General features: G+C 33.9%; 4 protein-coding genes across 4 annotated transcripts; 2 read left to right on the top strand and 2 right to left on the bottom strand.

The window, feature by feature from the left end:
- Window positions 1-13,246: 13,246 nt before the first annotated feature.
- On the top strand, window positions 13,247-13,624 carry LOC141398177 (enhancer of split m4 protein-like). The gene has a single exon (XM_073975410.1). The coding sequence runs from the start codon at window positions 13,247-13,249 to the stop codon at window positions 13,622-13,624; it is 378 nt and encodes a 125-aa protein (XP_073831511.1).
- A 10,401-nt stretch (window positions 13,625-24,025) lies between these two features.
- On the bottom strand, window positions 24,026-24,403 carry LOC141398178 (enhancer of split m4 protein-like). The gene has a single exon (XM_073975411.1). It carries the CDS (start codon window positions 24,401-24,403, stop codon window positions 24,026-24,028), a length of 378 nt encoding a protein of 125 aa, XP_073831512.1.
- A 2,317-nt stretch (window positions 24,404-26,720) lies between these two features.
- Window positions 26,721-27,062, bottom strand: LOC141398180 (enhancer of split m4 protein-like). Its single transcript, XM_073975412.1, has one exon. It carries the CDS (start codon window positions 27,060-27,062, stop codon window positions 26,721-26,723), a length of 342 nt encoding a protein of 113 aa, XP_073831513.1.
- Window positions 27,063-30,905: 3,843 nt separating this feature from the next.
- Window positions 30,906-31,283, top strand: LOC141398181 (enhancer of split m4 protein-like). Its single transcript, XM_073975413.1, has one exon. It carries the CDS (start codon window positions 30,906-30,908, stop codon window positions 31,281-31,283), a length of 378 nt encoding a protein of 125 aa, XP_073831514.1.
- The last annotated feature ends 40,806 nt before the right edge of the window (window positions 31,284-72,089 follow it).

Here is a 72,089-nt window from a genome sequence, read left to right on the forward strand (position 1 = left end):
TATTGTAGGATTATTTTTTTAGCCACACAAAATAATTGGTAACATTTTCTCATCGATTGGACAATAATTGTGGCCTGTAGAGCGATTTTCTGAAAATTCGCCTTTGGCCCCATACGAAGTACTACGATAATAAAAATCGGTCAGAGGGCACGGGTAATCGTTAATCGATCGTCATAAATTTTTGTAGAAATCGTTTTTTTAGCCACAATAATGAACTGATAAAGTTTTTCATCGATTAGACCATAAATGCTGCATTTAGAGAATTTTTGTGATAATGCACCTTTGGTTACATACAAATAACTATGGAAACGTAGAGGCACCAGTGGTATGTGTTAACATATTCCAATCGCGCTCAAAATTTGGCAATCTTAAAATCTAAGAAAACTAAAAATTTTTGTGGAGTGCTGCCTAAAAAAATCCGACATCGATTTTTTCCCTTTGAGTTAAAATCAGTCTAATGTGTATGTATTGAGAAATGATTCTACACCTTTTTCAGATGTAATTCGAATCATTTTAGTTGTAATTCGAGAATTCCATTTGTAATTCGTAACATTTTATTTGTAATTCGAGAATTCCGTTTGTAATTCGAATTATTCCATTTGTAATTCGAATTATTCCATTTGAAATTCGAATTATTCTATTTGTAATTCGAAGTATTCCATTTGAAATTCGAATTATTCCATTTGTAATTCGAAATATTCCATTTGAAATTCGAATCATTCGAATTATTCTGTTTGTAATATCAATTGGAATCATTCGAATTACAAATGGAATAATTCGAATTATAAATAAAACAATTCGAATTACAAATAAAATAATTCAAATTACAAATAGAATAATTCGAATTACAAATAGAATAATTCAAAATTCAAATGGAATAATTCCAATTACAAATGGAATAATTCGAATTTCAAATGGAATAATTCGAATTACAAATGGAATAATACGAATTACAAATATAATAGTTCGAATTACAAACGGAATAATTCGAATTACAAACGCAATAATTCGAATTACAAATGAAATTCTCGAATTACAAATAAAATGTTACGAATGTTAAGAATGTTTCGAATAACATGTGAAAAGGTGTAGACAAAGACACTAGGTTGACTTGATAAGAAAAAGGCTGCACAAATAGTTCATATCTGTAAATTTGCTATAATGTTTGTATAAATAGAAGTTATCAAACTTAGCCTTTGTCTTCTAGCCATTCATATCCGATATCCCTGATGAGCTGAAATAAAGCACCAGCGAAACGATCGAAGCATAATGGTTGGGTGTGTGGGACTTCGCTAGAATTCACTTTTTCAATACAAAACTCATTGGGTCATGTTAGCTCGATTAATTCAATCAATTAAAAACTATTAGCAGTTGAACACACACAGAAGGAACCATAAATATGTATTATAGCCCTGTCCTTAACGTTCTTTCACGAAAAAATTAATCAAGAAATGTCGTTTGTTTATAGTCTGTATGAAAGCTACGCGATCCACTCAAGTACACACACTGACGAACTACATAGGAGTAGTTGCGTTTTGTGGTTTAGTTAAATTCAAATGTATTTTTAAGTGGAGAAATTAAAATGTTTATCTATGGATGATATAGAATCGAATAAAGGCTTTCCTTTCCCCAATAATTATGTATTAGCTTGTTTTTAGATATTGTGGCTTCTTTTGGGCATTTTGATTAAAACCGCAAGTGATGCGGATTAGGTACCTGAAGGATTGAATCGACATAGTCCATTCTGGAAGTGGATATTATTTTGGGAGTCATTTCAGTTGGTTGCCGTATATCATAGAGGTTTTGGATGACATAGTGGTCCAAAAGCATGGACTTGCCCACGAAAAACATAATATCGCTTCAAACAGGACTACAAGGAGTAGCATCGGTATACATTTCCAAAGGATCTTCGACCATTTTCGAAGTTAAACTACATTTGGACTAAATATTAGGAAATCCAAGGTTTGGACAAAATCGGTTGCCCCATTCAACAGATAGGGTGCATACCATTTAAGCGAAAAGTTTGGAACTTTTGTGGGAGGTACCCGAGAGAGTGGACGGATATGGCTCGTCTTCGAACCTATACTAAGTATGATAAAAATCTTACGAAGTCCAAGTTTTGGACTGTAACGATCCTCACGAGACCCTATTCCTTATTGACCTATGCTACCAATTAATCCGGCCGTGCTCAGGGCTTGGGGGGTGTTCTAGTCTGAAGGAATAGGCCTCAACCAGTTACAATAAAATTAAAATTTTTGGTAGCTAAATATTATAACATAAAATAGCGATTGGAATCTAGGTATTACAGAATCATTGTCGGACTTCCCACCCAGCCATGCCGACTGTGTTTCTGTCAGCCCACAAACCCTCTAAATGCCTATGCCTTCAATTTCGTAGCACTACTTTATGATTTTAACTGAATAACATTTTGTTTTAACTTCTGATCATTTTATATTTAGAAAAAAAATATGTACATAAAAAACATGAAAATTGGTACAAAATGTACAGGTAAATGTAAAAGCTGCAAGAGCGTGGAACATTCATTTAAGTCAATTTAATTCAATGTAAAAAAATAACATAGGGTTATGTAGCGTAATTAATGTTATAGTTATATATGTTACTTATATACGGTAAAGTGTATGAATTATTGAATTACTTACAATCATAATCCGTAGCTTCGTCGACAAGCGCTTGTTGGTCTTGCAGCAACATTAAATTCTTTGATAAATTAATAGTGTTTTTACAGAAATCGATATAATGAAAAAAAAATGTAATCAGGATCTTCCTCCTCGATGGATTGTCATCTCAAGCGCGATGGGGAGGTCTAGTAAGCGTGAAGATCCTAAGAGCGATACCGGCGGTAGCGTAGCTACTGGTAGGGCCACCCATGTCGGTAAGGTCGATGGTGAACGCTGAAGCTAAGAACAATCCACAACGTGGGAAGTCAACGGTGCGTGTTATCTACAACTGCGGCGAATGAACTGATCACATCAAAGCGGCGTCTGTCTCATATTGAGCGGCAACTAACAGCGTCTGAACTCCAGGGGGAGCGGCTGAATACAGAAAAGGAAAATTCTAAACCCTTCAGAAGGCAACGGGAAACCACTGAAGTACTATCCCTAGAAAACCATACAATCATGAATACAAACAAAAACAAACGGCCCTTAGTCTCCGGCATCACAAGGGTACTAAGAATCCCCGGAGGTAAAACAAAATCAAAACTTAACATCGGTACATGGAATGTACGCAGTCTTTACGAAGCTGGAAAACTAGCTAATACTCTAAACGAAATGAATAGACTTCACATTGATATACTTGGTATAAGCGAAACGTGATGGCCAGTTTGCGGAGAATTTATATCGCAACACTCGAAAATGTTTTACTCAGGCAATCTCAACAAAACGCATAGGAATGGGGTTGGAATAATTGTAACAGACCGCATAGCTAAAAATGTTTTAGGACTTGTACCAAAATCCGATAGAACAATGATAATAAAAATTGAAGCGAAACCTCTCAACATCAATGTTATTCAAGATTATGCTCCAACGTCGGACGAAAGCAATGAAGAAATAGAGGCGTTCTACAGTGAAATCGAAGAATTACTACACCTGACAAAACAACATGAAATAACCATCATCCAAGGCGACTTTAACTAAAAAGTCTTATTAATTCGGAACTAAGTGACATCCATAGGGAAAATGTGGAAAATATATGGGATAAAATCAAAAATACTATACATAACATCGGAAAAAATACGCTGGGAAATTTCGTAAGACCAAAAACAAAAGACTGGATGACAACTGAAATTCAGGAACTATTAAACGAAAGACGGCAATATAAAAACTCGAACTATGAAAAGTATTGGGAATTGAACCGAGAAATTCAAATACAGATTCGAGCTGCAAAAAATAAACATTTAAATAACCAATGCCAGGAAATAGAAAAATTGCAAAGCTTGCACGACGATTTTAATTTGCACAAAAAACTGAAAGAGACAGCAGGAATATATCGCAGAACAATTTCGCCAATTCTTTACAACAACAAAAATGAAGCAGTGTTTGAAGAATCAGAGAAGAAAGTAATTTGGAAGGAGTATATCCAACATCTATTTACTGATAATAACAGAACATGTTTTAATGACCAAACACCAGAACCGTTGACTGGATCAAGTATTACGAAGATGGAGGTTGAAAGTGCTATAAGATCACTGAAAAATAGGAAAGCAACGGGACCAGACGAAATTCCCGCTGAATTGCTAAAAATGATTGACGAAAATAACATTGATCTCTTGACAAGTTTGATGAACCACATATACAATAAAGGCTTTTACCCACAAGACTGGCTAAAATCAACGTTTATAGCGATTCCTAAAAAAAGTCACGCCAAACAGTGTAGCGACTACCACCTAATCAGTTTAATGAGCCACTCCCTAAAAATATTTCTACGAATTATTCACAAAAGAATATATCAAAAATGCGAACAAGCTATGGGATCAAATCAATTTGGCTTTAAGGAAGGGATGGGGACGATAGAAGCTCTACTTTGTGTCCAGGTCCTAATACAAAAATGCCGAGATGTTCACAAGGACATTTTCTTGTGCTTCATAGATTATGAGAAAGCGTTTGACACAGTGCAACACGATAAGTTAATGGAAATACTTGTGTCTATCGGAATTGATGATAAAGAAATCCGGTGCATTAGAAACTTATACTGGCAGCAAACTGCACAGATAAATGTCAATGGAAGTCTGACAGATGAGATATCAATATCGAGAGGAGTCAGACAAGGATGTATTTTATCTCCACTCCTATTTAATATATACTCAGAGAGAATTTTCCAAGAATCCACTACAAATATCCGGGAAGGAATACAAATAAACGGCACCTTTATAAACAACATTAGATATGCAGATGATACTACTATAATCGCTGATAGTATATCAGGACTACAAAAATTAGTAACCCAACTCACCTCATGTAGCGAATCATATGGACTAAAAATTAATACTAACAAAACAAAGCTAATGATTGTTAGTAAGAAAAATCAACATAATGAAGCTAAATTAAAAATAAATAATGCATATGTCGAGAGAGTACATACCTTCAAATACCTGGGTGTACTTATTAATGACCAATGGGATTGCTCGAAGGAAATACGATGTCGGATAGAGATGGCAAGAGATGTATTTTTTAAATATAAGAAAATCCTTGTCAATCATGATATAAACATCGAAACAAAAGCAAGTTTTATAAAATGCTACATCTGGTCAGCTCTACTGTATGCCGTGGAGACGTGGACTATTAAAGCTGCTGATATGCGACGATTGGAAGCCTTCGAAATGTGGGTCTACCGCAGAGTTTTACAAATACCATGGACTGCGCACGTGACAAATGCCGAAGTATTGACAAGAATGAATCAAAGAAGAGAACTCATAGCTACAATCAAAAAACGAAAAACCTCATATCTGGGACACATCATGAGAAATGTAAAATATAGATTATTGCAAAAAATCCCGAAAGCAACAGTTGAAGGTCGGCGTACCAGAGGCCGAAAAGAGATGACCTGGCTAAAGAACGTAGAAGAATGGACAAAATATAATAATTTGGCAAACCTTCTAAATGCGGCAAGAAATAGAAACACTTTTGAGATAATTGTTAATAATTTATAAATATATAGTACTAAATAATATCAAATTTAATCTAATATATAAAAGGCAATGTGTGTATGTTAGAATGTTTGTTTGTTTGTATGTTCCGAATAGACTCAAAAACTGCTGAATAGATTTTCTTGAAAATTTCAGATAATGTACTGGGAACACCGGTGGTGAAAATAGGCTATATATTTTTTTGAATGGTCGTCGCGGAAGTGTGACCGGGTCAGCTAGTCTAATATATAAAAGGCAATGTGTGTATGTTAGTATGTTTGTTTGTTTGTATGTTCCGGATAGACTCAAAAACGGCTGAATATATTTTCTTGAAAATTTCAGATAATGTACTGGGAACACCGGTGGTGAAAATAGGCTATATATTTTTTTGAATGGTCGTCGCGGAAGTGAAATATCGCGGTCATCCCAAATTATTCAAAAATGTATTATTTCAGATAATATACCTAATTTTAGTAAGCGTGATTACAAAACCGCTAAAACACTGGCTTCAATATGTGGGATAACGCGGTCAACGCCATATATTGGAATACAGTAAAATCCCGATAACTTGAGATGTAACGATAAAGCAATTCCGAAAAATCGATTGGGAAATCTTATAAAATGTTGTATGTGAAGTTTTTAGGTCTGAGAATAGGTCGTAATCTATTTTTTTATCCCGCTAAGTGTAGTGACCGGTGGTCCTCCCTACAATTTTTTTAAGAAAACCGTGAAATTCAAGATACGTTTTAATATATTGTTTACAAATTGATTGCAATGCTATGGTAATTACAGAAGTGAATTATCGCGGTTATCCCAAAATTTTCACAAATGTATTATTTTAATTAATTAAATCTGTCGTAAGATGTTTTTATACGGTTAAGAGTAGTGACCGGTGGTCCTCCGCCACAATGTTTTTAAGGAAATCTGAAATCTTTGATATTTTTGAACGTGTTGTTTACAGATTGTTTTCCCTGAATGATCGCGGTCATCACAAAGTTTTCAAAAATGTATTATTTCAATTAATATACATAATTTTAGTAAGCGTGACACAAAAATGATATAAACACTAGCTTGAACAAGTGGGATAACGCGGTCGTGAGCTATTTTAATACGGCTAAGTGTAGTGACCGGAGGTTATCCTTCAAAAACATTTTTTTTTTAAAATCTGAAGTCCATGATAGTTTTGAACGTGTTGTTTACAGATTGTTTGCAATACAACTGTAATTACTGTCTTGACTCTGAATGGTCTTCGCGGAAGTGAAATATCGCGAAAAGTGAAATATCGCGGTCATCACAAAATTTGCAAACATTTATTATTTCAGATAATATACATAATTTTTTAAGTGTGCCTAAAAAACGCTATAAACGCTAAACACTAAACAATAAGTGGGATAGCGCGATCAACTCCACATTTTGGAATACAGTAAAATCCCGATAACTTGAGATGTCACACGATCGAAATTCCTGAAAGATCGATTGGAAATCAGACAAAGTTATTGATATACAATACAATATCATCATTGGAATCAGAATACCGCGATCGTGTTCGATTTTTGAAATATTATAATTACGGATAAAGTCTCAAAATGTGGGAAGTGAAACTTCATGCGCATTGATTTCAGTCCTTGGAATAGCTAGGTAAAGATACATTTTTTAAATACAGCAAAATCTCGATAATAACAACTACAATTTATAGAAGTAATTTTTTTATGAATTATATAAATGTTGCCATACATATCCCGAAGGAACATACATTTCGCTCAGGGGTATTTTACCACTATTGCATATAGAGCGCGAAGAAAAAAGGCGTTACGTTCGATCGGGCTGAATGAGGTTAAATCCACCAAAAATAGCGAAAATCAGGCGCCACCGTTCTATGGGAGCTATATCAAAACGAGGACGTATACTGAAAATTCTGGCCCCGGCACATACGGTACATTGTGCGTCGCGTTACAACAACCACATGAAAACTTCAAGAACAAACTTGGCATCACTTTCATTTTTTTTCATGTGGTTGTTGTTTCTAACGCGTGACGCAACGCACATTGGAATACAGTATGTGCCGGGGCCATAATAATTGCGACCCCAAGCGAGACCAACAATCCAATATATAGCAATGCTAATTGACGTGCACCGACCATTACATGCGGGTCACAAAGTGCTTTAAACTGTCGATTTATGGTGAAGGGTATATAAAAAAAGAGATATTATATCTTAAATTTGGGGGATACCATTCATGAAATTTATGTCAAAACATTGATTTATATTATGAAGTTTGTAGAGGGATGCCTAATTATGGGTGTATCAATACTGGATAGATAACTAAAGTTTACACGGAGAACCCAAACAACGGGCCAGCAACGCGGACCGGGTCAGCTAGTATGTATATAAATAAGTAAATGAAATGTACCTCGATATGTATTGTATTGTATGGTCGCTTACATTCGAAAATCAAATTAGCAAATAAAGAAGAAGAAGAATCAGGATCTTAATGTAGGAACTGCAGAATGTATATGAAGACTTCGAATTCAAATTCTAACAAAATATATATATCATCTCCTTCAAGTGATTCGTTTCAAAATTAATCCCTCGTAGATGTCATACTTCTTTGGAAATTTTATCTTCTAGTATATTATTGATTCTTGAAATGTCACACAAATTTATAGTTGTCTTTAGATTTTATTTAAGAATTGAACTTGGATGGACCCTTCAAATATTTGCTTCTTCAGATTAAATTTTTACAATTTAAAATTATCAGGAAATCAGCACAGAGGCATTTGATCACACTTTCGTAGATTTCCAGCTTTATTGAAATTGAGGGTTAACCGCAAGACAGCATAGAATAAAAGGATAATTTACACAAATCCGAAATGGGAATTTTGGCGGTTAAAGAATTAATTTCTCAAATATGATATGTTTTTATTTTGAAATATTTTTCTTAATTTTGTTATGTTTTGTTTCAGAACGAAAACTTTTACTGCTAAACCTAAATAACGAGGGGACGTACACAAATATTTCAAAAACCTACCAAAACAACGCTCTCTGAGCGTCCGTATTACCCAAATACGTTGAGTCCCAAATCACATTTAAAACACAAAATCCGCGACCGAAACTTACTTAAATGTTTTCATTCATAAAACAAATAATTTTCCTTTGCATTGAATTGTAGTTCATGTTTTGTTGGCCTTTTGTTTTTAAAATAAAAAACACACACACACATAAAAACAATAACGTTCTGTCAAAGTTAAACTTTTTCTTAATTTTCTCGTTTAGAGTTAAGCTTAATGATCTGAAATTATTTGCAAGTGAAAAAGGAAAGCCATGGACTCGAACCCACATAGTCACCAAATTACGTTACCTGGTTTCATTGGTAGTTCTCATAAGAATACATGTGTTCTATTTTTTTCACCACACACACCCTGGGTATACGTCCGTATATAGGTATGGGCCTTATGACGTAGGAAACTTCCAAAGCCTTCTTAGTTAAAAATATATTTACTATGAAATCAAGCAGAGTTTATATACTTATATGAAAGTATAAACCCGTTCATAAAACACGGTCACAGGACCGAATCGGCTGATCCGTGCGGGAGTTATCGTGCGCTCCAGCCACTACACGGAGGAAATAAACGATTCGCTAACATGTGTCCCAAACATATTTTGTAGCAAACATATATTTGTTTGCAATCAGTCCCGAACATAACATATGTTTGGGTCCTGCAAACAAATATATGTTTGTGTGGAAACAAATTATATGTTTGGGTGCAAACAAATTATATGTTAATGTGCAAACCAGTGGGCGCTTTCTGAGAGCAAGGGAGCGTAAATTTCAATGCGAAACACATTAGTAACGCTCACTGGCTATCTCAAACATATACACACATTGATTAATGGTGGTGGTTTATTAAAAGCAACAGGTCGCAATTTTACTCCAATCGTCACCAAATTTTAGGTGTTGATGAAGGTCCCCTATTGATTTTGGTGATGTTCGGATAGTATTCAGGGGTCGGAAGGGACAAACAACTTATTTGGAGAAAAACTCAATGTTTTATTTCAAAGCGAATATCTCCGCTTCTATAAGGGCTATATCAAAAAACCCGCTAATGAAAGTATTGAAAATATTACCTTTGCAACGATGTAACGTAGATTGTCGTAGGTGGTCAAACAACGAAGATATTGCAATAGCCGGTAATAGAACACAACTTTTCATTTTTGCGATTTTAATAATAATGACGAATATCACCGCTTTGGTTGGGGACCTTCCAAAATCAACGTCTGACTATGAATGTAGAAAATCCCAACTTTACAATGATGTAAAGCAGGTTGGCGTATGTGGCCAAATAACGGAGATATCCCAATAGTCGGTAATACATCCCATGTTTTATTTTTTTTGTAATCAAGCTACATGTCGCATTTTTGATTGGATCGTCACGAAATTTTGGGTGTTAATGGGGGTCCCACAGAGGAAAAAACCTATTGATTTTGGTAATGGTCGGATATTATTCAGGGCTAGGAATGTGAAAAAAACCTTATTTGGAGAAAATGTCAACGTTTTATTTCAAAGCGAATATCTCTCTTCTGTAAGAGGTATATCGAAAGTAAAACCTGGCAAGGATAGTAGAAAATATCACCTTTACAACGATGTGAAGTAGGTTGTCATAGGTGGTCAGACAACTGAGATATCGCAATAGTCGGTAGTGCATCCCTTTTTCCATTTATTGTGCAATGACACTACAGCCCAGCAAAAAAAGTCCTCCCAAAATCATAGGTTTCGTAAGGGATTTTTGGCAGCCGTAACTAATCTCAAATCCCCTTTCTTCCCCATTATTTTTACAAGGGCATGTCGCACTCAGTTTCTAGTTATTTTATGACTATTAGAATAACTAGTTATTCAGTGGCCAATAGAAGTTGAAAAGTAAGTTGAAAAAATTCTATTTTTAGAACAGTTGTTTTTATTTCAACATACTTCTTACTTTTATTTTAATCTATTTTATTTCGCTCCCTGCCCGAGTTGACCACACGAACCCTCTAATTTCTAGCCAAACACACTACACACTGTGCCACGCACACGAACATTAAGTGTTGCTTAAGAACTTAAATGTGCAGTGCACATGCGTACCACGAACTGTTATTTTTATACCCTCAGCCTTTAGGCTAAAGAGGGTATATACACTTTGATACGACGAAAATGTGCCTCATAGTCCGGTCAAAATAGACATGCGTATAAGGGGGAAATAGCAAAAATTCCCACAAAGCTGAATTTTGGTGGAGAGCTAGGGTTAGCCATTAGAAGCAACGTCCTAAAAGTCCCCATCGATCCCATGTGTACAAAAGAATTTATTCGGGGTCAAAGGTCATTTTTGGAGGCATTATTCAGTTTTTTTAATTTTTCTCAAAAACGGTAAGACTTAGACAAAAGCCGGCTAAAGTAAAAGTTGTAGATTCAATAATTGTCTACAAGAGTGGTCTTTACGATTCTTAAAAAAGACTTACCATTTTCGAGATATCGCGATCTAAAGGTCAAATAAAGAATTAGCCGCGTAAGTACATTATGAGGCGAACCGGTTAAAGTAACGACACTATGTGTTAGATACTTCCGTAAGCTTTCACACGATATCCACTTTGCAGTAATCGGTTCAGTAGAACCGGGTCTAACCCGGTTTTTAAATTTGGCCTTTCGAGTCGAATAACCGGCGAACCGGATCCGCAACCGTTGAAAATTATACATTTCCGTAATCAGCGCAACAAACCCTACCTTCGGACAAAATTTGAAAAAAAAGTCCGAGAGTTTTCGTTAGGGTCGTTCCCCTTGGGCTTCCGATCGCATAAAATGACTCTAACATTGAATAACTCTACTAAACACGCTCCGATTTTGTTGGATTTTTTTTAGAAGATAGCTATAATTTCGCTCTTCAAGAAAATATATATTTTTTGGGGGACAGACCCGATTACTTCGCTTATTTTAGCCGGTTCGTCTGAATATGTGCATATTTCCCTTATAAGTGCATAAAAATCATGTGTTTTTTAGAACAGCTTTATCTCAAGAATGGTTCCTCCTAGGAAAAAATTATAAACGTCAAACTTGTAGATAATTTTCCTGTCAACAATATTTACTTTAGTAACTTTTTGATTAGATCAACCGTTTTCAAAAAATAAATCCGAAAACTTAAAAAGACCCTTAAAATTTGACCTTTGACCCCGAATAATTTTTTTTTGCACACATGGGATCGATGGGGACTTTTAGGACGTTGCTTCTAATGGCAAACCCTAGCTCTCCACCAAAATTCAGCTCTGTGGGAATTTTTGCTATTTCAATGTCTATTTTGACCGGACTATCATCGAAATAATGGTTTTAGACCCCAAGTATGTTTGGACGAAATGTGTTTCAGACAATTTGGATTCGATCTAGCCATGCCCGTCCGTCTGTCTGTTTGTCCTGCTGGCTGGAGCGCACGATAACTCTCGAACGGATGAACCGATTCGGTTCAAATTTTGGCTTTCGTAATATTTTGCATAAACTTAGTTTAATTTCGAAGTTGAGCTACATCGGTCCACTTCTTCCGGTACTTCCCCCACAAAAGTTCGAAAATGTTCGGAAAGTTTGTGCGCACGATAACTCTTGAAGGGAGCAGAAAATTTCGCTTCCATTCCATTGTCTATGGTTCTCTTAATTGAAGAGACTATGATGCTTAATTTTATTCAAATGTTGATGCCAACATCATGGTAAAATTTTCTACAGATTAACCTACTGAAATAAAATAATAAAAATAGTCCTACACGGAGTAATATCTTAATATTTTATTCTGTTGCGTCCAATTAAGCCCCTTCTCTCACGAGATCCTCCACTTAATAATTAATTACATCACAACAGGAAAATGACGTTGGCACTACTTCTTTGTGTGGCTCCTATGTAATATTTACGCATAATTTCTATAAAAGATGCTCAGATATGAATAGTGGTTCCCCAACAAAGTATGAAAATGTAAACACTTTCTACAAAGTTCATGTTTCATTTTGCAATTACCTTCTATTTACACAAGGTACTCGTATCACGCTTTCAGCACGAGTAAATTAGATCCCATAAGAAGATACACAAAGAATGCAAGGTTCCTAACTTAATGATTATTACAAATGAGATTTAGCTCCTTGGCCTACCTCGAAAAACAAAACACGTGCATTCACAATTGTTGGCTCTAGAACGGTTTGGCGTGGGAAACTGTTTCGAAGAATGAAATTGTTTTTTTAAGTTAAAAAGTATTTTTAGTTAAAAAGTATTTACTTTACCTGAAATAAAATACTTTTACACGTGCACAACCTACCACAATAAGTGCACCAAAAGCAACAACAAACGAATAAATCATTATCTCCAAAATTGATCCTCAAACACTTCACTAGACGTTCCCACGGTCAGAAAGGTTGATAAACACAATAGCAATACATCGACACTAGCTGTTGTATAGAAACTGGTAGATTTTCATTTACCTGCATGTCCTTTTCAATTTCCTGATGGTATAAAAGGCCAACGAATCGAACGAAACAGCATCATTCCCATTTGATTTGTCTTCTTGTAAAGAACACCGACGAACAAAATCAACATTCAAAATGTGCGTAGAAATTACACAAAACCAATACCAAACCATGGATATCACCATCTCCCAGAAGAAAAGCTCCAGCATGAAGATGCTGTTTAAACGAATCTTCAAAACACAAAGCAAATCGAAGAAAGCTGTAACTGCTGACTCTATGGAATCCTTTGAATCTTTGGAAAATAGCCGCAATGCAAGTCTGGAATCATCAGATTGTGCTTCAATGGAATCCTGTGAAAATGACATCAATGAATCTTATGAAAGTGAAAAGGAATTTGATTACACCACCACTGTACCTGTTCACTTTGTTCGCACCGAACAAGGTACTTTCTTTTGGACCTCGGCTGCTGACTGTGTTCCTGCCTACATGCAAGATCGTTGGGCCCAAGCTTAGTTACAGAAAACTTTGATCACCTTCGTCAGATGTCTTTAATTTCTGTAAAATATTTTCTGTTATAAAAAACAAAAGAAGCTTTAAAAACTGTGATAATTTAAGAAACGATTTTCTAAGAAAATGTTTTAATTTATAAAAAAACAACAAAATATAATTTTACTGTTTACAACATAAATATTGTTTTATTATTGGTTGGGAGTTAAGGGTATTGCTCTTGGTATATTGCTATAAAATAATGAGTTTAAATCTAAACGTAAAGGACATTGAAAGTTGAGTTATTGAAAGTTATAATCATTCACGATACAGTCATTCATGCCAGTTTCAAGGATTAATTCTGTATCTACCTCGTCAAAATCATGGATGTTAGGACCTATACATTATCTATATTTTAACTGGACATAATCGTAGACCATCCACGAAATTTGGAATACGTTTATTCTGTTGACACTATTCGTCCGAACTGTATGTCATGTTACTTTCATGCATCAAAACAAATCGGAAAAAGGAACGAAAACATCTTCAAACAAATTGATACAAATATTTTCACGATATGGAGTATGGTTAAAACTTAATGGCCGTTGTTGAGGTATAATTAAGGATGTGCGCCTTGAATTGAATATAGCTTTAAAGCGTAGCTCGATTGTGTGCGTATCTTTTAATGGTTCAAATTGAGTTAGTCAGAAATAGAAATTGCGAAATTTCAACTGAAATACTGAAAACGCTTGACGTTAATATGGTGTTTTACCGTTTAGGCTCGTGCCGCTAGTATGAATTTGTCTCAATCGTCGTTATATTAGGAATCGTCCGTATTCCTTTGTTATAGTCATATTACGACTAATTAAATGTTATTAGGATACAAGTTTATTATTGGGGAAAGGCAATACCACTCACGTTAAAGAATCACAACGGAGCGTCATCTGTATTCTGAATAAGAAACATCGTTTCTAGTTTGAATTCAATTAGTTTGAATTCAATTATTTGGATGCTTATAAAATATGTAGATTGCTGATGACCGAAGAAGAATACAGAACCACTTTTAAGTCATTGAAATTCGACAAATATTCACGTTACCTTACATACAGATCTTTGCTATGAAATAGAGAGAGCTGGATTGACCCAAAGACTAGATTACATTTTTCCACGTATGTTAAGCTTTGGACTTTATGTTAAGAATTTTTTATTTAATCAAACTAACAAACGAACAAATGTTGCTTATACAACAAAATGTTAATCTGGGCAACCTAAAGAATTTGATTTCAGTTGTTTTGCGAAACTGGCGTCCTGTAAACATTGATTTACAATCTAAAGGGAACGCATTGTCTTTCTTCATGAGGAATTAGTTGGTGTTCCTTGGTGTTAAACCTCCTGTAATTTAGCAGTGATGTGCTCTTCTTAAACGTTCAGTTGTTTGTGCATTTCCGCTTGTAATTATTATAATTTTATTATAACAAGAAAAACGGGTTATCGACAAACTCACACATGCGGCACGAGCCTTTAAGGTAATACAAAATATACGTAAGAAGACAAGGACAATACTAAACATCAGTATGCTCTTGAAAAAGTGGGAAACCCACCAACGAAACGTCGAGCAAAACATGAAATAATTTTTTTTCATTCAATTAACCTGACCAAAAAAGCGCAATAAAAACATCTATAACAATATCAACATTGGTCAACAAATAAATACATCAGAAGACAAAATTTTGTAGTAACTCTTGTAAACTCTTTTATTTAAAAATGTTGGTTTTGTAAATGATTTGTCACAAAATAAATCTTGAGATTCACAACCAAAATATACAATACTTATCAATGTGTCTTGTGATGTTAAGAAGATAGTATTTCGGTACTCATTGTCAAGGTATTTTATTGTTTCGGAAAACTTGCACAAAACAGAACAACATATTTCGAATCCTTATCATGATTATGGATGCTCACAAAATTGTTCACTAGAGGTTCCCACGATTAAGAAGGTAGAGCAGCACAAGATCAATAAATAAACAACATCTATTGTTCCGAAGCTGGTAGAGTTTCCTTTACCTGATTGGAATTGCAATCTTCTGAGAGTATATAAGACCAAAGAATCCATTGGTTCGGCATCATTCTCTCTCGATTAGTCTTCTTGTAAAGAACTCTCAACAAAACCATAATTCAAAATGTGCGTCGAAATCACATAAAACCAATACCATGTCATGGATATCACCATCTCCCAGAAAAAGCTCCAGCATGAAGAAGCTGTTTAAACAAATTTTAAAACAAGTAAGAAAGTATCAGTAAGCTGTGCTGTCGGAGATATACCCTCAGCCACTGATAAATAACCAACCCGTATATCATGGTCGATTCATGTCAAATTTTGGTACTAGGCATATTTTTGGCTTCTAATTCAATTGCAATCGAAACATATGACATATGCAAATTTATACAAAATGCATACATTTTTGCATATGCAAAATTTATGCATTTTACATATTTTCTTATGCAACAAAAATTTCAATAATAGGTACAAACAACCTACTGAAAAAAGAATCAAAACTTTGTGAGAGGAGCTCTTAAACTTCACTTTTCCGAATTTTGTGTGGGAGGTACCCGAAGGAGTGGGCCGACATACTCCATATTTCAACCTGATACATGACTGGATGAAATAATACGATGTGCAAAGTCTGCACCAATCAGAAACTCCCTGCGATAATTATGTTGCCGATTTGCCATTTTGGTTGGTGCCGTCAGGGTTTCTTGCAGCTTTTAGGCTAATATCTTAAGAAATGTGGAGTTGCGCAAAAAAAAACTGATCCGATCCGAGAGGTGCTCTTAAAATTCACTTCATCCGAATTTTGTGTGGGAGGTACCGGAAGGAGTGGACCGATATAGTCCATATGTGCACAGTTTGGACCAAATCAATTGCTCCCTTCAAAAGTTATCGTTTACAGCGTTTTACAAAAAAAATTTTGAACTTTTGTGGGGGAGGTACCTTAAACTAAGTTTGGACAAAATATTACGATACCCAAAATTTGGTTCGAATCGATTGATCCTTTTGAGAGTTATTGTGCGCACCAGCCAGCCAGACAGGCAGACAGACAGGCGGACATGACTAAATCGACTCCAAATTGTCTGAAACTAATTTCGACCAAACATACTTGGGGTCTAAAACCGTTATTTCGATGAGACACATTTTTGGTCGTATCAAAGTGTATATACCCTTTCTAGCCTAAAGGCTGAGGGTATAAACACAAGCAAATCGAAGAAATCTGTTACTGCTCACTCAATGAAATCCTTCGAGTCTTTGGAAAATAACCGCAATTCCAGTCTTGAATCATCAGCTTGTGCTTCAATGGAATCCTATGAAAATGACAGCAATGAATCCTATGAAAGTGAAATGGAATTTAACTACATAGTTGTGGTTCATATAGTTCGCACCGAACAATGTACTTTCTTTTGGACCTCGGCTGTTGACTGTGTTCCTGCCCAGATGCAGGATCGTTGGGCCCAAGCTTAGTTACTGAAAACTTTGTCACATTCTTCAGATGTCTTCCATTTCTGAGAATTATGAACTGTAATAAAAGCAAACAAAAAAGTTTTAAAAACTGTGATAATTTAAGAGAACTATTTTCAAACAAAATAATTTAATTTACAAAAAAAGTAAGAAAAGTGTTAAGTTCGGTCGGGCCGAACTTTTTACACCCTCCACCACAAATTTCAGCCATTTCGGTGGATTAATGTGGCCACAACCTTTAAAATACCGAAATTCGGAAGGTACCGTTCTATGGGGGCTATATGATGGCGTGGACCTATACCTACAAATTTGTGGGGGGAAAGTTTTATACGCCTAAAGAAGACTAAATACCAAATTTCAGCCATATCGGTGTGCTAATGGGGCTAAAACGTTCAAAATATCGAAAATCGGGAGTTATTGTATTATGGGGGCTGTATCAACACGTGGACCTATATATACATTTTATGGTAGAAATGTTTCTAGAGGTTAAGAAACACAAAATACAAAGTTACAACCGATTCTTTGGTCAAATGGGTCTAATACATTCAAAATATATTAAAATGACGCGTACTTTATATGGGGCCTTATATGGGGGCTATACCAAAACGTGGACCTATATAACCCAACTTTGGTAGGAATATTGTTTGGCCTCTGGAGACACAAAATACCAAATTACAACCAATTCGGTGGTAAAATGGGCCAAATATCTTAAAAATTCCTTAAAACGACGACGCGTCACGCGTCATTTTGTATGGGGGCTATACGAAAGCGTGCACCTACATAGCCCGCTTTCAATACCAAAAGTCCTACGTAAATATAACATATTTTCCCAAAATTTCATCAACCTACGTCAATCCGTTCGGACGCTAGAGTGATTTCCACAGACGGACAGACGGACGGACATGGCTATATCGATGTAGAATTGCACGCTGATCAAGAATATATATACTTTGTAGAGTCTACAATGATTATTTCGAGTAGTTACAAACGTAGTGACAAACTTAATATACCCCCATCCTACACTGAAAGAAAAAGCTTCATAATATAAATGAAATCTTACGTTCCATCAATGAAATTTGTCATTGATTTTGAGCCAACGTAGAGCTTCATTGAATAAACGAAAAAAGTTTCATTGAGTTTCATTGAAGTAAAATTAACGAATTTGTTCATTATTGCAATGAAACTTCTTCATTGATGCAAGGAAATTTCTTCATTAATGCAATTAAACTTTTTCATTGATGCAATGAAATATCTTCATTAATGAAATGAAACTTTTTCATTGATGCAATGAAACCTCTTCATTAGTGCAATGAAATTTCTTCATTGATGCAATGAAACCTCTTCATTAGAACAATGAAACCTCTTCATTAATGCAATGAAACTTCTTCATTATTGCAATGAAAAACTTTCATTAATACAATGAAATACTTTCATTAATGCAATGAAATATTTTCATTAGTGTAATGAAATACTTTCATTAATGTAAAGAAATACTTTCATTAATGCAATGAAGCCTTACGTTGGCTCAAAATCAATGATACATTTCATTAATGTAACGTAAGATTTCATTTATTTTATGAAGTCATTTCATACTCACGTAATGCATAAAAATTAAGTCAACGCTAAATATTTTTAATTCATTTTATTGCAATTAGTTTTGACCATGGATACAATACGTCATTTTTGATTCCTTAGGTATTAACTAAATACATTAATGATACCATTGGTCATTGTCGTCTCTAAGTAAGAATATGAATAAAGTAAGAAAAGAATAAACAATTTGTTACTAATAACTGGTTTTCTACACAATAACTTACATTCATATTTTGCCGCTCAGTCATCCCCTGTGTACTTCCATGATGTTGGGATACAGCATACAAAGTTCACATAAAACAACTGTACATACATATAAAAACTACATGAAAGAGTTTTAGTTAAAATTTGTATTTTCTTTTCACATTAAGCACTTCATACCTACTTTCAACGAAGTTTATGATCCTATTGTACGTTGTCACCATTAAGTAAAATTGAAAATCATAAAAACTGTTAGTAATTTATTTGACTTTATTTGTCGCTGGACACCAAACTCTTGGCATTTTCTCCGTCATTCCATTCTTCTTTAGATTTTCTATTGCTTGCATCTATTACAAAGAGAAAAATCAATAAAATGTAAATTCGCTTATATAAACAAACGAATACATAAAACTTAACAGAAATAGTTTGTCCAATATTTACATACTTACTTTTCTAAGTTAAAAACACGAATCGTAAAATTTTTATTCATCTGCAGTTTGCGGCGTTATAATGTCAACTAAAACAATGTTGTTGACAATTTGCTGATCAACTTTTCGGCAGACAGGGTTGTTTTGCTTAATCTTGTTTTCTGCTTGTTAAACGCACACACGCACATTCACACCGCACAGCTGGAATTTACTTCATAACAACAATGAAATACATAACAAGGAACGACAGAGAATAACATACCGAGAGAATAAGCCTTGATACCCAAGTAGAAAAAATGAGACAAACATTTAAATGAGAATGAATATGTATGTATATCAAAGCCAATCGCCAGTAAAGCAAGTAAGGAATTTTTGTACAGTTACGCTTTTAGAGACGCTTCTGCTAATATTCGTACATACATATGTATGTTTGATGTATGTGATTCTGTACACACATATGTATGTACTTGGCAGATTTATAAATGTGTACTGTTTATGATTGTGGAAAATTTAAAACATTTGTTTAATAAAGAAAAATAATTAGAAGAAAAATGATAATATAAGGGTCATAATATAGATAAGATTTCAGACCCTTTTTTCATTCCGCAAAATAGTATTGGGAACTTCAGAAATGTTTCAATTATTTAATGAAACTCTCGCATTTATTTAATAAAAATGTTTCATTTATTCAATGAAACTGTTTCATTTATTTAATGAAACTATTTCATTTATTTAATGAAACTATATCATTAATTTTTGGAGCCAACTAAAAACATCAAATATATCCAATTTTCCACCATTTTCTTAAAAGATGTTTGAATACTAGTCTTTTTAAGCACATACTATTTAGCACAGTTTCAATACTCACATATTTTTTAAAATTTAAAGAAATTAGTAGTTTCATTACATCAATGAAATACGTTTCATATATTCAATGAAACCAAAAATCATTAAATTTTAGTTAACGTAAGGTTTCATAGCATTAACTAAACATTTCATTGTATTAATGTAGCATTTCATAGCATCAATGAAAAATAATCAATGAAACCCGTTCATTGATACAAAGAAGCATTTTTCTTTCAGTGTATGGTGGAGGGTATAACAAGTAAAAAACTATCAGTCGGCTTGCCGACAGAGATATACCCTCAGCCTTTGTGAATTGAAGCTTTCATCTAAGGACAGATCGAAAGTATTTAGGATCTTTTCAGAATTTTGTGGCCCTTTTGGACATTTCAACTTGCATTTGAACTTAGAAGTTAAACTACATTTGGACTAAATATTAGGAGGTCCCAAGTTTGGACCAAATTGGTTGGCCCATTTTAGTGACATTTTTTTAAGTACTAGGGGGAAGTACCGGAATTGGTGGACCGGTATTGCTCATCTTCGAATTGAAACTAAATGTGTACAAAATATGACGAAGTCCAAATTTTGGACCATATTGGTTGATCAGTTCGAGAGTTATCTCCAGCCACTACATATGGAGTTTTAAACCTTTAGGGCTGTTCTCTAGAAATGTGGATGCCCTGAAAAAAAATTTTACCGCCGTAAAGGATGCAGCGAATGCAAGTTGGTTCATTAAAAACCAAAGTGATTCGAGAGCAGGTCTTAAAGTGAACTTATGCGAAATTTTGCGTGGGAGGTACCCGAATGAATGAACAAGTATAGTCCCTATTCAAACCTGATCTATGTCTGTGCGACACAAAAAATAATGATAAAGAAAGCTGAACATATTATGAAACTATGTATAACTAAAAATGTGAGACACTGTATCACCGTTTGGAATGTTTACACCGGGAGGTAACCTATACAGTGAGGAGGCAAGTTCAGCCAATTTCTACATTTTTGGAAAATGCTTCAATTTTCGATATAAAGTGGCGTCGGCAACAACAGTTTTAAAAAAATCCACATGCGGAAAAATTTTAAACACGTTTTAGGGTTAAAGGCTTGCTCCACGTTTAAAGAAGAAAATCTGAAGAATAAAATCTATATAAATTTTGCTTTAAGTCACCGAAGAAATTAAGGTCAGTCACAGTCAACTCTAAGCTTTTTTTTTTTTTTATGGTACGATGTTTATTTATTTATTTATTTCTTCTTCCTACACAACAAGAAAAATATCTTATAAATTAAAGTGCAGGATTACAATTAAAAAGATACATATCCAGCTTAAACTTATACAAATTCTAATTTGAGTTGAATGCAATTTATATAAATAAAAAGGTAATTTAAAATATTAATTAAATATAAATGAATACATTGATAGTGAAAAAAGTATATTATGTAACTGTATCCAATCTTTGAAAATAGCAATAAATCTTTTCCTTAAAGATATACACACTGCTGATACACTGCAGATCATGGCGCAGGGTATTCCAGAGACGGATTGTTCTGATAAAGAAATGCCACTGTGATTGTCTACTTCTCCATATAAGAGGAGTAATTATCTTTCCCCTATCGGATCTTGCAAATTGTATTCGGTTAAAAAGGTATAATGGTATTTTTTTAACAATAATTTTGTGAAGATATAATAAAGATTGCATATGGAGAAAGGAGTTGAAACTGATACCGTAAAGAGAACGAGAGTACTGGGACATATGCTGAGTGCTTCTCAGTCCATAGACGTAACGTATAATGCTACTGAAAGCCACATTTAATTTACGTCTGCAAACAGAATCACAGTTTGAATAAAGTTCAGAGCCGTATATCAAGCCAGGTACCAGAAACGTTTTAGCCAAGAGTCGTCGAATATGGAAGGGGGTATAGGAGTGCGTTAGCCATAAGGCACGTAATTTTGAATATGTTTGTCCCACCACCTGATTAATGTGATTTGACCAGCTAAGCGTAGAGTTAAATATTACACCCAGGTTTTTGGCACTCGAAACAATTTCAATTTTTCTTGATTTACAAGTATATCAAAGTTTTCCATTTGCTGTTTTTTATTCTTATGTATGACTAGACATTTTGATTTGTTTGGGTTAAGGAGAAGGCCATTTGCGCTGGCCCACTTACAGACTTTGTCAAGATCACCATTCAGTTTATGAATGGTGTGATCTACATCGTACTCATTAGTGCTTAGGAAAATTTGCACATCATCTGCGTACATGTGCACATTGCTGTGGTCTAGTTGACTGGGGAGGTCATTTACATATAAACTGAATAGTAGAGGACCCAAAATCACGAAATAACGCCGAATGTAAATCAAGCATAACTCAATTTGAACCCTTAAAAGATATGCAGTAGGGTTATGACTTTTTGATATTTTTCCTCAAAAATGATTTCCTGTAGCAGAGATGAATGAACTTTTGCCTATTAATCACTATGCTATCGTTTATTCCATTGAAATATAAAAAAAGTTCACGCACAAATAGATTTTAAAAAAACAATTTTTTGAAAAAATATATGAAATGAAAAAAAAATTTTTTCAAAAAATTATTTTTTGTTGCACGAATGAATAAATATAAGCCTACTAATAACTATAATAACGTTTATTTCATTCAAATATTAAAAAAGTCGCGAAAAAAGTCACATTGAAAAAATTTTAAATTTTTTGTTAAAAAATTATATTTTTGAATAAAAGCGTTTACGACATTTTTACGATTCTCAGAATTGAAGAAAAATAGTGAGAAATAAATTTTATGTCATTTTAATTATCTCATGTGGCTCTAAAGTTTATTTTCAATTATATATTTGTTTTCAGTGACTTCAAAAAATTGTCCATAATTTTGATAAATTCAAATTTTAAAATCATTTTGTGCGTGAGGTTTTTTCACAGAATCACCTTATAATTATGATTTTATGTAATCTTATGGCAAAACTCATCACGCTATGATACAGGGATATGAGGTTGTAAAAAAGTCATAACCATTATATGCACACAATTGAGGTACGTTTCCAAAGCTATTCAGGCTTCTTATTAAATTGAAGGTTATAATTAAAGTGCATATCATGCATCATCTTTATTGATGAGGGCCATTTTCACGTGGAAGTGGATTCGTCAATAAACAGAATTTGCGCATTTGGCCGAATGCTAATACAACATTGAATGTCGAAAAACCAATGCACCCATGCGATTCGGAAGATATGGATGGATGGATATGCACGATATGTGGATATGTGCAGTGCAATCTCACGTGGTGGCGATGTCAATTAGCCGCCGAGATCACATAGATTTGACTCCTCTGGACATATTTCTTTGGGGTTATTTGAAAGAAAAGGTGTGCGTCGATAAGCCAGGAGCAATTCAAGGCACACAGCCTCAATTATACCTCAACAACGGTCATTAAGTTTTAACCATCGTGAAAATATCTCTATCACTTTGTTTGAAGATTTTTTCGTTCCTTTTTCCGATTTGATTTGATGCATGAAAGCCGAATAGTGTCAACAGAATAAACGTATTCCAAATTTCGTGGATGGTCTACGATTATGTCCAGTTAAAATATAGATAATGTCCTTTACGTTTATTTCATAGCAATATACCAAGAGCAATATTCTTAACTCCCAACCAATAATAAAAACAATAGTTATGTTGTAAACAGTAAAATTATATTTTGTTGTTTTTTTATAAATTAAAAAATTTTCTTAGAAAATCGTTTCTTAAATTTATCACAGTTTTTAAAGCTTCTTTTGTTTTTTATAACAGCTAATATTTGACAGAAATAGAAGACATCTGACGAAGATGATCAAAGTTTTCTGTAACTAAGCTTGGGCCCAACGATCTTGCATGTAGGCAGGAACACAGTCAGCAGCCGAGGTCCAAAAGAAAGTACCTTGTTCGGTGCGAACAAAGTGAACAGGTACAGTGGTGGTGTAATCAAATTCCTTTTCACTTTCATATGATTCATTAATGTCATTTTCACAGGATTCCGTTGAATCATAATCTGATGATTCTAGACTAGAATTACGGCTGTTTTCCAAAGATTCAAAGGATTCCATAGAGTCAGCAGTAACAGCTTTCTTCGATTTGCTTTGTGTTTTGAAGATTTGTTTAAACAGCTTCTTCATGCTGGAGCTTTTCTTCTGGGAGATGGTGATATCCATGGTTTGGTATTGGTTTTGTGTAATTTCTACGTACATTTTGAATGTTGATTTTGTTTGTCGGTGTTCTTTACAAGAAGACAAATCAAATGGGAATGATGCAGTTTCGTTGGATTCGTTGGCCTTTTATACCATCAGGAAATTGGAAAGGACGTGCAGGTAAATGAAAATCTACCAGTTCTTAGACATCAGTTATTCTTGATCTATTGTTTTTGTATTGATCAACCTTTCTGACCGTGGGAATGTCTAGTGAAAAGTGTTTGATAATCAATTTTGGAGATAAGGATTTAAAATTTGTTGTTGCTTTTGGTGCACTTATTGTGGTAGGTCGTGCACGTGCAAAGGTTATTTATTCCAGGTAAAGGAAATACTTTTTAAATAAAAACTGCAATTTCATTCTTCGAAACAATTTCCCACGCCAAACCGAACTAGAGCCAAAAATTGTGAATGTACGTGTTTTGGTTTTCGAGGTAGGCCAAGGAGCTAAACCTCATTTGTAATAATCATTAAGTTAGGGACCTTGCCTTCTTTGTGTATCTTCTTATGGGATCTAATTTACTCGTGCTGAAAGCGTGATACCTTGTGTAAATGGAAGGTAATTGCAAGATGAAACATGAACTTTGTAGAAAGTGTTTACATTTTCATACTTTGTTAGGAAACCACTATTCATATCTGAGCATATTTTATAGAAATTATGCATGAATATTAAATAGGAGTCAAACAAAGAAGTAGTGCCAACGTCATTTTCCTGTTGTAGAAAATTTTACTATGATGTTGGAGTCAACATGTGAATACAATTAAGCATCATTGTCTCTCCAATTAATAGAACCATAAACAAATGGTATAGACATAGAAAAAGACGCGAAATTTTCTGCTCCCAGATATAGATATAGATATAATCGGTGCAAATTTGGAAAGAGCTCCCATATATTTTCTGTCGATTTCATGTATTTGGTTCAGGAAATACGTTATATATGTCTGATTTTAATGATCAATATTCACAGTGGTGTAGGGTATCATATAGTCAGCCCCGCCCAACATTGATCCTTTCCTTACTGGTTTAATGAAATACTACACCATTTCAACTGTAATTCAGAAAATAGCTGTTGTAATTCAGAAATACCACTTGAAATTCAGATATTTTATTTTCAATTAAGAAATTCCATTTATAATTCAGAAATTCGAATTTCAAATGGAATACTTCGAATTACAAATAGAATAATTAGAATTTCAAATGGAATAATTCGAATTACAAATGGAATAATTCGAATTACAAATGGGATAATTCGAATTTCAAATGGATTAATTCGAATTACACGTGGAATAATTCGAATTACAATTGAAATGTTTCGAACTACAAACGGAATTCTCGAATTACAAATAAAATGTTACGAATTACAAATGGAATTCTCGAATTACAACTAAAATGATTCGAATTACATCTGAAAATGGTGTAGAATCATTTCTCAATACATACACATTAGACTGATTTTAACTCAAAGGGAAAAAATCGATGTCGGATTTTTTTAGGCAGCACCCCCCAAAAATGTTTAGTTTTCTTAGATTTTAAGATTGCCAAATTTTTAGCGCGATTGGAATATGTTAACACATGCCACTGGTGCCTCTACGTTTCTATAGTTATTTGTATGTAACCAAAGGTGCATTATCACAAAAATTCTCTAAATGCAGCATTTATGGTCTAAGCGATGAAAAACTTTATCAGTCCATTATTGTGGCTAAAAAAACGATTTCTACAAAAATTTATGACGATCTATTAACGATTACCCGTGCCCTCTGACCGATTTTTATTATCGTAGTACTTCGTATGGGACCAAAGGCGAATTTTCAGAAAATCGCTCTACAGGCCACAATTATTGTCCAAGCGATGAGAAAATGTTACCAATTATTTTGTGTGGCTAAAAAAATAATCCTACAATAATTTTGAAAATCGGCTGAGTTTTAATATAAGGTTATATTATAGGGTCCAAATTATATGGAATTGGCCCAATATGCTATTGGAGCAATATCAAAATTTTTGTAGGATTCCATTTCTAGCCACAACAATTAAGTGGTAAAAATTTCCCATCGATTGTTCATAAAATTATACAATTTACGCGCATTGTTTCCCAATTAGTACCAAGGGTGATGCAATATTCTTAATACCCAACCAATGATAAAAAAAGTTATGTTGTAAATAGTAAAATTATATTTTCTTGTTATGTTTTTTATAACTAAACAATTTTCTTTGAAAATAGCTTTCTTAAAATATCACAGTTTTTAAAGCTTCCTTTTTATAACAGTTAATATTCTACAGAAATTGAAGACATCTAAAGAAGATGATGAAAGTTTGCAGTATCTAAGCTTGGGCCCAACGATCATGCATGTAGGCAGGAATACAGTCGACAGCCGAAGTCCAAAAGAAAGTACCGTGTTCGTTGCGAAAAAAGTGAACAGGAACAGTGGTGGTGTAATCAAATTCATTTTCACTTTCATAGGATTCGTTGATGTCATTTTCATAGGATTCCATTGAAGCACAATCTGATGATTCTAGACTGGCATTGCGGCTATTTTCCAATGATTCGAGGGATTCCATTGAGTCAGCAGTAAGAGTTTTCTTGGATTTACTTTGTGTTTTGAAGATTTGTTTAAATAGCTTCTTCATGCTGGAGCTTTTCTTCTGGGAGATGGTAATATCCATGGTTTGGAATTGGTTTTTTGTAACTTCTACGCACATTTTGAATGTTGATTTAGTTCGGTGTTCTTTACAAGAAGACAAATTAAATGGGAATGATGCTGTTTCGATGGATTTGTTGGCCTTATATACCCTCAGAAGATGAACTAAATGGCCATGCAGGTAAAAGAAAATCTACCAGTTTCGAAACAATAGATGGTATTTATCTTTTGTTCTTGTGCTGTTCTACCTTTCTAATCGTGGGAACGTCTAGTGAAAAATTTTGTGACCATTCATGATCCTGATAAGGATTCGAAATATGTATATGTGTTGTTGGAATTTTGTTGTGCACGTGCAATGGGTTTTCCGAAACATGAAATACCTTTGCAATATAAAGTGAAATACAATCACTTCGAAATATTTCCCACACACCATAGTGACACAAGACGCAGTGATGAGTGTTGTATATTTTATTTGTAAAGAATCTAAGAATATATTTTGTGGGAGAGTAATAACAAAACAAACTTTGTCATTGAAAGTGATCACAAGATTTACAAATAACACAATTGTTTTACGTTTTAGGCTCGTGCTTCAAGTGTCAGTTTGTTTCAATAGATGTTCCGTTGTTTGATTAGAGACCGGCCGTTATAATAAAATAATAATAAATAACATAAAACCTAATTAAATTATATTAAAATGCAATTCATTATTGGTGAAAGACAAGTTTATACGTATAAAAAATCATATAAGAAAATTTGTTTGTAGCTTATCATGTATCCAATTAGTTCTGTTTTTTTTTTCATCTAATATTTGGAAAGTGAGGTACTTGTCACAGAATATATTTGTAAGCTACACGCAGAGAAAAAATATTTTTCGCTTTTGTTGGAACAAAAATATCTGTTTTAGTTCCAAAAATGTATTTGTTTTGTTCAAACATTGTAATCCAAATCCAAAAATACCATTTTTTATTCCAATCCTAGAAAACAAAAACAACTTTCGAATTTCCGCAATATTGTAAAAATCGTTAACAATACCGATTGTAGGAACTATCATAATCTAATTTTGTTTACAAAAAGTATTGTCAACCCAGAAAACCAGCCCAGAAATTTTTGATTTGAGTGTATATACTTCTCATATACACTTTTCACATAACTTGGATATAAATGTCGCGTATAATATAGCAATCATTGATGAACACAATACATGGTTTGCTGCATTGGCTGACAACAAAGGCAAACAAAAAGCCACAAGCACCCACCACAACATAAGGAATAATTAAACACCATAACAAACTCCGGTATAACACCAAACACTAAACCACAAAGAACAATGAAGATAGAAGAATGAAACAAAACAGAAACAAATAAAAACAAGAGTCTCATTGTTGGTATACATACACACAAAAACAAAGATAAATACACCATGTCATACAAACAAAACTCACCATAATTGTTTTTTTTCAACACGGCATCGAATAGCGAGAGAAGAGAAAAAATTGTCGAAGAAAAGAGAGAACTATTGTCCAGTTGACAAAATCTATTTTTGGATTTAACAAAACCCAATTGTTGGAATCACAATACTACATTTGGAATTTAACAATATCTTTACAATACATATTTTGCTCTTCGAATATTGTTGGATCAATCATATTTTTTCTCTGCGTGTAGAGAAATTCGAGCAAACATTATTCCCGGTCTATCACATACAGATAGTGGGCGGTTATTGGCTACCTAATACTCAGACTTTGTATGCTTCTTCTTTAGTAGTGATCGGAAGTTAATGCTGCAGCCTATAACGCGTCTCGATCAGGTATTAAGCATGACTCTATGGAAGTGTATAAAGAAACATTTCATCAAAACACCACTGAAATGTGTTTTGTTCAGTGCAGTGTGTTCTGTTCTCTGCTTAGCCTGATTTGTATTTGGAATATTGAAGTCGCATTGGATCTGGCTTTGATTGTTTAACTAATGAATTTTCTTGAGTGATATCTGTCACTTATTGAACTCATCCAAACATAGAAATGCATATATTATGAGCACAAATTTATGGCGTATGTTCAGTTGTTCCAGTACATTTATAAATTGGTGGTTTGTGGCGTGCAGGTACACTCTACAAAGTTCTTCAACAGTCAGTCCCACGGTAATGGCTTTATTGTAGATAAATTAATATATTACCACTGTCTTTTTTCGTATTTTATGAAAATGTTCGGTATCATTGGTAACTAGTATTTCATTAAACCAATAAGGAAAGGATCAATGTCGGGCGGGCCGACTATATGATACCCTACACCACTGTGAATATTGAAGATTAAAATCAGGCATATATAACGTGTTTCGTGAATCAAATAGATGAAATCGACAGAAAATATATATGGGAGCTATTTCCAAATTTGCACTGATTATATCGATACATTTTGGCAATTTATTTCTAGACCAAAGTCCGTCACACATTTCAAATTTGAAATCGGACATATATAGCGTGTTTCGTGCATCAAATACATGGAAGCTATATCCAAGCTGAACAGATTTTCCCCAACTTTTGCCGAATCGGATAATAAATGCGACCTGTACATTGCGAACGGATGGACACGCATAAATCGACTCAGATATTGATTCTATTTATATATTCCTACTATGGGTCTAACTCGTTTCCTTTTGGATGTTACATGTAAATGCACAAAGACATAAAATAATAGAAATATTTTTCTTACAAAAGGAAGCTCTTCAACCTTTTGCCTTTATTAGTTTTCTCCGATTTTTCGAAAACAAATAAATGTTTGGAAGGGTTATTTTTGGATCAATCGAATATTAAATTGCGAAGCAAATACCAACATATATATAAAAGACTACTGATTATGTAAATTCTGAATGTACCTTCGACCAAACTAAATGCGCAAACACTTGACGTCTATTTTTATGTCTATACCATTTGTCTATGGTTCTATTAATTAAAGAGACAATGATTTTTAATTTTATTCACATGTTGACACCAACATCATGGTAAAATTTTCTATAGATTTAACTACTAAAATAAAATAAAAAATTCTACACAGAGTAATATCTTAATGTTTTATTCTGTTGCGTTCAATTAAGTCCCTTCTCTCATCCTCCACTTAAATTGACGATCAATTAATAATTAATTACATCACAACAGGAAAATGACGTTGGCACTACTTCTTTGTGTGGCTCCTATGTAATATTTATGCATAATTTCTATAAAAGATGCTCAGATATGATTAGTGGTTTCCTAACAAAGTATGAAAATGTAAACACTTTCTACAAAGTTCATGTTTCATCTTGCAATTACCTTCTATTTACATAAGGTATCACGCTTTCAGCACGAGTAAATTAGATCCCATAAGAATAATGAATAAATAATAAAGAATGCAAGGTCCCTAACTTAATGATTATTACAAATGAGGTTTAGCTCCTTGACCTACCTCGAAAACCAAAACACGTACATTCACAATTTTTGGCTCTAGAACGGTTTGGCGTGGGAAATTGTTTCGAAGAATGAAATTGCAGTTTTTATTTAAAAAGTATTTCCTTTACCTGGAATAAATAACCTTTGCACGTGCACAACCTACCACAATAAGTGCACCAAAAGCAACAACAAATTTTAAATCCTTATCTCCAAAATTGATTCTCAAACACTTTTCACTAGACATTCCCACGGTGAGAAAGGTTGATCAATACAAAAACAATAGATCAAGAATAACTGATGTCTAGGAACTGGTAGATTATCATGTACCTGAATGTCCTTTTCAATTTCCTGATGGTATAAAAGGCCAACGAATCCAACGAAACTGCATCATTCCCATTTGATTTGTCTTCTTGTAAAGAACACCGACGAAAAAAATCAACATTCAAAATGTGCGTAGAAATTACACAAAACCAATACCAAGCCATGGATATCACCATCTCCCAGAAGAAAAGCTCCAGCATGAAGAAGCTGTTTAAACAAATCTTCAAAACACAAAGTAAATCCAAGAAAACTCTTACTGCTGACTCAATGGAATCCTTCGAATCTTTGGAAAATAGCCGCAATGCCAGTCTAGAATCATCAGATTGTGCTTCAATGGAATCCTATGAAAATGACATTAACGAATCCTATGAAAGTGAAAAGGAATTTGATTACACCACCACTGTACCTGTTCACTTTTTTCGCAACGAACAAGGTACTTTCTTTTGGACCTCGGCTGTCGACTGTATTCCTGCCTACATGCATGATCGTTGGGCCCAAGCTTAGATACTGCAAACTTTGATCATCTTCTTCAGATGTCTTCAATTTCTGTAGAATATTAACTGTTATAAAAAGGAAGCTTTAAAAACTGTGACATTTTAAGAAAACTATTTTCAAAGAAAATTCTTTATTTATAAAAAACACAACAAGAAAATATAATTTTACTATTTAAAACAAAACTTTTCTTTTTATCATTGATTGGGTATTAAGAATATTGCATCACCCTTGGTAACTATTGGGAAACAATGCGCGTAAAATTTTATAATTTTATGTACAATCGATGAGAAATTTTTACCAGTTAATTGTTGTGGCTAGAAATGGAATCCTACAAAAATTTTGATATTGCTCCAATAGCATATTGGGCCAATTCCATATAATTTGGACCCTATAATATAACCATATATTAAAACCCAGCCGATTTTCAAAATTATTGTAGGATTAATTTTTTAGCCACACAAAATAATTGGTAACATTTTCTCATCGATTGGACAATAATTGTGGGTTGTAGAGCGATTTTCTGAAAATTCACCTTTGGCCCCATACGAAGTACTACGATAATAAAAATCGGTCAGAGGGCACGGGTAATCGTTAATCGATCGTCATAAATTTTTGTAGAAATCGTTTTCTTAGCCACAATAATGAACTGATAAAGTTTTTCATCGATTAGACCATAAATGCTGCATTTAGAGAATTTTTGTGATAATGCCCCTTTGGTTACATACAAATAACTATGGAAACGTAGAGGCACCAGTGGCATGTATTAACATATTCCAATCGTGCTCAAACTTTGGCAATCTTAAAATCTAAGAAAACTAAACATTTTTGGGGTGCCGCTTAAAAAAATCCGACATCTATTTTTTCCCTTTGAATTAAAATCAGTCTAATGTGTATGTATTGAGAAATGATTCTAGACAAAGACACTAGGTTGACTTGATAAGAAAATGGCTTCAAATTTGCTATAATGTTTGTATAAATAGAAGTTATCAAACTTAGCCTTTATCTTCTAGCCATTCATATCCGATATCCCTGATGAGCTGAATTAAAGCACCAGCGAAACGATCGTAGCATATTGGTTGGGTGTGTGGGACTTCGCTAGAATTCACCGGAGTAAACGGGCCTGTCCCCCAACAAATATATGTTTCCTTGAAGAGCGATATTATAACTATCTTTAAAAAAAATCCAACATAATCGGACCATGTTTAGTAGAGTTATTCCACATGTGTAATCGAAAGCCAAACGGAAACGGAAACGAACCCAACAAAAACTCTCCTATTTTTTTTTTGTATTTTTGTCAAACGGTAGGGTTTGTTGCGCTGATTACGGAAATGTATAATTTTCATGGGCGGCGGATCCGGTTCGCCTGTTATTGAACCGAAAGGCCAAATTTAAAACCAGGGCCCTATTCCACGAAACAACTTATCGCTTTTCATTTTGCACTTATCAAAAAGTAGTTATTTTGAAAAGTGATAACTTTTTTTGTTCCACAAAATTACTTTTCAATTTCCCTTGCACTTAACAAATTTGTCTATCACTGTTCTTTTAGCACAGTTGTTGTGCCCTCTTGCTTAATTTTTCCGCCATCTTGGTAAGTCTCTCAGTTCTCTTGCAAAGGGTGAATGTTATTTGTTCCACAGAACATTTTATCATCTTTGCATTATTTTTTACTTGGCAATAATAAATAAGACATGTAAAATTGAGACGAGAGAAAAAAATGAAAAGAAACTGATATAAAGTGAGTAATGAAAAAATAAAACAAAATAAAGTACAATAAAATAAAATGAAATAAAATAAGACAAAATAAAACAAAATAATATAAAATAAAATAAAAATAAAATAAAATAAATATAAAAATAAAATAAAATAAAATGAAATAAATTAAATTGAAGTAAATTAAAGTAAATAATAAAAATCAAAATAAAAATAAATAAATTTATTATTGTCTTTTTAGGACGAAGGCCATTGTTTATGAAGTTTTTAATTAATTAATTAATTGGATTAATCGAGCTAACATGGCCTAAAGAGCTTTGTATTGAAAAATGAATTCTAGCGAAATACAACACACTCAACCATTACGCTACGATCGTTTCGCCTGGTGGTTTAAGCCAGGCTCATCAGGCGTATTTGAATGCTAATGGCTAGAAGACAAAGGCTGATTTTGATAACTTCTATTTATACAAACATTTTTACAAATTTGTAATTATGAAGTATTTATTGAAGTCTTTTTTTCTTTATCAAGTCACCCTAGGGTCTTGTCTAGGAATCATTTTCTCAATACATACACATATACAATCGAAGGGGCCCAATAGAAAGTGTCTTCGAGACAACATTGATGAATTGTGCACGACATACCCAATTCGTTCACGACTCTTTGCAGACAGCCCTTTCGGATTGTTGACGACATTTTCACACAAGTGTCCGCCTATTCATGCACGACAACTTGGGCGACAGGGTAAGCGAAGTTGTCGTCGGTGACAATGTACATGACACTGTCTTTTCAGATTGTCGTTGATGACAACTTTACAGACACTGTCTTGCAGATAGTCGTTGATGACAACTTTACAGACATCGTCCTGCAATAAGTCGTTGACGACAGTTTTAAAGACACTGTCTTGCAATAAGTCGTTGACGACTTTTAAAGACACTGTCATGCAATGAGTCGTTGACGACATAATGCCTTACAATGCCATCTATTTTCTCTTCAGTGATAAATAACCGCAGTTCCTCCAATAACCCCACTTAAAAAGAAGAGAAACCATTTTTTTGAATATATAATAATCCATATATAATTAAAGTAAATTCAAACATTGTATTTTTCAAAGAGTATATAATTAATAGTAATTAAAATGATAACATAGTTATAATAAAAATTAAAACAAATAGTAATAATTATAAAATTGGAAAAATTTTTCAATTTTTGTTTTCTGTTAATAAACTCAATAAACTCCAATAAGGAAAATTGATGGAACATTCAAATTAACGATTTTCCCTAAAATGGGCCATAGATATACTGAACTACTTTTGAACAACGGCAGACCATCAATACCTACATCTAACACAATGCTATCTGCATTCTCCAGTATGTTACCAAGCTTTGAAATCTGCTTCTTAAGACCGAAATGGTTATATTGGCCAGGATTCCCAGTGCGAATTAATGTTGCCTGTTTATCGTAATTTAAAAGTTGGATGGAAGTGCTGGGAACATTTAAGTTTTCTTCCCTCAGCATTGCCAATATATCATCTCCCAAACTTCTAGATACGTTGTGCTTCAAAAAAACATCCCTCAATTTATCACGCAGTGTTGGCTGGAATTGGGAACTTTCGTCACAAACAGGCAAATCTTCAAGGAATGGTTCAAACTGGGAATTTTCGTTGTAAACTGGCAAAACTTCAACATTATTATTGTCCTCTGGCTGATAGAAGTCTTTTTGATTAGATTGTTTTCCTCGAAGTCTTTTCAAATAATCCCGACTTTTTCGAGCAATTTCTCGTCGCAAAGATCTTTTAGATGACATAATGAAATGTTGTAAATATTATTTAGTTTTACTTACGTTCTTTTATAATCTGTATATTTATTCACTTTTATTTATATAAACACATGTTTAATATGTATATTCAATAGCTTATTTGAAGGCAAGAACCGAATTGAAAATAACAAAAAAAAATTAGTTTTAATTTTCTATTAATATTGCATAGCATGCTGCTTTCATACAGTTTTGAATTGGTATCGTTTTTTTTTGTTTTGCACGACACATTGCAAGACAATGTCTTGCAAATTGTCACCTATTCGTCATAAAAGTGGTAATAAATTTAAAAGTTAGATTTTTTGAAAAATTTCTTGGGTTCTTTGCCAAGACACACTGCAAGACATTGTCATTCAACTTGTCGTTCATGACAATTTCGGAAATTTCGTTAACGAATCGTGCACGAATATGTCTTCGAAGACTCGATTTTCTAAGGGGGGGGGGGGGGTTTCCTTCATGAATTGTAGTGCCTTCAGTTTTTGAAGTTTTGGATATCATGTCGACTAGTTTGTTGATATGATACATTGGCATCCTCCTAAAAAGACAATAATAAATAAAAACTTCACAGCAGAGCCCGGCTGCCCCGGCTGAGGTTTGAACCTGGGTCCTCTCCAACAAACAGACAATGTTGTCGAGATCTCAGCGTTCTGAGCCACTGCCAATGTATCATATCAACAAACTAGTCGACATGATATCCAAAACTTCAAAAACTGAAGGCATTACAATTCATGAAGGAAACCCCCCTTCGATTGTATATGTGTATGTATTGAGAAAATGATTCCTAGACAAGACACTAGGGTGACTTGATAAAGAAACAAGTAAAAAAGCATTAAGTTCGGCCGGGCCGAACTTTTCATACCCTCCACCATAAAATATTCATTCCTGTCCCCAACTTTAAGTGAGTACGTTAAAATGTCAGAAAATGTACATAAAATGCTTCATTCGGGAGGCCCTTTTTATGGTGCCTATATCTAACTGTTGACAATTTTTGGTGGGGTAGAAATTGGGAGGTACTGTTATATAGGGGTTGTAATAAAACATGGGGCTATGTTGACAGTTTTTGATGGGAGCCTTTAATGTCAAATAACTCCTAATTCGGTTAAAAAATTTAGCTAGAATCCTCAAAATATCGAAAATCGGTACATAACGTGGGAACTTCAAATGTCATTAACAGCTAGTTCGGAGGTATCTGGGCTATACGAAAATATGAACTTAAATGAACAATTTTTGTTGACTTTTAAATTTCAAATTACAGAAAGTTCGTCCAAAAAATAAAGCTAAGGTACGGAAAATCGGGAGGTTTGGTTTGGGGCTATACAAAAACATGGACCTACGTTCGGTTAAACATGTTAAGTAAAATCCTCAAAGTACCGAACATCGGGAAGTATCGTTATATTGGGGCTATGTTGAAAATTTTTGATGCAGATGTGTGGTGACCACTACAACCTTCAAATGTCAAATTACAGTTAGTTCTGTTAAAAATTGTAGCTAAAATTGCCAAATTACTGAAAATTGGGAGGTACCGCTACATGGGAGCTATACCCGAACATGGAACTATGTTGACAATTTTTGATGGAGACGTGTTGTGACCACTAAGAACTTCAAATGTCAAATTACTGCTAGTTCGGTTTAATATTGTAGCTAAAATCATCAATTTACTGAAAATCGGGAGGTACCGTTATATGGCGGCTTTCTTGACAATTTTTAGTGGAAAGGTGTGGTGACCACTAAGAATTTCAAATTTCAAATGTTCAAATTACAGATAATTCGGTTAAAACTTGTTGGTAAAATTCTCAAAATACCTGAAATCGGGCGGTAACGTTATATGGGGACTATTCCAAAACATTGACCTATGTCCACTAGTTATATAAGTTTATTGACATTTAAGAACCCTAAATGTCAATTGATAGCTAAATCGGGCTGAAAATGTAGATAAAAACGTCAAAATACCGTAAATCGGGGGGTACCGTTATATGGGGGCTATACCAAAACGTGGACCTATGTCCACAACTTTTGTTATATAAGTTTATTAACACTTAAGAACCCTAAATGTGAAATTATAGCTACATCGGTCTGATAATGTAGCTAAAAACGTCAAAATACCGCAAATCGGGGGGTACCGTTATATGGGGGCTATACCAAAACGTGAACCTATGTCCACAAGTTTTGTTATATATGTTTATTGACATTTAAGAACCCTAAATGTCAAATTATAGCTTCATCGCACAGAGGACGAAATCATTGATCTAGCGGCGCGAAAGTCAAAAAATCAAAGTATAAAATTGCGAAATGTTTTCCATTATATCGATTACAGACACTCTGCTGACTAAGATTTTGTTTTTACTTTTTTTTTTGTTGTAAATATTCACTCAGTTATTCAGTGTCAAGTGCAAGAAATTTTGACGGATCAGATTTTAATAAAATTGTTGCTAAAAACCTGATCTCATATTTGTTTAATTGTTAAATAAATTCGTAATAAAACTAAACAAAGTTTATTTTTTATTGATAGGGGAGAGTTTAAGTTTAATTAAAATAAAATGTTTGGGGCCTGAAGTTACATAGTTATAAAGAAATAAATTTTCAAAAAATTATTATTTTTTGTATGTTTTTAGTGCAATATACTTTTGTTGGATGGAGCATAACTACAAAGGTCCACCGAGGTTCGGTCCAGTTATTTTTTTAATAATTAAATTGGACTCCCTAGATTCCGAATAACCAAAATTTAGCTGCAAATAGCTGCAAATCTTTCTGATAAATGGTCTTGAAAAATAGCTTAAATCCTCAAAATACCCAAAATCTGTCGGTACTGTTATATGGGGGCTATATCAAAATGTAGACCTATGTTCGCAATTTTTGGTGGAGAATTTTTGTGTCCACTGGGAACCCCAAATACCAAATTACACCTAATTTGGTCGGAAAATGTAGCTTTAAATCCCCAAACTACTGATAGTCGGGAGGTACCTTAAAATGGGCCTATACCCAAACGTGGACCTATGTCCACAATTTTTGGTGGAAAGGTTCAGTGATCACTAGGAACCCTAAATACCAAATTACAACTAATTTGGAAGGAAAAGGTGGCTTAAATCCTCAAAATATCGAATATCAGGAGGTACCGTTATATGAGGGCTATACCAAAATATTTTCCTATGTTGTTCATATTTAGTCCATAATTACCCATAGACACATATTGAGTTTGTGCAAAATTTCAGAAAGATATCTTCTTTCGTTTCCAAATTATTAATTTCGCGCCCCTAGATCAGTGGTTTCGACCACTGTGCATCGGTCTGAAAATGTAGCTAAAACCGTCAAAATACCGTAAATCGGGGGGTACCGTTATATGGGGGCTATACCAAAACGTGGACCTATGTCCACAACTTTTGTTATATAAGTTTATTGACGTTTAGGAACCCTAAATGTGAAATTATAACTACATCGGTCTGATAATGTAGCTAAAAACGTCAAAATACCGCAAATCGGGGGTACCGTAATATGGGGGCTATACCAAAACGTGGACCTATGTCCACAAGTTTTGTTATATATGTTTATTGACATTTAAGAACCCTAAATGTCAAATTATAGCTTCATCGGTCTGAAAATGTAGCCAAAACCGTCAAAATACCGTAAATCGGGGGGTACCGTTATATGGGGGCTATACCAAAAAGTGGACCTATGTCCACAAGTTTTGTCACATAAGTTTATTGACATTTAAGAACTTCAAATGTCAAATTATAGCTTCATCGGTCTGAAAATGTAGCTAAAACGTCAAAATACCGTAAATCGGGGGTACCGTTGTATGGGGGCTATACCAAAACGTGGACCTAGGTCCAAGACTTTTGTTATATAAGTTTAGTTACACTTAAGAACCCTAAATGTCAACTTATAGCTATATCGGTCAGAAAATGTAGCTGAAAACGTCAAAATACCGTAAATCGGGGGGTACCGTTATATGGGGGCTATACCAAAACGTGGACCTATGTCCACAAGTTTTGTCACATAAGTTTATTGACATTTAAGAACTTCAAATGTCAAATTATAGCTTCATCGGTCTGAAAATGTAGCTAAAACGTCAAAATACCGTAAATCGGGGGTACCGTTATATGGGGGCTATACCAAAACGTGGACCTATGTCCACAACTTTTGTTATATAAGTTTATTGATACTTAAGAACCCTAAATGTCAAATTATAGCTAAATCGGTCTGAAAATGTAGCTAAAACCGTCAAAATACCGTAAATCGGGGGGTACCGTTATATGGGGGCTATACCAAAACGTGGACCTATGTCCACAAGTTCTGTTAAATAAGTTTAATGACACTTAAGAACCCTAAATGTCAAAATATAGCTAAGTCGGTCTGAAAATGTAGCTAAAACCGTCAAAATACCGTAAATCGGGGGGTACCGTTATATGGGGGCTATACCAAAACGTGGACCTATGTCCACAACTTTTGTTATATAAGTTAACTGACGTTTAAGAACCCTAAATGTGAAATTATAGCTACATCGGTCTGATAATGTAGCTAAAAACGTCAAAATACCGCAAATCGGGGGGTACCGTTATATGGGGGCTGTACCAAAACGTGAACCTATGTCCACAAGTTTTGTTATATATGTTTATTGACATTTAACAACCCTAAATGTCAAATTATAGCTTCATCGGTCTGAAAATGTAGCTAAAACCGTCAAAATACCGTAAATCGGGGGGTACCGTTATATGGGGGCTATACCAAAAAGTGGACCTATGCCCACAACTTCTAATATATAAGTTTATTAACACTTAAGAACCCTAAATGTCAAATTATAGCTTCATCGGTCTGAAAATGTAGCTAAAAACGTCAAAATACCGTAAATCGGGGGGTACCGTTATATGGGGGCTATACCAAAACGTGGACCTATGTCCACAACTTTTTTTTTATAAGTTTATTGATACTTGAGAACCCTAAATGTCAAATTATAGCTAAATCGGTCTAAAACTGTAGCTAAAAACGTCAAAATACCGCAAATCGGGGGGTACCGTTATATGGGGGCTATACCAAAACGTGGACCTATGTCCACAAGTTTTGTTATATAAGTTTATTGACACTTAAGAACCCTAAATGTCAAATTATAGCCAAATCGGTCTGAAAATGTAGCTAAAAACGTCAAAATACCGTAAATCGGGGGGTACCGTTATATGGGGGCTATACCAAAACGTGGACCGATATAGCCCATCATCGAACTTGACCTGCCTGCAAACAAAATACGCATTTTCCCAAAATTTCAGCGTCCTATCTCCATTTTTGTGGATGCTAGAGTGATTACCACAGACGGACGGACGGACGGACGGACGGACGGACGTGCTCAGATCGACTTAGAATTTTACCCTGATCAAGAATATATATACTTTATAGGGTCGCAAATGAGTGTTTCAATGCGTTACAAACGGAAAAACAAACTTAATATACCCTCCATACTATGGTGGAGGGTATAAAAAGACTTCAATAAATACTTCATAATTACAAATTTGTAAAAATGTTTGTATAAATAGAAGTTATCAAAATCAGCCTTTGTCTTCTAGCCATTAGCATTCAAATACGCCTGATGAGCCTGGCTTAAACCACCAGGCGAAACGATCGTAGCGTAATGGTTGAGCGTGTGGTATTTCGCTAGAATTCCATTTTCAATACAAAACTTCTTAGGCCATGTTAGCTCGATTAATCCAATTAATTAATTAAAAATAAATAAAAATAAAACAATATAAAATGAAGTGAAATAAAGTAAAATAAATTGAAATAAAATAAAGTAAAAAAATAAATAAAATAAAGTATAACAAAATAAAATGAAGTGAAATAAAATAATCTAAAATAAAATAAAACAAAATAAAAAGAAGTGAAATAAAATAAAATAAAATAAAAATAAAATAAAAAACAATAAATTAAAATAAAATAAAGCGAAATAAAACAAGTAAAAAAGTGCTAAGTTCGGCAGGGTCGAACTTGTTATACCCTCTATCATGAGCTAACATAGAGTAACTAGTTTTCTTTCTCCACAAGGTGGAGAAGTTACTTGCAAAATTATAACTAATTCGTTCTGGAAATGTATCTAAAAACCTTAAAATAGCTGAAATCGGACGGTACTGCCATATGGGGGCTATACCAAAGCTCATCTTCAAACTTGATCTAAGACACGTGTGTACAAAATTTCAGCCCCCTATCTCAACTCGTTCGGAAGATAGCGTGATTACAACAGACGGACGGACGTATGGACGGATATGGTTAAATCGACTTAGAATTTTACGCTGATCAAAAATATATGTATATACCTTATAGGGTCGCTTGATTATTTCGATGAGTTACAAACGAAATGGCAAACCTAATGGAAATGGCAAACCTAGTGGAAGTCGGAAAAATCCTTACAATATCTTGTCATAAACGTGTTTTCACTATTTCCGAACAAAATCTCCCATCCCAACGTTTTTAAAACTTTACTTGCTTTAACAATGTACATTGGCAAAGAGAACGTTTGCCTCTCAAATTTAAGGCAAACTTATCAAAATTTGATCTGCAACATCAAAATGCAGAGTTTTCTGTGGAACGAAAGAGCACATTTTTTTTGCAAAATCTTAGCAAAATACACTTTGCAACTTTTCTTAGCAGAAAGAACGTTTGTGGAACAGAAATCAAAAAGAGAGCTACATTTTTTGACAACGAAAACGCGACAAAATCGATTAGTTGTCAATGAAAGCCGTACCTAAAATTTTCTGTGCGACATTTTTGCAGAACATTTCGAAGCTGAAAAACGTCATCTAGTGGTACTTTTATAGCGGCTCCTAAAATAAAGGACGAAAAGGACATTGAAGGAAGCAAGTTAGAAGGTCGAAGTGCTCTACGAAAATAATCGTCATTCGATTCGACTGAAGTCATGTCATTTCAAGAATAAGCTAAAGCAACAGGGAATGAAGATGTAACGCTAATTTCTGACGGCTTACAGGGCCTCTAGCAAAAACTTCATCACGCCATAACGCGGAAGTTCGGCGGATCTGTCCTTCGGGGTTCTTTATATACTCACCAAGGCCTTTCTTCCCCAAGAGGAATTTCCCGTGCCCCAGACTTTCACCTCCATTTTGTTGCACAGTGTTATAAAATGTGTTGGACATTTAATTTACCAAAAAGCACAATTTCTTTAAGAAAGGACAAAACGCTTATTTATTCACTCACTTTACCGTCTTTACTCAACGATGTTCTCTAGAACACTGATGAAAAAAGACCAACATAATTAATACCATTTTTTTCTTTTCCTTTTCGGTTGCTACGTTGGTTAACAACGAAAAATTATGTTTGGATCCAAACATATTTCTAACATATATTTTTCTGCGTGCACCAATGCTCTGCACCATACACACAGCTCTAGATTATAAAATAAGGGAGAGCCCTGTTGACAAATATCCTCTCTCCACCCATAAAAAATATGTTCTAATATAAAAATATGTTGGTACCCAAACAAATAAAATTGAGAAATGTTACAAAATGTTGCAAACATACATTTGTCTGCAACCAGTCCCAAACATATAGTTGTTCGGATCCAAACATATTTTTAACATATATTTTTCTATGTGTAGGAAAAAAATCAATAAAAAATTTCACAGCTACAATATTTTCTTTAAACTCATTTCTATAGGACTTGCCGTTCCAAGCATATTCCTGAAAACCTGAAAACCCTAAAAATGTGACCTTTGACCTCAATTTATATAAAAATCCCTCCGGCGATTTTTTTCTCGATTTTTCTCAGCTATGGACATTGTAATTTCAGAATCCGCAAAAGGGCGTTCCGTGACATATTATAACTTTATAATTTTTTTCACATTTTTGGAAGAAAAACATTGGATTTCTCCTAAATGGCGTTGTGATTTAGTGTATTACTCGGTCGGACCCTAACTAACTAACTGTAGTCTTGCTTAACATTAGCATTAAAATTTTCGAGTTCTCTCAATGCCATATCCAGGGCAGGGTTCACACAATCTTTCCAGGCGCTGACAGAATTAATCTTCTTAAGTCCAGACCGCTAATCATTTGCATTCTTCACTGTTTTTCAGTATTGCTATAATACCGGCTTCGGTTATGTACATCCGCCAGCGAAAATAACTTTAACTCCTCTACTCAAACTTTTTGGTCCAGACGGAAATTTTATATAAATATTGAATATTTCGAAATATTGCGGAATTCGATTTCCCTGTAATACAAAACAATTATTTGAAAGTGAACTTTAAGTCAATTTTTTCGAAACTACTAAATAAATTTTTAGTTTTCATTGTTTGAATTTGTATTTTGAATGTTTGCCACACATAATAAAAAAACAGACAATTACTCACCTCAAATCGGCACTATAGAAACCCACATAGTTCATATTCTACATGTGATAAATGATATAATCAACCGATAAAAACGTACTGTTTATGATTATTGATTTCGTCTGATGATGTGTTTACGTGAAAATGAGTTGAGCTGATGAGTGATCAATAGTCTAAATATCAAAATAAAGTTTAACAAAATTGGCATCAAAAACATTTCTCTAAAAAATATTTGGGGATTTCTGAGTGAAATCGTGTGATGCTGCTCATCAGCGAATCATTTCAGTATATTTCTGTATTAAACTACGATTAATTACAAAATTTTAAATCCTTCTACTAGATCCAATGTTTGGACCTGATCGGTAGATCGAGAATTATGGTGCGACATCACTAGATATACTCCAAATTGACTTAATCGGATTTCGTGCAAACATGCTTGGTGTCTAAAAGTACTCTTTCGATGAGGCTCATTTGATCGTATCAAAGTATATATGGTAAATTTCAAATTTCCTTTACAATTACATAGAAAAAAAATTAAAAACTTTTTTGGCGAGCACATCCGCCATTTTTGGTACATGGGTTAAGAAAAAAATCGTGGTTTCAAATCTGTTCGCGTTCACAAAATTGGATGCTGCACTCAAAAGTTATATGCTATTTTACTCTCTTGTAAAGAAAAAATATTTAAAAATTCCTATTGAGTTGTAATAAGAACATGTATATATGAATCGTTAGCAGAATGTGATATCTATCCGTAGATGCTAAAATATTGAAGAAATCTTGGAATAAATTTTATTTATTCTAAATCAAAGTTCAAAAAATCTCTAAAAAAATAATTTAAAAATACGTACAGAATCTAGACAACGCCTAGTAAAATGTGAGACCAAAATTATAAAGATCGCGTTTGTAACTTGCATATTACAGCAACAACAAACAACGGAAACTTATTGTTGGAAATTATTTCAAAAATATATTTTTGGTTAAATACGAAAAATTTGAAAAATAAATGTTGGGAGTTATTCTATTATTTTGCTAAATATCGATCCAAATCCTGAAGTATTTTGCTTAAACTTCTACGAGAAAAGTAATTAGTCATCGTGAAAGTATATTTGCTTTCTGTGATAAGCTATAGAAATAAGAAGTAGAGAGTAATATTGAAATTACAACCAAAGAAAAAACACGAAAATTAAAAGGCGTGTAATTCGCGAATCCGTTGAAATCAGTTGGGGTGCATGTGCTTTTCGGATACAGGGAGTCCATGTCTATCAATATGCATGGATTTTCCCATGTTTCATTCAGCGGCCAAAGTGTGCCATCAGTTGCATTTTACTATTCAAAAAACCTTCAAGTGGACAAAAATTACGCGATGTGCATATGATTATAAGGTGCATCCGATTTCAATGGCCCCCTATTAAAAATACGTCAATATAAATTATTTTAGACAGATTCGTCAAAAACTGCGGATGTGCCACCACATTCTATTTTGGGATAAATAGGGATATTACTCCCGAATCTTTGTAATTTGTGACACACCTTTTTGGCAAATATAATAATCGCGTATAAAGGATTACATTTATGTAAAAATAATCAAAGAAAATCGCGGTTCAATTCGCGGAATTGTCAAAATATATTTTTTGCAGATTTTCCTACTTTCAAGGTATCTATATCCGGCGTTTTAGTGGATGGATTTGACGGCGGAAGAGCTCATTAGATCCGGCACGTAAAAAAACTAAAATCACGCGGGGTTCAGAGGTACCTGTACGACAGTTGTAAATTTTAAAGCCAAAAAATAGGTTTTTTCAGAAAATTTACGTACCAAATTTTCGCCTTTTGACTTCTATTACTAGGAAGCTGTACAGAGCACACTCATGAGATATGCATCGAACGACGTGGAATCGCGAGTTCTACAATCCTATAAACTAGTTTCGATTATTATCTAGTTGCACCATCTAATTATAAGAAAAATTCGAAAAACACTGAAATCAAAACTTCAAAATGTCAGCATCTATTTTAGGGGGACACAGCGTATATATCGAAAAGTCATACACTAGAACCATATTGCCTAAGGGGTATTCTTTAGTTCTTTCTGTGAGCATAGGTTTGAATTTTCCGTGGTTTGGCCAGAAATCAAGAAAGAACACAAAAAAACTTGTAAACTTCAACACATTTTTCCCATTTTTTTATATTACCACCAGCGCAGCTTCCACGAAAATTATTTGTTATGGTCCATATTATGAGATCGTAGCTAAAACACTTCAATATATATAAATGTATTCATATTTTATAAAATCTATTAACAGTTCGCGACTTATTAAATGGTGAACCTCAACTTCAACGATTGTAAAACTTTTTTGAATATTACCATATACCCTCGGGTAAAATGAATGTTTCAAGAAGCTGATTCCATCCTGCTATATGCGCTGTTCTGTCTGTCCATCTAAATCCTGTAATCACATTATAGGTCGCAGTTTCGATCAGCTTGGCACGAAATCTTTTGTGGAGAATTGGATCGCTGGATGGAAAAACCTATTCATTATATAAATAACAAATTATATAAATAATAAATAATATAAATAAAATAATATAAATAATAATAAAAACAAACACCTTACATTTACATACATAGGAGCAAGGTATGTAGGCGTAGATGGAGAGTCAACAGAGCACAACATGCGCTAATGGATACTTTACACGATATGTTGTTTTACATATGTATTGTCAGATTGCACCAACATTTTGTATATAAAAAGTGACAACCCACACGCAGAGAAGAGATATTGTAGGAGCAATCATATTCTAAGAACAAAATAGTGTATTGAAATATTCAAAAATATATTGTTGGCCCAACAATATATTTTGTGTCATTATGGTTCCTAACAAAGAATATATGGTTGAAACAACAATATATGTTTTCAGATTTTTAAAATACACTATTTTGTTCTTAAAATATGATCGCTCTTACAATATCTCCTCTCTGCGTGCATATGTAAAACACACATGGTGTAAAGTACCCATAATCAATTTTCCATTTTTATACCCTCTACCATGATATGGAGGGTATATTAAGTTCGTCATTCCGTTTGTAACTCATCGAAATCATTTGGGACCCTGTAAAGTATATATAAATTCTTGATCAGCGTGAAATTCTAAGTGTTTTTAGTCATGTCCGTCTGTCTGTTGTAATCAGAGCTCCGATTTGCTCGATTTTACTCTCGTGTGAAAAATACGCGCGATACGGATTCTCTAAGAGTACGACTTTTACAAGAAGCAAAAAAATGTAGCAATGAGAATTCTCTACAACATTTTCTTTTGTCCCATTTCGATAGGACTTGCGGTTTCTACCCAAAATCCCGAAAACTTAAAAAACCCCTAAAAATGTGACCTTTCCTCCGGATTTTTGGTTTGTTTTTTTATTTTTTCCTCCCATCTATGATATTTTAGTTTCAGAATCCGCAAAAACTTCACAGTTGCCAGAACTTTTCATTTAAAGGTAGTTGAAGCGCAACGTGCATTACATTGTTTTATAAGGAGGCGATACACACAGTTCATTGTCCTAATTTGAACTTCTATATCTCAAAAATGGTAAAACCTAGGAAAAATGCCATCAAGGTCAATATTGTAGAAAATTTTCACAGCACAGCACTTTCTCTAATCCCATTTCGTGAAATGTGAAATTTGATCGCGATTTATTTAAAAAACACTCCTGCGATTTTTTTGTTTTTAATTTTTTTATATATGAACAGAATCCGCAAACACTTTTCAGGTGTAAGCTCTTTTCATTTAAAGTTGGTTCAGAGTACCGTGCGTTATTACAACCAGTATCACTGCCCTAACATTTTTTTCGGAAATAAGTGCATACTTGGTAGCTTTAGTTTTAGACTAAGCAAGAATGTATGGAGCGGTAAGTAGCGTATGCCAGGATTTGAAATCAGTAAAACCTATATCAGACGAATGTTTATATCAAGAGAGACTATTATTCTTCAATTTGTTCACCTGGGATTCTTATTAGGTTTCTGTTTCAAACCCGAGTACAGAAATATGGATAGGTATAATCTTATGCTCCTATCACTATAATCCTCCATGTATGGTGTGTGTCTTATCGATGACTTTCCCCCTAATTCCATCGTAATTTTATCGTTCTTATTGGAAAATGCGTTCTACGGCACAAGTTAGTCTTACTTATTTACCCTTAGTCTTATGGCTTCAGGAAGAATTCTCACTTTGATATTATTAAACAAGTGAGCCAAGGCTATAGTCGGGCCGGGCCGACTATGTGATACCCTACACCACTACCCCTGTACATAAGCTTTTGACTGGTAAAATTCAAAATATTAAAATTGGGATACCTTAGCGCCTTTGCTCTGAATGTCTTCATTAATACAGGTCAATTTTGTTGTAACGCATTTAAGAGCATCGTCAGTACAACTCAAATAAAAAAATGTAAAAGTGGGATTTACGCCAACCATCGATAGGCTTCTTTCTCTGTGAGACCCTCGTCAACTAGGGATAGGTAAGTCGACTTTCGGTTAATCGATTAATCGACTTTTTGCAGTCAAAAATCTAAAAATCGTAGTCGACTTTTGTGTGGAGAGAAAATCGCATAATCGATTATCTTGTGATCGATTTTCGTGTTTGTCCATAGATTGTGGACTTGGCGCTTTTACACTTTTGGCGGTTTTACAGTTTCAAAAGAAAACTCGAAAATCGACAAATAGTCGATTATAATCGATTTTCTGCGGTTATGAAAAAGTCGAAAGTCGAGTTTTAAGACAACTGAAATAATCGCAAGACAGAAAAATCGCGTTTTTAGTTTTAGACCAAAATCGAAAAGTCGAAAAATCGATTATTGCTTTCCATTACCTTTCCCTACCGTCAACCCCCAAAATTTCGTGAGGATCCGATCAAAATTCCGACCTGTAGTGTGATTGCACAAAAAATGGAAAAAGGGATGCATTACCGACTATTGCGATATCTCAGTTGTTTGACCACCTATGACAGCCTACTTCACATGTAAAGGTTATGTTTTCTACTTTCCTTGCCAGGTTTTGCTTTCGATATATGTACCTCTTGCAGAAAAGATATATTCGTTTTGAAATAAAACGTTGGCCTTTTCTCCAAATAAGTTTTTTTCAGATTCCGACTCTGAATAATATCCGGGCATTACCATTACCAATCAATAGGTTTTTTTGTCTAACCCCATTAACACCCAAAATTTCGTGGCGATCCGATCAAAATTGCGACATGTAGCGTGATTACAAGAAAATGGAAAAATGGGATGTATTACCGAAAATTGTGATATCTCTGTTATTTGGCCACCTACGCCAACCTACTTTGCATCATTGTAAAGATGGGATTTTCTACTTTCATAGTCAGACTTTGCTTTTGGAAGGTCCCCAAGCAAAGCTGTGATATTTGTCATTTTTATTAAAATCGCAAAAATTAAAAGTTGGCTTCTATTAGCGGCTATTGCGATATCTTCGTTGTTTGACCACCTACGACAACCTGCGTTACATCGTTTCAAAGGTGATATTTTCTACTTTGATATACACTATATAGAAGCGGAGATATTCGCTTTGAAATAAAATGTTGACTTTTTCGCCAAATAAGTATTTTGCCCATTCGGGCCCCTGAATGTTATCCGACAATCACCAAAATCAATAGGCTTCTTCCCATCCGGGACCTACGTCAACACCCAAAATTTGGTGAGGATCGGATTAAAATTGCGACCTGTAGCGTGATTACAAGGTTTAGATGGACAGACGGACGGACGAACACACATAGCCAGATGGACTCAGTTCGTCGAGACATTCATTTTGGTATATATATGTATGGGTCTACGACAAACAAACTTTTTGGCCATCTAAATTATGGTTTCAGACTCCACATTTGTTTTGTGCGAAATTTGTTTCAGACGATTCAGAGTTGATTTTGTCCGTAGTCTGTCAGTACGATAACTCTAACTCCAACTTGTATGTGGTCCGAAGAAACTTTTCGAATTTCTATAAAAACCTCTGCGGCTACAAATAAAGCGAAGGGAGTGCACTGGAACTCTCAAATGATTCCGCTTTATGTCAACTTCTCGAATTGTTCTGATATTTTTGTATTTACATTCCTGGGGAATCTCATACTTTCCAAGATAAGTTAATACGCAGACATAGGCTTAAAACATCGAAAAAAATCGACTATTCAAAAATCGATGGCGTATTAATGGCTTGGATCGATCAAGATTCTTTCCTCATTTGATTTTTCGAAGGACAAATCGCAATGATAATTATAGGCGACGGGAATCAGCACTAATGTGCGTAATTTTCACCGTTTTTTTTTGTTATAAGATTTTTACGCAGATAGTGCTTAAAATTGCACACATTTGAGTTTCGATTTTAAACAAATTTTTTTTTGTGATTTTACACACTTTTGTCTGTCAATTGCAATAGAAATTACCCAAATTTATGCGTAATTTATTAATGTATTCAATGAAAATGCATTTTTGCTGAAAGGAGAACGAAAAGTATTTTTTATTTATATAAAAATTAATATATTGAAACAATCCATATTTCAATAATTACACTTTCATGCCCTCTACATTTCACTAGTAACAATTTTCATAGTTTATACCTTTGTCATTGTGAGTTTGTAAATATTCCAATTTCCCATTGTGATTGATTCATTGTATTTTAAAGTTAACTGACAGAATGCAACTAGGTGTGTTCGTTTACTCAACAATTTGTACAAGTCCAGTAACTTCTTGTAATCGACTTAGGTATTTTACATTGTACTGTAGGGTAAACGAACAACATCCAGTAACAATTTGTACAAATTTTGAGTAAACGAACACACATACTATGTAAATAATTTATTTTACTACTCTTGTAAAACAACTCAGTAATTACTACTTTCGATATACCATTTTATGCAACGGTAAACTATTACTAATATATTTACGCCCTACTATTTCTTCTCACGATTAGCTAGAACAAAATTCAATAAAATCGCTCAGTTTGTGATCTACAAACTAACGCGTTACATAACCATCAGATAAGATCACAAGGGATGATCTCCATTCTAACACGTTAGGTAACTATCAGATAAGATCACTATGAGACAATTTTTATAAAAGAACAATAAGAAATGTAATTAAGATATTAAGTTAATTAATTTCATAAAGTAATTACTTTTTATTTATATAAAAATTAATATATTTAATTTTTATTAGAAATATTTTATTAGTTTATATAAAAGAACAATAAGAAATGTAATTAAGATATTAAGTTAATTAATTTCATCAAGTTTTTGTCAGATTTATTATTCGTTTCGTATTATTTGTATTCTTATTTCTTTAACTTGCACAGGATAAAAATTAAACAAGTAAAAAAGTATCAGCCAGCTTTGCTGACAGAGATATACCCTCAGCCTGTGTATATTGAAAAAAAAATTTTCCCAAAAAACGTATGAGTTTAGGGGGTTTTAAAAATTGTGGATGTATGGTCCGACAAAAATGTTGATTAGGATTAAAGATCAAAAGTTTTGTGAAGGAGATTCTTAAAGGAATGGATCGACATTGACCAGTATGGATGTGGATCTCCAGCCCCTACATATGGCTGTTCGCTCAAAAAGTGAAAAAAAATTTACTATCGTAATTGAGGCAGCGAATGCAAGTTGCTTCAACAATGATCAAAGTGATTTCATTGTAGGTCTTAAAGTGAACTTATCCGAAATTTTGTGTGGGAGGTACCGGATGGAGTGGACAAATATACTCCATATTTGAACCTGATCTATATCTGGTAGATATATTAGGATGTGTAAAGTATAGACCAATTCGGCCACTCCCTTCAGCAGTTACCGTACGAACAATTTTTCCGAACATTTTTGAACTTTTGTGGGGGAGGTACCTGAAGGATTGGACCGATATGCCTTATCTTCAAACTTAAACTATGTTTGGACAAAATATTACTAAGGCCAAATTTTGGACCGAATCTGCAGATCCGTTCCACAGTTATCTTGCGCTCCACACGGTGTCATAGGGGTTTTTTTTGCAACTTTCAGGCTATTTTCTGAGGAAGTGTGGACTTGCCCCTGATGAAACTTGTACCGTCGTATGGAGGGCAGTGAATATAAGATGCTAAAACAAAAATCAAAGCGATTCGAGAGATGGCCCTAAACTGAACTTTTCCGAAATTTTGTGTGGGAGATATCCGAAGGAGTGGACCTATTGAGACCCTATTGGAACCTCATATTACTCTGGTAGAAAGTTTACGCTATACAAAGTATGGCCCAAATCTGTCACTCCCTTAAAGAGTTATCGTGCGCAAAAACTTTCCGAACATTTTCGAACCAGTTTGGGGGAGGTACCGGAAGGAATGGACCGATGTAGCTCATCTTCGAACTTAAAATAAGTTTAGGCAAAATATTACGAAAGCCAAAATTTGAACCGAATCGGTTCATCCGTTCGAGAGTTATCGTGCGCTCCAGCCAGCAGGACAGACAGACAGACGGACGGACATGGCTAGATCGACTCCAAATTGTCTGAAACACATTTCGTCCAAACATACTTGGGGTCTAAAACCATTATTTCGATGAGGCACATTTTCATCGTATCAAAGTGTATATACCCTCCACAGCCTAAAGGCTGAGGGTATAAAAAATATAAATAAGTAAATAAAATTACAAAAAATGGTAATTCAAGAAATTTTTACGATTTCTTATTGTTTTAATAAGCAAGATTATGTCGTACATCCCACATAATTCTTCCTTTCTCCGTCCCTTTCCACAAAGGAAATACTTTACACATATATAAGCCAATATTTTACAGATTATGGAAGCCCAGTTATTTAGTACAGCCAGGAGTGCATACTTGCATGTAACTAACTAAACTATGAGTTTTCCCTTCTAATTGCTGACTTTTGATCTTTTTTGCAACTTTATGAACACGTTTAAAATGAGTTTTATTTTAATTGTAAATACAGTATTCGCTATTACATTTTGAGAACAAGCGCTGAAATACATGGTTCTTTTCATTTTTATGAGTACACAAAAACAAATTATATTCATCAATATTTTCAATCTTTTTCTTATATATATTACAAATTTACATGTTTGTTTTTTATTTTATTTTATTTTATTTTATTTCACAAAGTATACTATTTCTTGCATTTATATACTTCCTTTAGTTCATATAGTTCCAGTCGTGCATATAATTCTTTTAACTTATATAGTTCATTTTCTTCCTTTAATTCCACACTCACTTCGATCTTTCTCGTTCGTTTTGTTCATCATTCAGATGAGTCACATTGTAAAATAAACGTAAATAATATCCTCGTTACATCGCTGCAATTTATTCTTTTGTATATCACTTCATCCCCCATAAGATGAAAACAAAATGAAAGAGAAAGATTCGTTAAATTACTTCACTCTCGGAACTATTTGGAGCGAAGGAAATAAAAAGAACGACGGAAGAGAATGATTCATTGAACTATATCGGTCTCGGAACTATTTGGAACGAAGGAAACAGAAAGAACGATGAAAGAGAAAGATTCATTGAACTATTTGGAACTATGGAACTATATTAAGGAACTAGTTCCTTTTGGGAAAAGGAACTATAAAAATCGATCCGCTCCAGGAACTAGATTGCCCAACTCTACAATACAAAGAACCACAAACTACTGAGCGTCAACACGCGTTTTTTCTCGTTGTTGTTATTTTTGTTGAATTTCAAACATCTTCTGTTGCAAAAGTGGGAAATTAATGCAGTTTGTGTTTACTTTTAAGCATATTTGATCTTTATTGCAGTTTTTGCACTTTATGCTTAAAGCCACCCTTATGTTTTACTTTTCTCCAAATTACACAAATGTTTGGTAATTATTACGCACCTCTTAAAAAATCAGCAACAAATCACAATGATTAACATTTAAATTTTTGGAAAAAATTAGAGTGCACATTATATAAAAATGTGAAATCGGTATGTTTCATCCATACTATCGTTGCAACATTTTTGTGTATTATAATGATAAGAAATAAGATTCGTAGCGGTGATTCTCATTACACATTCTTCTTCTTTAAAGTTCATAGACTAACCCCCATTATTATAAGTTTTCTTTTGTTATAGTATGGATTTACCGAACAGATTTATAGCGTTCCGGTTAACTTAAAGTTAAAAGTAATGATGGAATTTCAAGGAGGAGCTTCTTGTCATTAACTTTCAATGTGAAAATTATATTTTTCATGCCACCAAATTAGTTTATTTTGCATTTTCAAATCCATCAGATAGTAAAAGAACACATGTAATAATGGCCCTAAAGCTTTATTCCTTTACGTTAAAGTTTCTTAATGTTTTACCACTTTTACCATTTTCAACTCGGTAAGCGTTCCTTAACCCCAAAAAGTAGTAAAACTTAAAGCAAAATTTAAGAAAGAGCATGCTAAAATGGCTTTCTCTTTTACTACTTTTGGCTCAACAAATTCCGTGGTGTAAAAAGTGGAAAATCTGTCAAGCGGTTGATTTGACAATTACGGCAAAAGAAAAAAAGAAAACAACAGACACTGTCAAATCAAAATAAACAGAAATAAAATTAATAATAAAACAAGCAAGCAAAAGCTATAGTGTAATACCCTACACCACTACCCCTGGGAATTAGCTTTCAACAAATCAAAATTCCTTTATGAAACAATTTCTCTTCTCTCATATCAATGAGTGCACCCCGATTTATATTGGTTCAATGATATGTGACCTACAGGTTATCGCCGAATACGAACGGCGCGCCCCAAGATACCACTTGTAGATATGTAAGTCTTACATGTCACCAACTGAGGGGTGATATCATTGTGATATAAACTTATAAGTGAGTGAAAGACAAAAAAAAATTGTTTGTATGAAGCCAAGGTTTGCACTATTATAATACGCGAACTATTGTAGTTTACCAGTGACTATGACTGCTGTTGTCTAAAAAAAAAAAAAAAAAAATAAATAAATAAATAAATAAAATAATAATAATTATTTTACGTGGAAGTTATGACCGCGTAAATGAGGTTTTTTACGTTGCTATTCGATTGCTGGTTAAACCATTCAAATTCATTCTGACATCTGTTCAAAGTAAAATTACAAGAATACAAAGCGAATTTTTAATGATGCTGACATTTTGATTTTAGTTGTTTTTTTCTATTTTGGATTTAACTGGGACGCGCATTCGTGTAATTAAAAATCCAATAATATGATTAATGTACTCGCAATTACGCATAATTTGACATGTATATTGACTATGCAGTCCACACAGCATCACAGCAATTTTCTGCCAAAGCCAACATTTACTGCAATAGTCTTCTAAAAACTCTATTTTTTGGTACAATATATTCTTTTGAGTGTGCTGGTTCCCCGCGATATTTTAGTTCCGGATCATATAAATCATAATTCGTCAAAATCCATCAACTACAACGGCGGAAACAGCTACTGCAAAAATGAAAAAATGCGAAAAACGTTTTTAAAAATATCGCGGATTAATTTGCGTTTTCTGTGGATCGTTTCTTCTTTTGAGTGTGCTGGTACCCCGCGATATTTTAGTTCCGGACCATATAAATCATAATTCGTGAAAAACCATCAACTAGAACAGAACGGCGGAAACAGCTACTGCAAAAATTAAAAAATGCGAAAAATGTTTTTTTTAAATATATAATATAATCATATAATATGTATAATAATATAATATTTATTTCTACTTTTCGAAAGCGCTTTCTTCCATACATTAGATCAACATATGAGAATATCTCACATATCCTGTTGTATTAATATGTTATATTAAATAAACAGGCAAAACAATTACATATTCATAACTTTAAATTATAGTTTTAGCTTTATGAATTTAGCTTATAAATAACTTGTATTTATATACTAGCTGACCCGGTTCCGCGTTGCTGGCCCGTCGTTTTGGATTTCCGTGTAAGCCTATGTAATCTATTTACAATTTATCAGTTAAATATTGATCCCTCTAGATTTTCGAACCGCATTGTTGGCCCGTCGTTTTAGTGATTAATGCACATTATCGGTGTTGTAATGTATTCTAAAATGTGGGATTGATCGCGCTTTCCCACCTATTGGAGCCGGGTTAAAAGCGTTTTTGTAGTCACGCTTACTAAAATTAAGGATATTATCTATAATTATACATTTTTGAAAAATTGGTTTGACCGCGATATTTCATTTCCGAGATGACCATTCAAGATCAAGGCAGTAAAATCATATTATTGCAAACTTTTTTTTAAACAAAACGTTCAAAAATATATTTCATTTCACGATTTCTTAAAAAATTTTGTGGGGGAGGTACCCTGGTCACTCCACTGACCACTATAAAAAGTAGTTAAAAACCTATACCTATATACCTCAGACCTACAAACTCCACATACAAAATTTCATCAAATTCGGTCCAGCCGTTTCGGAGGAGTTCAAAGCCGAACACCGTGACAGGAGAATTTTATATATATAATAGATGAATTTGTATACAATATTTATATTACTATATTTTGGAGTAGGAACTCTTCTTATGCATATTGTAAAACTAATTGGCCTTCAGGCTTACTTTACAAAATGTTTCAATAAATAAATAAAATAAAATATCGCGGATTAATTTGTGTTTTCTGTGGATCGTTTCTTTTCCAGCTTTTTCCAAGTTTAAAAAAGTTTAGCGGTATGGAAGATGTATCCGATTTATTTCAAAAATTAGTTGTGTGTGTACATCCACGGTTCTTGATAGATTTTATTAAAATTGGTTTCCCTTGCCTTCACCAAAATTTATACTTGAAATAAACTTTAACGGTAGCGAAATCGAGAACATTTTGAAAAAAAGTTGGCGAAGCGACCCCATGCTGCAATATATTTATAAAAAATCCAATTGGACAATTAATACGCTATGGCTCCACGTATTTGCAATAATGCAAAAACTGGTCTTTCTCTTTCATGATAGGGACAATTTGTAGCATGGGAGGAAAATGTGGTACTCTACACAAAACCCATTATATTATTGCAATTTGCATGGGAAAATACCCCTCAGTAATGTTGGCGACATTTTCTGTGTATTTCATGGTCCGACTATAAACTTTGCTTACTTGTTTTATTTTTCAATATAAAATGTATTATTGAAATAATGTTAGACGACCTACGGAATTGTCCCTTTTGCTTTATGGAGCCAACAAAAAATGGAGCATTAAAAATCCGTTCATTGTTGAATCAATAAAAAAATAATAATACACCTGTAGTGTTCCATACATGCGTTTATTTTATTATTAGGAAATTTTATAGGCTGTTGAAATTATAGCTTTTTGAATGGTTATAAACGTACTCTAAAATGTTTAAGGATTTTTGTTTAAAAATGCTAAAAACTAGTCCAAAATAAAACTAAAAAAAAATGAAGATTACTGAGTGCACTTTTTTATGGATGCAGACATATTGAAGACGGATAGTATGTGTTTTTTCTTTCTTTTGTGTTTTTAACACTGGTATTTCTAAAAACTATTCATATGTTTAATGTACTCGCTATGACGCATAATTGGATATGGCCGCACAGCATCACAGTCATCTACTAGCAAAATCCAAAAATTTGTGCGGTATTTTTTCTAAAAATCCAAGTTTTTTGTGTACACTACTTACAATATCCTTATGTTTGTGCTGGGATCCCAAAATATTTTAGTTTTTTTTTGTCGTTTTGGGTCATATACAGTGGGTGTCACTGAAAATGATGTAATCTGAATAAAAAATGTAAACGGAATGAAACTAGTTGAAATTTTTGAACATTCCAAAAAACATTTTTAGGTTGAAAGTGGTAATTAGGATAACATATTCCCCTTACAGTACCGTTATACTAAAATTTTCCGAAAAACGAAAAATGGGCATTTTAAAATTGAGCATTGAAAATAATGCACCACATAATCGATTAATAAAAATCAATATGTTGGCCTTTTATACCATCTTTGTAATCAGAATGGTAGATTAATTGGTTTTCTATCGTTTTCAATAGTTTTGCCATTAAATCCGACAGGTAGAATCCTGTCATTGTCGTTATTTTGACATGATCGTATTCAGTACCGCTTCGTAGGCTATTTGGCTGAGAATATTTTTTGGAGTTATTTTCCAACAAATGGGAATGCCCCACACTAGATTAGTCGTTTATTCCCAGCAAAAAGTTTGCATCCATAGATGCAGTTTAATCAGTACAAGTGTATAGTACAATTGCCTATGGAGTATATCTTTTCCTATGAATTCACTTAAGAATTTTATAAGAGAGCGCGCAGCTAGGATGTACTCCATTTTGCATCCACAGTACACAGCTAGGATGCACTCCATTTTCGATCCAAATCATGGCTTAAGATGCTGTGCTTTGGATTGAATTTATATTCATTCTTCGGATTGCATTTTTAATCAGTCTAAAGATGCAATAAAAATGCAAGCCATTGCGAAATATCCCAACCTAAATAAATTGCATTTATTATTTGTGTAAAACAAGAACTCAAAGGACTTTATTATATTTATTATATAAACACAAATTTATTGTATAAACACAAATTAAAAAAAAAAGTTTACATTAAATTCAATCACATTTGAGCTTACTTCCTCCGTTCTCAATTTAATCCAAGCACATCTGATTTTGCTCCATCATCCAAAAGGTTTTTTATGTTGCCTTCCCATCACTAGTTCAGCTTTGGACATGGACTCCAACTTCGCTCCATTAAAAATTTCCGTCTCGTGAATTACCGCAAAAATGTTCGCAACTTAAGTTTTTATTTCTTTATTTGTTAATAAATTCTCCGAAATGTATACACTCTTGTTTGTCTTTTGAAGAAATGTGTAGGGATCAACCAACTGTTTTTTTTTCTGTGAGGATCTCTACAGTAACTGCTTATAAAATGTATCGAACGGAGTGCATTTTTCATAACTCTGTTGGACTACATCGAAAGATGTTGTGAAATCATAACTCCAATTGCACAACTTCCAAAATTTGCTGGGTTACGATAATTGTACTGTATTGCTGTCTGTTCACTAAAAACTCGTATCGTACCGCAGCCGGTACGCTAAAAATCGTAATGTACCACAGTCGGTACAGTAAGATTTTCGTTGTGCTCCGGTACAGTATCACTAAAATATTTTTTTGTGTTTGTGTTCCGATGCGGTACATTATCGTAGTGTACCTATCCACCTTGGTACGGTACAGAACGGTACGGTACGATACCATAGTTGCTATTTTCGAACACTGCTGCAAAAGGGTTGTTAACGAAATGTAGGGTTTTTGTCTTCGAAGTCGTCGTCGACGACAGCTTCGCTTACCTCGTCTCCCATGTTGTCGTGCATGAACACTGTGATATTTGTGTGAAAAAGTCGTCAACGATCCCAAAGTCGTGAACGAATTAGAAATGTCGTGCACGAGTCATCAATATTGTCTTGAAGACACTTTCTATTGGAAAATGTCATATGGAATTTGATACTAACATTTCACCCCAGTTCCGTCAGCTGGGTATTGCTGTTACCTTTTATTGTTCTACGATGGTTGAATTGTAAGTAGAACATATTTGTCCGTATATCCCCATTATTATAAGTATTCTTTTGTTATAGTTTGGATTTACCGAACAGATTTATAGCGTTCCCGTTAAATTAAAGTTAAAAGTGATGACTGAATTTCAAGGAGGAGATTCTTGGAATTAGCTTTCAATGTAAAAATAATGTTTTTAATGCCTCCAAATTGGTTTATTTTGCGTTTTCAAATCCATCAGATAGTAAAAGAACACATGTAATAATGGCCCATAGAGTGATACTAATACAAAGTCCAGAAATGTTGTGTACGAATAGGTTGAGTCTATCAGCACTAGCTTGAATTTCATATTGAATTGAGATCTTAGGTACATTTTGGTTGTTGTCTGTATTCTAAATTTTTGGATCAGAATCGGAGAAAAAAGTATAAAAATCGAATATTTTTAAAAGTGTTTGCTATTTTCGCCCTATGTTCCAGCAAGTTTTTTACTGATGTCTTTGCTACAATATCGTGGTTAATTATTTTCTTGAATTTTGAACGGTTTAGTATATATGAAGCAGAAGTAGGGTTTTGGGTTTTCCCAGTTTTTATCATTCCCATAAAATCGCCATTCCCGGGAATCCGGGATTTCCCGGGAAATTTTAAAATACGAGAGTGGATCCACATTTCCGAGATTTTTTATTTCCCCATAGTAACTTATATGAAATACAATATTTTCAGAGAGTTGTGGGCTCAAAATTGGATTACACGTTTTCGTTCTATCGATTAAAAACGAAAAAATGTGGAAAAATGCACAATGTTACCCGGATTTTGCCCACACTGATCATTTTCATTATTCAAAGTTAAGGAAATCGCTCGACGGAAAGTGATTTGGCTCAAACAAGGAAGTTATTGGTCAGAAATTACAATTTTATGAATCTCGAAAATCGTATGTTTTATTCTTATTCTTAAGATTGCCTGAAACAAGTAAGAAAGTATCAGTCAGCTGTGTCGGCAGAGAAAAACCCTCAGCCTCGAACCTAAAGAAAAGAAGCAAACACAATACTTTTGACTCTTCTAGGGGTTTTTTGAGTTTTTGAACCAATTTCTTAAGAAGTATGGATTTGCCCCGAAAAAATGTATACCATTTTGACTAGGGCCGCACACAAAACATGTTGCCAAAGATTTAAAAGAGAGAGAAAGTGGGAGATTTCTTCCTTCGACGGTTATCTTACGTACTACCCAATGTAGTTGGTACCGGCACGCTTTTTTGAGATTTTGGGTCTTTACCTCAGGAAGAGTGGCCACCACAAAAACAAAAAAAAAAAAAAAAAAAAAATTGCGCCGTCGTAACAGGGCATTCAAGTAGAACTTTATGGAAAGAATTTCAAAACGATTCGAGATGAGCTCTTAAACTGCACTTTTCCTAAATTTTGTGTTGGAGGTACCCGAAGGGCTGGACCGATATAGTCCATATTCCCACCTGAGACATGACTAGATTAAATAAATAGATGTGCAAAGTTTGGACCAATCATTGTCGCATTTGGGGTGAGGAAAATTCTCGAGTGATTCACGAGAAGCTAATGCATCCTCAACGTGTCACTGTTTGGTGTGGCTGTTGGGCTGGAGAAATCATTAGACCTTTTTTTTGAAAATGAGGCAGTCAGGCGCAAACAGTCAATGGTGTTCGGTATCGTGAAATGATAACCAGTTTGTTTTCTTGCCTAGAATTGAAGAAATGATAGGCATGTGGTTTCAACAGTGGTGCCGCTCCCTTGTAAACGTGGACAAAAACAGAAGGATTTGACCTTGGTCAATGAATTTTTCTACAAGTACTTATGAGCGCATAGGAATGAAAAATTCAAACTTTGGTCCAAATCGGTTCAGATTTGGATATAGCCCCCATATATATCTTTCCCCGATTTTGCTAAATCTCAGTCAATTTTGATCGAATAGCCTTCAAATTAAATATGTGATATTTTCATAAGCCATAATAAGTTCTACCGATTTTGAGAAAAATTGGTTCAGATTTGGATATAGCCCCCATATATATCTTTCCCCGATTTTGCTATATCTCAGCCAATTTTGATCGAATAGCCTTCAAACTAAATATGCGATATTTTCATAAGCCCATAATTAGTTCTACCGATTTTGAGAAAAATCGGTTCAGACAACGCAAAAATGCATTAACAAATATAAAACGAATTAGTCAAATAAAGTAAATTGGTAAAGTGAGGCAAAATAAGAAAACATGGATTTTTCGTTCAAACTGTCTATGATAATCTGGTTGTGTCTCAAAGAATCGGATTTTATCGGATGTAATTTTTGCATAATTTTGTTCGAAAGGGATATCTGTTACATGTACCAAATGGCCGAAGCTGCAATTTTTAGATACGCTCCATGAAAGGAACGAAATGCATTAGTTTTGTATAAAATGTTATTGCTTCAATCAACATAACGGTACTTTATATATAAACATTGTATGTAAACATTTTTTTTCACAGATAGGAAGTCCATTGACCACTCTTTAATTCCCATTTCAAAAGATGTAACAATTCCATTAACTTCTTTAAATGCAGTTCCTTAAACATGTGGTCCGTTTTTATATAAATTTCAATATAAATTACCAACGACAAATGTTCTATGCTTGAGGGGCTATAACTTTATAGTAATATGCTGTTTATATTAGAGCTTTTTGCAGGGTTAACCTTCTTTATGAGGATGTGTTTGAAATATAAGCAATGGAATTGACATTTAAAACCCAGTCGGTTTGTTAAATCCGGTTATATATAAACGGGGTATAACACCATATATCGACAAAATTCTTTCAGAATTGTCCTATTTGAAGTGTTCTCTATAAAATGAAATCATAAAATTTTAAAAAAGTCAACAACACATTTTTCGATTTTTGTCCACTGGGGCACCATTGTGCGGCGCCACATGTCGTACAGCCAGAGAAACAATTCAATTGCTTTATTTAAAATTTAAAAATTGCGTTCTAGTTGGGACACCCATTGTACATGCGAATTTTATAACCAACCTCTTTGTTTTACGACAACAAACTTAAATGACACCAATCCATTCTCTCCGAAATCGGAACGAAATCTAAACGTATTCCCCTACGAAAAATCGTATAGAAATCGGAACGAAATCAGAATGATTTTGCTTCCGAAATTGTTCAGTAGTGCGATTCTTTAACTCATTTATTGAGTTACCGATAAAATGCTTATAATTGCGGTAATTAACGATGTTTTTCGGTAATTAGAAAAACAGTCGTAATGTTCTACCGAAAGCAAGAGTGTTGTCACCTTTTATTTGAACTTTTCACTTATAATTTTGCGTTTTAATTTTACCGATTTTTGTCGGTAACTCAAAAAATGAGTTTTTTAATTCAGTATTTATTTACATTCATTAGATACAAATTTTGAAATCGCTACGCACCTCTGAATATATAGGATGTTGAATAGGAATAGGAGTTAGAGTCAAAGACGTCAAACTATTACGAACGGACAAGGTGCACATGCAGTTTTATTATTTGTGTATAACAGAAACAAAACAGAAGATATACATATGTATGTATGTTAATCGAAAATCGCTATTAAGAGAAGAAAATTAGAAAAAAATACCTAGAATGAAATGCATAAATAATAGGATGTATTTAAGAACAATTTTATGCTCATTGGATGGCTAAAATTTTTTAAAATACAAATCACAGTTTATACATTCGGACACTAAGCCCAGCTGATTGTTATGTTTGTTGGCCAAAACATTATTGTGATTTAAAATACAAAGAACCTCAAACAACAATAATATAAAATATATTATGTTTGTTGTCAAAAGTTGTTAACACAACTCTGAATGGCCGACATAACATAACATAATAGCTTTGTTCCTTTACTTTTTTAATGGTAACAGTGGTAAAAGAGAAAACTGTCAGAATCGCTCAAAATTGCTCTCTCATGACCAGTTTTACCAGAAAAGTAAAGGAACGAAAAAATGGTAGATCTGGTAGCAATGCCAAAAGAAACATAAAAATTCAATGTTCTTCTTTTATTTCACAGTTTTTAATTTTGTTTTGTCAGCGTTCGCCTTTATCTTCTGTTTTTCGTTAATTTTTTCTTCATTATGAAATAATCCTCAAAAAAATATCGAAAAATAAGTTCTACCCATGATGAAATAATAAGGTGGCGTAAAACGTCCAGCTGATTGGTTTCAATATGTCAATTTTTTTTTTTTTGTTATTGTGAATAAATTGTATGAAAACGTAAACAAACATTTTGACATATTGAAGAATTTTCCTCCAAAAAAGAGTTGTTCTTGTGCTACTTACGTGACCTGTTAAATAGATCTTGGTTCTACCAGAGAAATGCATATGTGCTCTCTTTCCTCTCTCACTCTCTTAAAAATTGCTGCCAGTTTTACCATTTTTTGGGGTTAAGGAACGCTTTGCAGGTTAAAAATGGTAACAAATGGTAACCTCAGGTACATAAGTAAAGGAAGACAACCATGCTATTCACGAAGAATGATAACAAGGAATGTTAGTAAACCACTTAATTCACTACGAATTTATATCTTTGTTAGAGTACATTCATATCTTTGTTAGTCGGAGCCTGCACGCACGCCAGGGTTGGAAAATTAAAAATTGCACAGAGTACTAAAATGGTACTTTTTTCATTGAAAAGGTACTTTTTTACTATTTTGTAAAAAAAATTAATACAATTTTAATCAGTAAAAAAAAAACAACAACAAAGGCTTATATCATGAAATCTGAAGAATGTACACTGGTCTGAAATCCAATTTTTCTGGCCAAAACTATTTGTACGTCATTTTTGTGTTGATATTTAGTTTTATTTATAATAACTGTCACAAAATATTAATTCTGAATTTCCAAAATACCGTTAAAATATATTAAACAGGATGATCCCATTTTATGGGGTTTAAACTAAAACTTCGACCAATTTTTATAATTTTTGGTGCGAAGGGTTCATTTCTTCTAACAAATCAAAATGCAAAATTACATTTAAATCGGCTTAAAAATATAGCTAAAATTGTAAAATTGTCTTAAATTGGGGGTACCCTTATATGGGGGCTATACCTCAACGTAGACATATGTCGACAATTTTTGGTTGAAATATTCTCTGGACTCTCAAAATAAAAATACCAAGTTTTTAGGAAAATCGGTTTAAAAATGTGTTTCTTAGAATTAAATTTGTACCAACCGAATATGAAAAAGGTATTTGATGTAGCCTGAAAAATTTGTGCTTCATTTATCGCAACCAATCGCACCTGGAGATGATTTTTTTATTAAAGTATACATATCAAAGTAATTTTGAGTTTTTTCTAACATCGACCAATAGCGATCAAAATTATTTCGGCCCAGAACAATTTTACCACTGAAAAAAAATTAAGAATTTAAAAGGATTCCAGAAATATGTTGATAACTTTGTTCTTAGACCGAATTTTCTTCTGTTCTTTTTGGAAAATTAACCTATTTACATTCGTCTTTCTTCGCCATATTTGAGTTTTACCCTTACATTTTTCTTATTGCGATTTTATAAGCCACAAAATACTGCGAACTAGATGAATAAGATGAGCAATCGCCTCCACGTATTCGTACGATTCACCATACAAATGCTCTCTTCGTGCTTATAGTCGGCCCGTCCCGACTATAGCCTTTGCTCACTTGTTTTTTAATAATTTCTTGTTCCAAAGTGTTTTTGAGAATATTCTCTAACACTACAACAACAATTTTGACTTTTTAACATAATTACAGTCATTATTATGTTTACGTCTCCACTATTTTGTTGTTAAGAGGCATGCATTTTCGATTGTGTTGAAATACAGCAAAATTACTTTCGATATAATAAATGTTCTTATGCTTGGTTTACATTTACGAAATCCACTCGATTTCAACTGTCAAATGTAAACTTAGCATTAGCTCAATGAAATTTTACACAAAGTTAGCTAACACTACTGTTGAAACTTTTTTAGGATTTTTTCAAATTTTATTGCAGTAATTTTCAGTTATTGGAGTTTAAATATAAAAACGCCGACTACTGCTACATGCCGGGCTTAGGGGCATTTTTCTTACCTGAAATCTAAAATATGTTTGTAACGTTGGTAAACACCTATATGCCAAATTACAGCCAATTTTTATAATTTATTAAAAAAAAAAAATGATAATAAAATATGCAAAGGAAAATCATAATTTTCCTCTGAGCAATTTCCTTAAAATTAAAATGCCTTTCAATAACAAAGCCTGCAATATGACATTCCCAGCTTTCTACCTGTTTAAGCTGCATTTTTTGCATTTTTTTCTAAACATAATACCTGGGTGGAAAATACAACAGAACGCAAGTTGTAAAGTATACAGTTTTTGCCAATAAATTAGTTATTTCTTTAGAAATTTACCAGAATACGTTTTTTAGTAAAATGACAAAAACATATTTGCCTGTTAGTGCCTTAAATATCCCCTGGAAGCCATATGAACAACCGTGACGATCCTACCAAATTTGCGAAGTGTAGCGTGATTTAAAAAATGAAAAAATGGGATGTATTGGTTATTTGGCCACCTACGCCAACCTGCTTTGCATCAATGTAAAGATGATAATAAACACATTTTTTGGCGTCCACCTTCATAATATTCCCTGAAGATTACCTGATCGATTACCGGTTACTATCGAAAAAAATCGATAACATTTCTTGAACGTTTTCGATCGAGTTTTGTCATGCCGTTTTTTATCGTGTCGAAAACTTATTCACGAGCACATTCTCGATCGAATCGAATCACGTAATTATGCGCCATGCTTTGCTTTTGGACTGTCCCCAATCAATGCTGTGAATGAATGAAAAGAATGAAAAGGGTTTCATTTTCAAAAAACCGACTACTGGTACATGCCGGACTTAGGAGCATTTTCTTACCTGAAATCTAAAATATGTTTATAACGTTGTAAACAAATTTTTGTACCTATATGCCAAATAACAGCCTATTTTTATAATTTACTAGCTTAACCCGGTGCGCTTCGCTACCCCGACTAAGTAAAAAATAAATGAATGAGTCCTACGTAGGTCACATTTACAAATTTTATATACTCTAACACTCCTGACTCCACTCTCTCCTTTAAAGAAGATAATTAAATTAGGAACAACACTAAAATTGAGTACCTTAAGTTTGAGGATACTTGTAATTTATTCAGCCTATTGGGACATCTTAAATTATTCTTAGGATAACTGCTTCTGTTATTGATCATTTTTACTCCAATATTGATAGAGATATGTCAATAATGATAAAAATTTCATTGAAATGGGACGTATATATCAAATCAAATACATGAAATCGGCCGAAAATATACATGGGAGCTATATCTAAATCTAAACCGATTTCGAAATATTTTGGCACAATTATTTCTTGGCCAAATTCCGTCGCACATTACGAATGTCATTGAAATCGGACATATACAGCGTGATTGGTGCATCAAATAAATGAAATTGGCCGAAAATATATATGGGCGCTATATCCAAATCTGAACCGATTTCGATATAATTTTGAACATCTATTTCCAGGCCAATATTCGTCATAAATTCCAAATGTCATTGAAAACGTATATATACAGCGTTTTTGGTGCATTAAGTTCATCAAATCGGACGAAAATATATATGGGAGTTATACCTAAATCTAAACCGATTTCGATATCATTCGGCACATATATTTCTAGGCTGATATCCGTCACACGTTAAAAATTTCATTGAAATCAGACATATATGGCGTGTTTGGAGCATCAAATACATGAAATCGGCCGAAAATGTATATGAGCGCTATATCCAAATCTGAACCGATTTCGATATAATTTGGAACATCTATTTCTAGGCCAATATCCGTCACATATTCCAAATTTCAACAAAATTGGACATAATAGCGTGTTTGGTGCATAAAATACAGGAAATCGGCCGATAAAATATATGGGAGCTATATTCAAATCTGAACCGATCTCAATATAATTTAGCACATTTATTTCTAGAACAAATTCCGTCAGACCCTCCAAATTTCAGCGAAATTGGGCATATATAGCATGTTTGGTGCATCAAATGTGGAAAATCGGCCGAAAATATATATTGGAACTATATCCAAATCTGAACCGATTTCGATATAATTTGGCACATTTATTTCTAGACCAAACCCCGTTACGCATTCCAAATTGCAGCGAAATTGGACATATATAGCGAGTTTGGTGCATAAAATACAGGAAATCGGCAAAAAATATATATAGGAGCTATATCCAAATCTGAACCGATTTCAAAATAAATTTGCACATGTATTTCTAGGCCAATATCCATCACACATTCTAAATTTCAGCGAAATTGGACATATATAGCATGTTTGGTGCATAAAAAAGAAATCGGCCGAAAATATATGTAGATGGGAGCTATATCCAAATCTGAACCAAACTCGATATAATTTGGCACATTTATTTCTACAACAAATTCCGACACATATTCCAAATTTCATTGAAATTGGACATAAATAGCATGTTTGGTACATAAAATAAGGAAATCGGCCGAAAATATATATAGGAGCAATATCCAAATCTGAACCGATTTCGATATAATTTGGCACATGTATTTCTAGACAAAGTTCAGTCACACGTTCCAAATTTTATTGAAATTGGATATAAATACCGTGTTTGGTGCCTCAAATACATGAAATCGGCAGAAAATATATATAGGAGCTATATCCAAATCTGAACCGATTTCGATATAAATTGCCACATATATTTCTAGGCCAATATCCATCACACATTTTAAATTTCAGCGCAATTGGATATATATAGCGTGCTTGGCGCATAAAATACAGGAAATCGGCCGAAAATATATATGAGAGCTATATCCAAATCTGAACCGATCTCGATATAATTTAGCGCATTTATTTCTAGAACAAATTCCGTCAGACCCTCCAAATTTCAGCGAAATTGGGCATATATAGCATGTTTGGTGCATCAAATGTGGAAAATCGGCCGAAAATATATATTGGAGCTATATCCAAATCTGAACCGATTTCGATATAATTCGGCACATTTATGTCTAGACCAAATTCCGTTACACATTTCAAATTTCAGCGAAATTGGACATATATAGCGTATTTGGTGCATCAAATACAGAAAATCTGGTGAAAATATATATGGTAGCTATATCCAAATCTGAACCGATATAAATATAATTTGGCACATTTATTTCTAGTTCTAAATTTCAGCGAAATTGGACATATATAGCGTGTTTGGTGCATAAAAAAGGAATCGGCCGAAAATATATGTAGATGGGAGCTATATCCAAATCTGAACGAAACTCGATATAATTTGGCACATTTATTTCTTAAACAAATTCCGCCACACATTCCAAATTGCATCGAAATTGGACATAAATAGCATACTTGGTACATAAAATAAGGAAATCGGCCGAAAATATATGTATGTGGGAGCTATATCCAAATCTGAACCGATTTGAATAAAATTTAGTAAATTTATTTCTACACCAAATTCCGTCACACATACAAAATTTGGAGATTGTATCTGTAATAGTTCTAAAGATATTTGCATACAAAATCTAAATTTTTTGGAGGTACCTCCGGTTTTGATGCTATATCTCCAGATCAACGCGAAATTTCAAAAAATGATATAGCCTATTTTCATTCCAGGCCATGAAGCAATGTACCCTTAACATTTCAGTAAGATCTGTTCAGCGGTTTTCGAGTCTATAAGGCACAAACAAACAAACAAACAGACAAACAAATTTCAATTTTATATATATAGATTAAAAAAAAAACTTGATAATAAAATATGTACAGGGAAACCATAATTTTCCTCTAAGCAATTTCCTTAAAATAAAAATGCCTTTCAATGACAATAGCCTGCTTTCTACCTGTTTGGGCTGCATTTTTTTCTAAACATAGTACCTGGAGGAAAAATTCAACAGAACGCAAATTGTAAAGTATACAGTTTTTGCCAATAAATTACTTATTTCTTTAGAAATTTAACAGAATATGTTTTTTAGTAAAAAGACAAAAACACATTTGCATGTTAGTACCTTAAATATCGTCGGAGGCATAAGGCATAGAATGAAATGGTATGTGTTGATACCCAAATAATTACTTAAGAACTGAGCAAAGGCTATAGTCGGGACGGGGCCGACTATGTGACACTCTACACCACAACCTCTCTCTCTCTTTTATACCAAATGACTTAAGGCGAACTGAACCAAAATAATTAATATTTTATTTTATATTTGACTACTGTCGACATCTAGCTTCTGTCGACATCTAGCGCTTAGCGCCTTTTGCAATAACTCTGATATTTTACCATAAATGCCACATTTTGTAATAATGAAACTAAACCATCTGAGCTTTAAATTACTCAGATGGTTTAGTTTAATTATTAAGCTCCCTTCTTGAAATATGTTCAACAAAAACAGAAATATCTGACATGGAAATACAATTCTATAAATTGGAAATTGGGATATTCCAGCGTCTTTTTCAACATCACAAGCATTTCACCAATTTTGATTACGCAATTCGGAACATTTTGAAGCTCGGAATGCCTACATTGTTAAAACGCTTCCATCTATAACTTTAATATTCGTCAGTGCAATTTAAATAAAAAATGGGGAAGTGGGAATGGAAAAGGGAAGCCAACCTGTTTTGCCTCATATTAAAGGTGATATTTTCCTCATTCTTTTGGAAATCGTATACTAAAAGCGAAGATATTCGCATAGGAATACAACTTTGAATTTTTATCCACATAAGTTTTTTGCCCTTTCCGACTCATGAATATTATCCGACCATCTTCAAACTCAATAGGCTTCTTCCTCTATGGGACCTCAAAACCCTCAAAATTTCGTGACGATCCGATCAAAATTGCGACATGTAGCGCGATTACAAAAAATGGGATGCATTACCGACATTTGCGATATCTCAGTTGGTTGGTCACCTACGCCAACCTTCTTTACATCATTGTAAAAATGGAATTTTCTACTTTCATTGTCAGGATTTGCTGTTGGATGGTCGCCAACCAAAGCTGTGATATTCGTCATTATAATTAAAATCGCAAAAGTTAAAAGTTGGTTTTACTTGAGACTATTGTGATGTCTTCGTTGCTTGGCTACCTACGACAACCTACTTTACTTTACATCGTTAGAAAGGTGATATTTTCTAAATTTATTGTCAGGTTTTGTATTTGTTATACCCCTTATAGAAGCTGAGATATTCTCTTTGGAAGAAACGTTGACTTTTTTCCAAGTAACTTTTTTGCCCATTCCGACCCTAAATATTATCCGACCATCAATAGGCTTCTTCCCCTCCGGGACCCCCATCAACACCCAACATTTGGTGACGATCCTATCAAAATTGCCACCTATAGCGTGATTGCAATGTTTGGATGGACATACGGACGGACGTACGGACACGCATAGCCAGATCGGCTCAGCTCGTCGAGCCATTGTAGCCTTACGGGTAGAAAGGAGTATATATACACTTTGATACGACTAAAAATGTCTGTCTGTCTGGCTGGTGCGCACAACAACTCTCGAAGGGATCAACCGATTCGAACCAAATTTTGGCTATCGTAATATTTTGTCCAAACTTAGTTTAAGTTCGAAGATGGGCCATATCGGTCCACTCCCACAAAAGTTCAACAATCGATTTGGTCCAAACTTTGCACATCGTATTATTCCTCCCAGATATAGATCGGGTTGGAATATGGACTATATTGGTTTCAGTAAGTTGCCCTTGCGGCTCTCTTTACGGCCGTACAATATATTTCTTGCGCAAGTCCATACTTCCTGAGATGTTGGCCCAGAACCTACAAGAAACCCCGACGGCACCAACCAAAATTGGAAATCCGCAAGATAATTCTCGCAGGGAGTTTCTAATTGCTACAGACTTTGCATATCGTATTTTTTCATCCAGTCATGTAACAGGTTAGAACATGGACCATATCGGTCCACTCCTTCGGGTACCTCCCACACAAAATTCGGAAAAAGTGAACTTTAAGAGCTCCTTTCTCCTATCGTTTTGATTCTTTTTCCAGTAGGTTGTTCTAGCGGCCTCAATTACGTAATCTCCCTGTTTTTGAGGCAAAAATTAGTAACGACGGAATTAAAGGATTTTTTATGTTTATGAATTATTTATGCGTAAAAGAGAGATAAAACAAAGATTTCTATAGATAAATTTGGATATAACGAACAATGGTTATAAGAAAATGCGTATATAACGAACAATGCTATTCCTTCCAATGTCATTTTCATTAGTTTTCTTATACACAACAAACTGTTGAAAACGATCACGGTAGTAAGTAAGAAAAATTTTGACCCCGCTGGTAGATTTTCAAACGAATTGCTATTACAACTTTGGATATTTTTTAAATATACGTTAATAAAGACGAGTTTAGTACTCCTTTAAACCGTATCAATGACTAATATGTAAAAGAAAGATAAAATAAAGCTTACTATTACCGCAACGTTTATAGAAAACCACGGATATAAGGAACAATTTGCCGCCATTACTTATTTTACTTGCAATGAAATTGTACATAATAATATTGTTATATTTGTTATTTATTTAATCAAACCAAACTTCCACAATCAGATACATCAGATGCATATCAAAATACGGGCAAAATCTGTTTTTGAAATGCAGTAATACCAATGTGGAAGACTCGCAGTAATGTGTTCTAGGTGGCAAAATCGCGGCCAAACACGGTCGATTTAGTAAAAGTCTATATGAAGTGGAAAGGGTATTATAAGTTTGTTTTGGTAAAAATTCATGTAACACCGCGAAATATCCGTCGGAGACCCCAATGTGGTATACCAATCTTCATATCTCTGCGAGATAAAGTGATTTTGAGATGTGTGTCCGTCCGTCCGTCCGTGTGTCCGTCTGTCCATTATAAATTGTAATCAAACTCCAGGCCGCAATTATGGACCGATCGTCACGAAATTTGGTATGGAGGTCGGTTTCACATCAGAATAGATCGCTATTTTAATTGGTGATGATCGTGAAATATTTAGCGGGTGAAATGGACCAAAAACATAATTTGTATCCGATTTTGTAGATGCTCTGTAGGTCCAATAATAGGCAAATCGCCTCGAAATTTTAAATAAGGTAAGAGTATATGACAAAGAAGAAGCTTGCAACTTGGGATGGCGATCAGATAATATTTAGAGGGTTTAATGGACCAAAACTTTTGTGTGAAAATTGTGACAATTTTTAATATACAGCTTATATCTTTATTCCTGGAAGCGACATTCCGGTCAAGTAAGCTATACTTGGATGTGGAACGCTTGACCTTTCTATTGATGTCAATTGTGTTGGTGTACATGATAATATATCAGAGTTACAGCCTAATATACCCAGTTATTTGTTTGTAGTGTAATCATAAACACGCTAGAGGTCGCAGTTATAACTCAATAATCACGAAATTTTGCACGAGGTAAGAGTTTAGGTAGAGG

This window comes from Musca autumnalis, unplaced genomic scaffold (genome assembly GCF_047663935.1).
Source record: "Musca autumnalis isolate F117 unplaced genomic scaffold, ASM4766393v1 scaffold_3, whole genome shotgun sequence".
In the NCBI taxonomy this organism is placed as follows: Eukaryota; Metazoa; Arthropoda; class Insecta; order Diptera; family Muscidae; genus Musca; species Musca autumnalis.

Excerpts from the sequence above, each read along its gene's own strand:
- LOC141398181 (XM_073975413.1), top strand. The coding sequence starts at position 30,906 with ATGTGCGTAGAAATTACACAAAACCAATACCAAGCCATGGATATCACC.
- LOC141398177 (XM_073975410.1), top strand. The coding sequence starts at position 13,247 with ATGTGCGTAGAAATTACACAAAACCAATACCAAACCATGGATATCACC.
- LOC141398178 (XM_073975411.1), bottom strand. The coding sequence starts at position 24,403 with ATGTACGTAGAAATTACACAAAACCAATACCAAACCATGGATATCACC.
- LOC141398180 (XM_073975412.1), bottom strand. The coding sequence starts at position 27,062 with ATGGATATTACCATCTCCCAGAAGAAAAGCTCCAGCATGAAGAAGCTA.